The sequence below is a fragment of the Cajanus cajan genome, chromosome 5, assembly GCF_000230855.2.
Source record: "Cajanus cajan strain Asha chromosome 5, NIPB_CcT2T_4, whole genome shotgun sequence".
Taxonomy (NCBI): Eukaryota; Viridiplantae; Streptophyta; class Magnoliopsida; order Fabales; family Fabaceae; genus Cajanus; species Cajanus cajan.
In genome coordinates, this window is record NC_138521.1 from 61,768,360 (window position 1) to 61,840,448 (window position 72,089).

Genomic DNA, 72,089 nt, shown 5'->3' on the forward strand with positions numbered 1-72,089 from the left:
TTTATACATTTTTTTATTACTTTTATCTCTCAAATTTTAACATTTTCCAGACAAAATTGGGTTACTACTCTCTCTCTCTCTCTCTCTCTCTCTATATATATATATATATATATATATATATATTAGTGTTCTTACTAGTGAAAATATCATATTATACATAATTATTCATGCTCAATTAATCCAATTTACTCTTGATAGTGTTATTGTAAGTGATTCCAAATACTAAACTGTGTTTTTGTATTACAAGGATTTTTTTTAAAAATAAAAAATAAACTCTAAGGTTCTAAAATCTTTCTTCCTTCTTTTTAGCTTTCCCGAATGCGTAGAAGATTATTGTTGATCAACTAAGTTGAGATTCAAGACTAGTAAAGCTAAGAAGCTAAGTTGGTGTGGAGCTTTTCGGGGATAGTTCGAGGTCGCTTCTTTTTCTTCCTTCTCCCTTGACTCCATTTAATTTCTATGTAAGGAAAGTTAGAACCAAATTTTTGTTGAATTGTTGAGTTGTGTGGATGGAATGATTGTTAAATGATTGCAATTGTGTGGTTGAATTGCATAATTTTGAAAGTGATTGTTGAACTTTTATGTTTTGATTTTTCAAGAGAAGAACTTGGTGATTTGAGCAATTTGATGGTTGCATATGTTGTTAGTTTGGATGAATATAAGTCACTTATGATGAGTGTATATGGATGGTTGCAATGCATGTGGGATTTTATGAGTTTTAGGTGCAGATAGGCCAAATTCATGAATATGCTATATGCATATTTCACCATTACGTCGGGTGCACCTTCATGCTATTAGGTGTGACTCAAATTAGGGGTCATTTATCTCATTTAAATTGGGTGCAGGATTGGTGGTGTCAAACGTAAGAGAAGAGAGAAAATCCTTTGACTTGATCTCGTCGAGTGTGGATTAAATGGTATCGAGTGTGAGGTGAGAGAATTGTCTCTAACCTTGTGATGTCTGGTCTTGGGTTGTGTGGAGCTTAGTGTGACCAAGACAAAATCTCTCTACCTAAGTGATGCTAGAAATTAATGGAGTGACGCTAGACACTAATGGAGTGATGCAAGGTGTGAGGAGAGAGAATTGTCTCTACCTAAAATGAGGTTAGGCATGGGTTTAGCCACGCTAGGCACGGTTGTCCCAAGGCTTTTTTAACCTCACCAACACTGGGCGCAGGTTGAATGGTATCGGGCGTGGGTGAGACAAAAAACTCCTTGTCTCAATGATGCGAAGTGCAAGGCAAATGACACCAAAAGTGGTTTACCTTGTGAAAACATGTTGTTTGGTTGAGAAAATGGTGAATATGTGTAGGTTAGTGATCTACACTATTTTCCACCACTAAATTGGTCTTAGTGATTACAATTTAAAATCAATTTAAATGTTCTAAATTCTAATATAAACTTGATTAATTGTTGCGGTCAAAGCTCATATAACAAAGCTTACTACCAATAAAGTAGAATGAATTATTATTTTTATTGTCACATTTGCAATGTTACAAAGAAAATGCTAGTAATTATTGGCACTTGTTGTAAAATTTTAAAAAAATAAAATTAAAAATGTAAGGGGTCATCTGCTCCACTTTTGTGTGAAAGTTGAAACAATAAGTATCTAGGATAATAGACACTTATTGTTTTCATCTTGTCAACACTGGCAACAAAAAACAAAAAAAAAACACAACAATTTTTGGATGATAAACCCAAAACTTCAAACTCTAAACCCTAAAGTCGAGTTAGGCACAAGCTTGCCCATATTGGACCCCAACCCATCAACACCACTCTATATATATACTTTTCTTTCATATGTTCATGTCACTTTTAAAGAAAAAATTTGGGAAATAAACTTCAATTTTTCTCTTCTAAGTCTTAAAAGGTAAAACCTTAAGCGGTTCATCCTCAATGGCTATGGAAGTATTTTCGTGCTACATATCCCCTATCACATTATCAACAATAATATTTTAACTTAATCAACAAGAATATATCTCGGAATCATGCAATTATATCTCTCTACTTAAAAATAAGATAAAACACATATTTATGGGACACCAACTATCATTCTAACCTTAATTCTAATCTTAATTAACTTGAGTATCAATGTTTCATTGTAGGTGCCCCCTTGCCACTAGCAATTGGAGTACAAAGAATGTCAATTCCCCTGTTAAAGCACCTGTAGATTCCAATAATAACATCAATCACCCAAAATTAATTAATTAAGTTGTTCATGGGCCAATTTGATTTGAATTTGAGGTAAGCTAAAGTCTAAACCAAGCAAATTTATTTGGTCTGGATTGGATTTACAAAAAAAAAAAAAACTTCTATAATCCAAACCAAGTCAATCAACAGATTAGTTTGGTTTAGATTAATTTGGTTTCTTGAAAAAAAGTCATAGGCATTTATTTTCTTAAAACATCAAAAAAAACATTATTGTATCCCAAGAATTACATAAAAACTTATTAAAAGAGTGTAAACAACATTCAAGTGTAAATAAAAAGGTCTTGTAAAAAATGTGAGATTAAAATAGTTAAATATAATCTAACATATGAAATTAAAGTATTATATCGTTTAAAACTAAGATTGTATCTCAAATACAACTAAATTGTTTAAGCTATAATCTTTATCTAGTAGTCTTCATGCATTCTTATAAAATCATTTTGTGTTATTAATAAAATCATAATATTATAAAATAATAATAACAACAACAACAATTTTAATTGGTTTGATTCCATCATATTTGTAAAATACAAATTTGTGGTTCAAACTAATTAAGTCATATTTAATTAACATGGATTGAATTTGATTCGATGAACAATTGAACCAACTTAATTAATTTATTTGATGATCAATTTTTTTGGATTGTCCTGATTGATGGACACCTCTAGTTGGTTTTTAACACAATAAATAAGCATCTTTGAACAAATTTTAACTATATTTTAGCTTGTTCTTGTTACATAGGTTAAATATTACACACATATATATATATATATAACTAAAATTTAAATTATATATTATATTTACAATTATATAAATAAAATATTTTTAAACATATAAATAATATTTTAGATTTATGAAAATAAATTATATTGTGACACAATATTAGTTTTAATTATTAATTTATTTTAAAATATTGAAAAGATTTATAAACAAATATGATCAATAAAATTGAAATAGATAAAAAAAAAATTAAAAATCTTCGAAAAAATTTATAAACTATTAAAGATAAGTTTCTAAGAATGTTTTCGCACAAAATAATCAATCATTTTTTATATAGGTGTGTATATATTAAGCATACTTCTAATAAAACTCTTTAACACTTTATGCGTTTATTTTTAATAATTGTTTAAGATTTTTTATATACAAAACCAATAAATATAATAAAGTTTCTTAGTTTTCATGAAATAATTTTGGTGTTTCTTATTGTAATTTCTTTCACTTTTACTCTATAATAAATATATATTAGTTGTCAGTATATAAATTAATTTAAAAAATGGGTGTGATGTAATAAGGATATTGTAACAATCCATCTTGATCATCATACTAAACGAAATCACCACAACTAGCAGCAGAAACTAGATTATTAGACATGCAAGACTAAAGGAGAGAATGTGTCACACACATATATACGCACATACACATACATACACACATACATATATATATATATAGAATGTGAATACAAAATTAAATCACCTATACTAATATAGGCAAGTCATATACATGTATGTAGCCGCGTTAAATCTTGGGGTCAGCTATCCCACCCTTTGAGGTGCCTCCAACGTAGCGAGGAGATTAGTCACTGCTGTCGGCGGTGGATACTCCAGGAACGAACCTAAAAATATACATGTATATAATAATTCCAAAATAATCCTATGTTTTAGTGTTGGTCGAGTACAACTATAAAAACTACATAAGGCAACACTAACACCAACAAAAGGACACATCACCAGCCAGTAACCAGCCCTCAAGCCTAACCTTGATTTGTTCCCATATAGCGTATGATCATCGATCCAAACCACAATGGAAACAAAAAGGTAAGTTAGAGTTCAAAAACATGTAAGTATAGAAAATAATTCTATAACCTACAACATATAGCAAAATATGCATGAAAGTCAAACACTCCAAAACAAACATGTATCTCATCCACACTATATCAACCAAGACATTCATTAATGCATATGAACACGACATACATCATATGCAAACACCTCAACTAATGCATCATCACGCATTTTTCTACAGAGATCTCCTAATAATATGAGCAATCTAAGTGACTCTATCCTATCGAACTAACCCAATTGTTTTTGCACCCGAAACATCATCTCAATCATAACAAAATAAAATAACAATCCCTCCTTTGATTTCTCAGGTCTTGTCACTTACATTAGGAAAGTCTAGTTTCACAAGTTTGTGGGTATAGGCTTACCACAAACTTGACATGCATTACCAAATCACATATGAAATTCGTCCATTGATTATCTTTAAGGAATAATACAATCTTTTCAAGTACTTGGTTAAGGGTTGTAGTCATCAACCTCCTACCTTACTCAACCACTAACTAAGGACCTAAAGGAGACATCAAAACACCTCAAAACCCACTCCAAGAGACACACCTACTCAAGGAGGATTTTCCAACAGAGGCCTATTCGAGCACTACTCCAAGATTCCCTATGTGGGATCTTTAGTTTTCAAAAATAATTTCCTCTTCTCAAGTCATAAGTTAGCCAACATGCCTCAATATTAAATTGCATTTTCAGCATTCATGCCTCGTCATACATCATCTATATGCATCACATACAATTAATACATATAGAGATCATCAACGTCATACATATATACAATATACATATGCTCATCCTCATCCAACACCATATAAACATCTATATATGTTATATTCAATCAACATGCATAAAACAATCAACATACACCATACAACATGCAATAGAACTTAAAACATCTATTCATGTTCATCATACAGCACCACCAAAACATCCCATCATCCTAACACCTTGCGCTCAACGCAACATACCCTGCGCCCAACGCCATCGAGGAAGGGAACTCTCTACCTTGCTCACACTTGACATCACTTGAACTGCACTTGGCGTGACCGAGGTGGAGGCCCCATGGGATTTCACGCTTAGCGTGGCAAAACCCACGTTCGACCTCAATCAAGTAGAGAGTCTCTACTTGACTCATGTCTGGCATCACTAAGTCAAAGACTCTCATACTCTCACGACTGACGCCAATTGAATTGCATCTAGCGCCATCCCAACCCAAGACGAGTCTCTATGCTCACATTTGACGTCATCGATCCTGTGTCCGACATAACCGAGACAAAGCTCTCTAGTTGGAACTATGCCTGGTGTCACGAAGGCACGATTGTCATAACTAGGGATGGCAACGGGACGGGTCAGGTACAGGTTTCATGATACCCGTCCCCGTCCCCGCGAGTCAAACCCATCCCCATCCCCGTACTCGTACCTGTCGAGTATGTAATTTTCATCCCCATCCCTGTCCCTGTCGGGTATCAGCTATACATGTACCCATACCATCAATTTTTTTATTTTTTGTAAAAAAATACAATATTTTTAAATTATTTTTCTATTATATTATAATTATAATTAGGTTATTTCTCTATCTCATATTATAATAAATAATCACACATAATAAAATATTAAAATTCTTTAACATAATTAAATTGAAAGTAGGTATTAAATTAAGAATGAGAACAGGGACGAGGACAGGTACGGGTATGGGTATGGGTATAGGGAGGGTAAGTACATACTCGTACCCGTACTTGTACCCGATTTAATATATCGAGTTTTACCCGTACTCGTACTTGTACCCGGTTAAACTAGGTATTTCCTATCAAAGTCAGGACGGATTCAAGTCTTAATCACGGGTACGGGTATATTTGTCATCCCTAGTCACAACTGTGATTTCTACACAATGTAGATCACAAAAATCGTCCCAAGCACCTAAAACTCAAAAAATTTGAAGCATCGTAACATACATTTAGAACACCCATAATTCGTTTTTTTGGCATCAAAAACCCCATGGAACCATAAATTAAGTGAAACACCTGACTTCACCTTCATGAACTCAAAACATCAAGAATTCAACATGCACCAAACCCGATCTTAGATTTGTCAAACAACTAAGAATTCAAAGTAATTCTAAGCACATACAAGTCAACAATTTAGCAAGAATCAAGTTTAGTTTCCCTTACCTTAAATCCTAGCCATCAAAAAGAAGAAAAAAAAATATGAGGATGAGGAAGAGAAGAACTCTGAGAAAACTCTGCACCCGCATCAATCCTCAGCTCCAATAGTTTTGGATCACCACCCCAGAGATCAAAGAAACCACTAATGCCTATGAGAAAACTAGAAGACAGGAAAATGGGTATTAGAACTCTAGAGTTTCTCACTCTATTCTCTTTAAGGTCTTTGAAAAGTTGAGCTTAAAAGACTAAATTCTTAAAAGAAACCTTATATATTTTTCATTTCAAGATCAAGAGATATAATTGATAAAAAAATAATTTATTATTTTAAAATTTTAAAATAATAAATTTAACTAAAAAAATATAATTCAAAAATGGAAAAAGTGTATATTACATTTAAACCCTTTTTGTCATGATTAATAAAGCAACATCATTGCATCTCTCATTTTTTTTAAAGAAAAAAGAAAATCAATTAGCTCTTTTTTTTTAATCAAATTGTTCCCGCAACGGGACCACTCTTAGATTTCCATGATCTAAATTTGCATAAACACAAGAAAGAAAGGAAAAAAGAGATACATTAAGGAAGCCGGAAACGGTAATAATACTGCATATCATTATTACTGTTCATTAGAAATAACGGAACGACAAATACTACCGCATCAAATGTCATTATCACATGTACACACTATATATAACCACAAGCGTGTGGTTCAGCGGTAGGGGTTGATCCACGCTTAAGCAAGGTCAGGGGTTCGAATCCTGCCTTGTGTATGTAGCCGCGTTAAATTTTGGGGCCAGCTATCCCACCCTTTGAGGTGCCTCCAACGTAGCGAGGAGATTAGTCACCCCTGTCGGGAGTAGATGGACGAACAAAAAAAAAATGTACACACTATATATATAGCACATGGACCCAAATCTTTTATGAGCTGTATTTTTATAGTTAATGAGCTGTGATTTTAGATTAAATGATAATGTTATTTTTCTTTTGCTAACCAACTTACAATAAAGATAAAGGTTATAAGACAATAAGAAAACATAAAAAAATAATTGGGATCCGTAATATTTGTAAATGGAATTTTTTATCCTGTTAGTATTTACTACAAAAGTGAAAAATCAATAACAAAAGTTTAAGAAGAATTATTGTCAACTATAACTGTGATATAGGATGATATTTTCTGGGAGAGTAATAAAAATCTTGCAATAACGACGGAAAAATTAGTGTCATTGAAGAGTCAAAGTAACGAGTAACGTGTTTCATTTATAATGAAATAAAATGAAAAGACGACACTAAACTCCAAATGCAGCCGAGCGAAATGGACGGTGGCGGCAGAACAGAAAATTATAATTGCCTAAATTGCAATAGCATGGGGTGTAGTAAAAGGATGAAATATAGTAAACAAGACTCAAAATAAATCAAAATTATACATATATAATTAATTATATGATATTTCTGAAATCAAATAAAAATTCATAAAACTTTTCGAATTAATTAATGTTTTCTATTTAAGAAAATTTTATATTAAATAATATTTACTTAAAATAGAATGTTCCTTTGTCGGAAGAATCTTAATGCAAACAGGTCAAATTCATACATAATTCTAACATCGTATGGCAACTTGGATACCACCTAGAAATTTCTTTTTTGACATCGATAAATTTGTACTATGTGAAAATATAATATTAAATAATATATATATATATAATAATATAAATAAACAAATAAATTTATAAAATAAAATATAAATTATCAGTATTTTTTTTATCATTTCATTTATACGTTTTTTTTACCTTATTCATATAAATCATTGAGATCACTTGATATACAATGAGTATATTATTAGTTTGTTATTATAACTATTTTAGTTTGTTAAAATATGAGTTGATTATTTAGATAAGAAAATATTTAAAATATTTTTTATATAATTATTTTTTATTATAATGTATTTAAAAATAAATTTTTAAATTTTTAAAAATTAAATTTATTGATCTAATTAACATTATTAATATAAAATACACTTTTAAAAAGAAATGTCATACTTTAAAAAAATCAGGTAGTTCTATAAAAAAAAAATCTATAGTTCAAGTTTATATTTTAATTTTTAGAACAAACTTAATCTATATATTCAAAATCTAACTTGATCTAATTTATTTTCATCTTATTTATAAGTAAGGGATGATTTATTAGTAAAAGATAATCTTAAAAAATTTTAAAATAGATCATTTAAAAATTAATTATTTTTTTAAAAAAATTATAAGCAGGTAATAAATATTCATTTTCGAAGTAAAATTAACAAAAGAACATTTAAATTTAAAATCTTCATCTTGACAAATCTCAATATATCATATGACTAGTATTTTAGTTTTGGAAAGAATAAATATTTATTTTATATACTTATAATTTATAATAAATAAATGTTTTTAAATTTATAAATCATATTATAATAAAAAAATAAAAAATATTTTTATATATAAATTATATTTTTAATTTATAATTAATATTTTAATATCTACATTTCTCAAGTTAAATATTTATTATTATATATAATTAAAATTTATAATAAATTTTATATAAATAAATATTATATTTAGAGATATAAATTATATTTAAAATTAGTATAAGTAGAACTTGAAATATGTAAATAAATTTTTATATTTAAGATAAATAAATATTTTATTTTTAATTATTGATAATTTATTTAAAATATTAAAAATTAACTATAAATAAATATATATAAAAAATAAATTTTATATAAAGTCAAAACATTCTTGTAAAAAAAAATACCTACTAAAAATATTTTTATATCAAATAATTATTTATATTTAATATGTAAGAACTATAAATAATTTATATTATGCTAAAGGATATTTTCAAATTGAAACCAAATAAAATATTTTATTTTATAATATGAAAATAGGACAGAAATTAGCATTATGAACTCATTCAAGTAGTTAACTGTTTCAGAAGTTACACACCCACTACAGTAGATAAATCTTATTTCCATAAATGATTAAATTTTATTTCAAATCATAAAATACTAATTTTGTAATAATATGTGTAATTATGCAGATCTTTTAATAAATGAATAGAAATTTAAAATTTATAAAATATAAATAATTTTATTATATTATTCATTTAACAATAACTTATATATTATCAAAAGCATGAGAAATTGTAATCATGTGTAATTTTTAAATATTATTTATTTTTAAAATATTACTAGTATTTATTATTGTATTAATAATATTTTACATGAATTTAATAAATTTTGTTTTTATACCAATTCTTGTGAGACATTTTAAATTTGTTCCTCTCCCCAGGTTTCTCTTCTTTATTATTTCTGATGCAGGTTCTTGTTTGTGATTGTGTATTTTGTGGTCCGTGATTTCATGTCATTAATGACTTTTAATTTTTCATTTTTTGAAGTTCGAGAAATAGAAATAGTTGACAAGCATAATTTATTTTACTTTTGCAATCTATGGATCCGGCCAAAGATATTTCCATGTTCTTCACTTCCATTTTAAATTTGTTTTAATAGCAGTTTTAAACATTTTGAATATAATATTTTTTTAAGTTATTTAGTTACTTTCAATTTTTTTTTCCGCCATCACTTCTTATTAATCTTCTATATTTATTTTTTTTAATACTCGCTAAATGTAACTATTAGTTACTTTCTATAACTAAAACACTGTTTAGTTGAGAATTTGTATAGACTATGCTTGGAAAAAAAATTTAAAAGCCTAAATTAAATCTCTTTGGTTTTTGTTGATTCAGTGTATCACATAATTCATGAGGGACGAATGATTAAACTTGAGTGAATCCCGAGATGAAATGTAAAGCTTAGGATTTAACTTTGTAAGATGGTGGCTAATTAAGGTGCACCAGTCTAGCGAGTAGTTTCCATGAATTTTGTACATTAAATTCATTATTAATATATTCAACAACTTAGATGAGTGATTTATAATAATTTGTAACAAAATTTTAGATATAATTGTATTTTACCCATTTTTGGTTAGATCTAAATATAATGACTCCGGTGAAAGGAAGGTTTGATGACAACTCTTTATATTATTATTACTCCTTCGTCGAGTTCTCCGCTAACGATGAATATAACTTGGAGTATGTTTGTTATCGATTTAAAACCATGTTCAACCAAAAAATACATATTTTAATGCAGAAAAAATAAAAATTTATGAATATAACTTTTTTTTAATAACATCTAATTAAGACATATTCCATCAAGTTTACATTTTTAATAGATAGATAAGTTTGCATACGAAATAATTTTTTTTTATCTGTATCTATTGTAAAACTCGCAATTAACGGAAAAATATGTAGATTCACTAAAAAATTTAAAAAAAAAATTCCCTTCCTTTTTCAAGTTCAGAAAATGTAAGAGAAAAATATATATGTTAAAAATATAAAATAAATAAATAAATTATGAAAGTCTTAACATATAAATGTTTCCACATTTAAACCAAAACATTAAAATATTAAAATATCAAATTTGCACATTTAATTAAAAATATATGGCTTAAATATTTTTTTAGTCTTTCAAATTTAAAACAAATTTTTTTTTGTCTCTCAAATTTAAAACTGTTATTTTTAGTCCCTGTAATTTTAAAAAATATTATTTTAGTCTCTTAGGTTACTAATAATGTGAGACCCCTAGTTCTTTTTCTTTTCCCCGCTTCACCCTCACTCACTCAATTCCCTTTCACTTTTCTTACTCACTCTTTCCCTTTGATCTTTCATTTGGCTATACAAGGTGGTTGTGCTGAGTAGTTGATTGTTAGCTGGTGTGTTTGCGGATCTCTTCTTCCTCCTTTCTCATTTCGTTCAAGCCATTCTCGTTGTTCTTTTTCCCGGAGCTCGGAATCTTTGCCGAGGTAAGGGAAGCTAGATTTCTTCGCTGTTTTTGGATGCAAATGAGTTCAGGCAACTCATTAGTTGTTGAGGTGGTTGATTCTTGGCTGTGATTGAAGGGGTTTTTCGTTCTCGGGTTTTTCGGGGTTTGGGTGCAAATTTTGGGGATTTTACTTGTTTGATGGTTGCATGTTGAAAATGAAGTGTTTTTCGTAATGCTTGATGAAAATGTGGGTTTTTGGTTGGTTTGCATGTTGGATTTCTGGTTGTTTTGCAAGGTTGGGTGAAATTTTCGAACTTGCTGGAGTTGCTGCTGAGCTTCGTGCTTCGCGCAGTTCTTCGCGCTGGGCCCGTGGCTACTAGGGGACTCCATTTAGGCAAGCCCGTCGGGCGCAATGATGGGTGCGTCGGGCGCGCTTGAGAATGTGGGTCTCTGGTTGGTCCACGCTGGACGTGACTTGGACCGCGCTGGGTGCGATACCAGTTGTAACCTGTTTTGGGCTTTTTGATTCTGCGCTGAGCGCGACCCTTGTTGCGCTGGGCGTGAGACTTCTTGGGAGTCTCTGTCTTGAGGGCGCTGTGCGCAATTTGAATTGCGCTGGGCGCGAGACCTTGGGGAGGTCTCTGCATTCCCCACGCTGGGCGCGGGTTTAGGCACGCTGGGCGCATGAGAATCCATGGAGTCTCTGCCTGGCATGCGCTGGGCACAATTGGTATTGCGCCAGGCGCGGGTGAGCCTTGGGCATGCTTGCGCCGGGCGCGGAGGTGAGATTTTACTATGTACTGATAGATGTTGTAAAATGTTGTTTTATGCCGAATTGAGCTGAAATTGATGAATATGATGTGTTGATTATAGTTGAGGATGTAGAATTGTGATGTTGAGCTGTACTAGATGTTTATTGCTGAGATGAGCCGTATCAAATGTATATTGATGAGTTGTGCCATGTTGTAAGTTGTTGTTGCTGCATGTTGTAAGATGTGTTGTGTTGTATGCTGATATAAACTGTTGTAGGCCGTAAGGCTGAGTTGTTGTAGGCCATAAGGCTGAGTTGTTGTAGGTCGTAAGGCTGAGTTGTTGTAGGAGATCTCCGAGATTATATGTGTGACGACGCATTGTGTGCTTATTGTTGTTTACGCTGTATAGTTGATGAGGTGTATATTGATGTTGTGCTGATAAGTTGTAGTTGTTCATATTCCATGTATATGTTTATATGCTGATTCTTTTCACTAGCTTACCCTTTGTTGTTTCCATGTGGTTTGGACTGCGATGATCATACTATGTATGAGAGCAGAGCAGGGATAGGGTGGTGGCCAGTGGTAAGTCTGCAGCTGGCAGGCGGAGCTGATCCTTGTTGATGTTTTGTTGTTTCAGCTACTTGGTGTAGTAGCTTTGGAAGTATTTTTGTACATTTTGAATCTAGTCAGACTTGAACCATGTATATATGTATATTCTAGACACTATATGTATATACTTGTTCCTTTCTGTCCGGTTTTTGGGTGTACTGTGTAGTGTGTAGTGACCAGCCGGGTCGTTACAAATAACATATTTGAAAGTGACTAATTAAGACAGTTATGCAATATCAACCGGATTAAATGTGATATTTTTACTAATAGAGACACCAATAGGTAGATTTTATACAATAATGTTTGATAAATTTCTTAATAAAATTTGAATATAAAGACTAAAATAAGATTTTTTGAAATTATAGGACTAAAAACAACAATTTTAAATTTGAGGGACCAAAAACAAATTTACCTTAAATTTGAGAGACTAAAAATATATTTAAGTCAAAATATATTTATAAAAAAAATCTAAAATATATTAAAGTAAAAAAAGTGTAATATATTTTAAATAATATATATATATATATATATATATATATATATTTATTAACAAAATATTAAAATCACTTGTATTTCACGAGTTAGGCTTAATTTTTTTTTATTATAAGGTGTATTTTTTTTTTATTATAAGGTGTATTTTAAAAAGAAAAAGGTATGTTTACTATGTTGGTAGCAGGCCCACAAAGCTGAGCCTATATAATATACCTAGCCGTACGCCCAATCGCCAAATACATCATTCATATGCTAATTTGAAGGCTTATAAATAGTAATGTTGACCGAACATCATGAAATTGGTCATAGAGATGAAATTTGACACATTAAAAAAGAGAAGATCAAAAGTAAACATTTTAAAAATAAGAAATCAAAAACAAACTTTTACATAAATAAAAGATGTTTAGCCCAAAAAAACAATAATCTCATCTCTTCAATGGAGTTTTAAAATATATATAAAATAGGACAACACAATTTTAAAAACTGGAAAAACAAATTAAAAAAAAAAAAAAGTAAAGACAGTAAAAGTGAGTTAACGTGGGCGTTGGTTGAATGAGTGAGTGGAGATGGAAGTGAGTTAAAGCTCATGGTCTGATTTTGATCTCTCTTCCTTCTCTCGCATTTCTCATGTTACTGTTACTGTCTCTGTAAACAGTGAACATGTTATGTCCATGCTTTTAGCGATTCCCTTCTGGCCCTGTTATTATCACTCACACTCACACACTCACATTATTTATTTCACTTTAAATAAACTACCGAATCTCTTTCATTCGAAAATTAAAATTCATTAAATCCTAATCCCTCCCTCTATTATCTGTCATCATCTCTCTCTCTATTTAATAACTACAATTATTCCTTCTCACTTCGCTAACCTCCTTTTCTTTCTTCCTTCTCTCTGCTCTACATTCCTGGGATCTGCTGGCTTTGCTTTTAAAGGTACGATTTTGGGAACTGGGTTTTCTTTCCGTTTCTGTTTGAGTTTCAAATTCTCTTCTGTTGGTGTTACTCAATACTCATACACTTCTTCCTGCTTCACTTTTTTTTTCCTTTCTTTTTGCTCTGTTGGAGAAATCCAAATCTTGCTTTTAGTGAATGCCTTTTCATTTTTTTAGTTTTTAGCATAATCGCATCTGATTATATTTTGTTTGGACGTGGAAGAATAGAAATGATGTCAAATTCATGGCTAGGAGTGTCTGGTTTTGTTGTGTAGATGGAATAAGCAGCATGAGGGGTTGTTAACGAGGATGTGTTTTGAAAAAGTAAATCAATAAATAAAAATTGAGCTTTGCCTTCAGTTCATATTGTGTGTGTTGTGTGATCTTTTCAATTTCGCTAACCTTGTTCTATATGCGCAGACTATTTTCACTTCCACCTGATTTGTGTCTTGAGTGCTCTCTCACTGCATCTGAATTAGAGGGAGAAAGCTTAAATTTTGTTATTATTATTTGTACATTAGTAGAATTTCCAACAAAAAGGATCTTTTGGAGGCACTTTGATGCCATTCTGAGATGTTCTGTGCTTACAACTTAAAAGCCTTTTTGTTGTCATATTTTGGTTAGAGCAAGTTATCTAAGGAAAGTAGTTTCAACTTTTGAACAGGGCAAAATGACAGATGCAAAGCCAGATGCACCCTCGATGGCATCATCATCGCGAAAGCTTCCCGATTTCAAGAAGTCTGTCAAATTGAAGTATGTGAAGCTTGGTTATCATTACCTCATCACTCATGGAATGTACCTGTGTCTTTCCCCTCTTGTGGTGTTGATTGCTGCTCAGCTCTCCACCTTCTCCCCCCAAGACCTGTATGATCTTTGGGAGCATCTACAATACAATTTGATATCTGTTATTCTTTGCTCAACACTCCTTGTTTTTCTGTCCACACTCTACTTTCTAACTCGTCCTCGACCAGTGTATCTTGTCAATTTCTCATGTTACAAGCCTGAAGAATCCCGGAAATGCACGAAAAGGATATTTATGGATCACTCTCGGTTGACTGGTTCTTTCACAGAGGAAAATCTTGAATTCCAGCGGAAAATCCTTGAGAGATCTGGCCTTGGAGACTCCACTTACCTTCCTGAGGCTGTCCTCAACATTCCTCCCAACCCTTCAATGAAAGAAGCTAGAAAAGAAGCTGAGGCTGTGATGTTCGGTGCCATTGATGAGCTATTAGCTAAAACCTCTGTCAAGCCTAAGGACATTGGAATTTTGATTGTAAATTGTAGTCTGTTCAACCCAACTCCATCACTTTCGGCAATGATTGTCAATCATTACAAGCTTCGGGGTAATATAAAAAGCTACAACCTTGGTGGGATGGGTTGCAGTGCAGGGCTGATCTCAATTGATCTTGCTAAAGATCTTCTCCAGGCCAATCCCAACTCCTATGCATTGGTCATTAGTATGGAGAATATCACGTTGAACTGGTATTTTGGAAACGATCGATCAAAGCTTGTTTCTAATTGTTTATTTCGAATGGGGGGAGCTGCAGTTTTGCTTTCCAATAAAAACTCGGACAGAAGAAGATCCAAATACCGATTGGTCACCACGGTTCGCACTAATAAGGCAGCTGATGACAAGTGCTTTAGCTGTGTAACCCAAGAAGAAGATGCCGATGGCAAGGTTGGTGTTACTTTGTCAAAAGATCTTATGGCGGTTGCAGGTGATGCTTTAAAAACCAATATCACCACACTGGGGCCTCTAGTACTTCCAACATCCGAGCAGCTACTGTTCTTTGCCACGTTAGTTGGGAAGAAAATTCTCAAGATGAAGATCAAACCTTATATTCCAGATTTCAAGCTAGCTTTTGAACATTTTTGCATCCATGCTGGTGGTAGAGCTGTTTTGGATGAACTGGAGAAAAACTTGCAGCTATCCCCTTGGCATATGGAGCCATCAAGGATGACTCTTTATCGTTTCGGAAACACATCCAGCAGTTCGCTTTGGTATGAGCTAGCTTATACAGAAGCCAAAGGGAGGATCAGAAAGGGAGATAGAACATGGCAAATAGCATTCGGTTCTGGATTCAAGTGTAACAGTGCCGTTTGGAAGGCTCTCAGGACAATCAACCCTGCTAAGGAGAAGAGTCCTTGGATGGATGAGATTGACCAGTTTCCAGTCGATGTTCCTAGGGTATCTTCCATTTAATCAATGAAATTTTAAATATTTGTGTATCACTATCAGCATTAGGTTGTAGCTGTTGGACTGGTGAAAATCTCCTGCAAAGTTGTTGTAATACATTGTTAATTTCAGAGTATTGTAGGGTTTTTATTAGGCCAAAACTTATATGCAATGTTGTTCCTTAGGTGTTCTTGGTGTTGTTTTTAATCTGAATTAGAGTTTTAACTTGGTAACTTATGTTGATATTTAATGCAAATCTTTAATATATAAATTACTGAGATTAAATTCCAATTCTGATGGAAGAAATTTTATTGAAGTTTTAAGTTTGGGGGTAGATTTTGTTAAATCCAATCTAGTCAATGGGAGGTGCTTGATCTTTGGTTGTCGTGAGGCGTGTTTCTCGTTGGTCTGGTAATGTAATGCGTAGGGCATCTGAAATGTAATTCCAAATTTCTCTAATGAAATTGGAATTGAACAATTCCATTTCAATTCTTTCATAAGGTGATGCTGAAAACAAAATTCCAAGGTAATTCTTGGTTAGTTATTTGTATCAGCATCTGTACACAATTCATGAGCTATATGAGGTGATTTTCAGCTGCATGGCTATCGTATACCAGTATCTGAAACATATAGCTCTTGCATTAGAATATTGCATAGTTCTCCGTTTCCTCTATTAATATTCTTTTATGCATGAAAAATAAATGAAAAGATGTCCTTTTTTCCTTTCTTTTTCCAACTACTATTCTTTCTCTCTCAAGCAAAGGAACAATTCAATGGTTTTTGTCTCTGCTCTGGGTGGCGTGTTTGTTGCAATCCTTTCTTGACATAATTCGTCTCTAGTGAAGCATTAGTGCAAGCAAAATTGACATCCAAAGACTTTGAAAATAGGAGTACAGACGAGGCTGGTTTTTCTTTGTAAGTATTTGTAAGGAATGAAAATAAAGTAAAATGAATCGATTTATTTTAAAAGTTAAAATTTACTTGTGCATTTCAGCTTTTAGAAAAATTGGATGAAAAATCTTCTGGAAAAATTAAATATATAAGTTAACTTTATCTGAAGAGAAAAGCTTGATTATTTTAATTTTTTACAAGTGATTATAAAAAATATATATTCAAATGGACAACTCGAGTGATGTCAAGGAGAAACCCTTGAAAACATAGGTCAACACTTTTTTTAAGATCTCGTTATGTTAAAATCAGGAAACGAAATTATAGAAAAATGACTATTAAGTGATTTTTTTTAAAATCATATCCCACAGAAAAATCTTCATAATTTTGCTTATAGCAACTTCAATTTTTGTTTATTAATAAATAAATAAAAATATCAACAAAATTAAAGTTTACTGTAGTAATTAATATCCACCTTTAATATTTATTTTAATATTTTACAAATAATTGTAGCGAAAGTAAAATTTTAACTAAAAGATAGTAACAAAAACACCGAAATACGTCGTAAAATGAACTCCTACGTTAGTTACCGATGATCATAATCAAAGCAACGTAGCCACGGTAGTTACATTAATACGATTATGACCATCTTTTCAACATAGTATTGTGTTGTCATACGACAACATGCCCACGGAGGTTAGAATAATACCATCATGAAAACTATCATTTTCAATTTCATTATCATTATGTTGTCATACGACCACTACCACACCATTGATTTGATATATACACCATTGCTACATATTTGTACTGTACGTCAAAGGTAGGTGATCAGTTAACTTTCCATTTTGAAATTAGTGTATCATAAAATATGTATCCGTATTAAACAACTTTCATTCTCCATTTTTCATATTTCCTCCCTATTCTCTTTTTATTTTTTTACATTTCTTTATTACCAAACAAGAGATACATACAAGCATGAAAAACTTATCATTTATTATTTTATTGTCTCTACTCCAAAATAATAGTCTTTTTAGCCATTTATTTTCGCTTCCCAGAAACAATTTTTTTTAAACTATGCCCTTATATATGATTAAGATAATAAATGAATACTTGCATTGAAAAGAGACCATAGTCATAAAAATAACATTTTGAGTTCTCTTTCAAATTTACTCCTATCTATCTTTTAGGTTAGTGGTTGAAAAAGTAGGGAAAATTGTAGAATAATTTATGAGAACATAATTAATTAAGAGTATTTTATTTAATAATTTATGACAACATTAGTTAATTAAGAGTATTTTATTCTAATTTTACATTAATTGAGTAAATCTTAATGTGTTTTATAATCTTAAGCAATTGATAATTTTAGAACGGAAGAGAATAACATTTTTTTTATTTTTGTTTTGGTACAAAAGACTTCTAAAAACACTTAAATATTGTCCAAGTATAAAATAATTAATAGTAAAAAAACTAGTTTCATGACTCTAAAAAAAAGTTATAGACTCATTTGCACATGTCCAACGTCATTTTGGAATATCTTATTTGAATCCCAAATTTTCTAACTTGATCACCTTTTCCATTTAAGAAGTCACTAAAAAAAATTATCCCACACACTTGATCACTAGGTTCTTTTTTCAAGACTGATAAAAGACGAGTAGGTCTAGGTGGGATTAGTCATAGACCAATCTTATTATGTCTTCAAGTCGACATATAATCAAGGAATGTTGAACCTTCCTTCTTTCATAAGTGATGTCAAATGACACAACCCTAGTTTAACTCGTCTTTAAGTGTCACTTGAGGTTAAATCCAATAAGATACACAACATTCAAGCTTCAAGTATGAAAGCGTAAAGAAGCTTAAACATGTCGGTTAATAAATTGACTAATTCCTTATAATAATGTCTCAAGATTATACTTAAGTAGATATAACTTTATTTTCATATATATATTGCTCTTTAAATTGGTTGAAAAATGAACATGAACATCTCAAAATAAATATTTAAACTTAGGTAGTATAAAAAATTAACCCCTTCTATTAAACCAAACTTGGTGTGTGTAACATTTTTTTTTTTTGAATCTTTTACAAGTGTATGTAAAAATACTCCTAAGATTTGCTTAAAAGCATTCATAAAAGAGAATAAAAGAATATTAAAAATTTTATATAACAAATCTCTTGTATAGAAAAATAGTTTAAGTTAATCATTCATACATTGCGAGTATAAAATTTTTTACATCGGCAATTAATCATATCTTTTAAATTATTTTATTTTATTTTTATTTTATTAAATAAATAATTAACATAACACTATTAAAAAATATGATTGATTATTAGTAAAAAAGTTTTACAGTGACGATATATAAATGATTAACTCAAATAATTCAAATAGAGAGAGATATTTACGTAAAGTAAAAAATGTCTCCTCTCCCATTAAAAGTTGTGCATCCAATCAAGGCTTGTGCAGATAAATAATAAATACTTTACATTTGTTGAATAAACAGGGGTGGGGAAGAAGGGGAAAATTGTAGTGTTAGACTCACAAAAAGTGTTGTATGTGTTGAGATAGGAGTTATTATCTGGTCGTGTTCTAGGCGTTTAAGTACACCAGAAACATTGTGACAATAAATAAGAGTATCGTAGCTTCCCAATGGAGGAAGTTATTTTTATCATGCAACCATGGATCCCACCAAATTTAAAGAGAGTCGTCTGCATGGAGAAAAAAGCTTACACCGGATGGCAGATGCAGATATGTCTCCAAGACCAACAAATAATAAATAGTCCCAACAGCTTGATGGGAAAGGAATTGAAGTACAATAAGAGAAATGGCATGATTGCTTTCTTAGCATGCAATTTTCCAACACATGAAGGATAGTAGCAGAAAGAGAAGGCGCAATTAAGAACAAGTTAACCAGGAATAGTCCTCAATTAAGAATAGTAGCAGAAAGAGAAGGCGCAATGAAGAGCAAGTTAACCAGGAATAGCAGGTCCTAGTCATTGAAAGAGTTGTGGATATGAGGAATGGCAGGGGCTAGGGTAGGGTGGGGGGAGTAAGAGTAATCCCTCTCAGTAGCAGTGGCCAGTGGCCCCCACTCTGCCATCAGCCCTCGTCCAGTCGTTCTTCACTTCAAAATCTGCCCTACTGGGAACTGCAGTGTACATTACTCAACGGTTAATGCAGCAACAGCAACCAACATTCACACAAAATTTCTCTAATAAAATGTTTTCGCACAAAATAGAAATGCTTTTTGAGAATTTCTTCTATAGGAAAAAAAGACCTGTTTACTTTTTAAATGCTGCTAATCGCAATTGCATTTTCACCCCTCCTTCTCGCAATATTGTAGTTAACCCCTTCCTCACTCCTCTGACCCCCTGTACTCTTCTATTTACTTTTCTACCTTTTCAATGTTGCATAAAAAAAATATAAAAAAAAAATTCAAACTAACTTTCTCATTCTTCCAAAAATTTAATACACCCAAAATTTTGACACACTCCCGCCTAAATATTCTACCCCAAAAACTTTAATCCATTCAAATTAAAAAGAAAAATCAGGTTACAATAACATCAAATTTACAGCCATACCCATTTGTTGGGCTAAGCACTAAACCTGGATTCTTCTGTATAATATAGCATTAGTTTTATATATATTATCATTTTGTAAACACGTAAAATCAACCCACTCATAATGACGGTAATTAAACAGATATATACCATAGATTTCTACATAATTATACCAGATTGCAATAAAAGCGTAAACAAACAAGAACATTAGAGCGAGATTAATATTAATAGAGCAAACACTTAACGTTTACGCTGCCTGGTTCAATTCCCTATTTTTCATTTCAAATACTAGACAGCGTGTATAACCCAGGAAAATAAAAAATATATATATATATATATACTAGAACTTAAGTACCGGCCAAAATTGGACTGGCCAGAATCTATAGAAGCCGCTTTCCAAAGACCATGATTCTTGAAGTATACCAAGTCATTTCCTATATTCCATAAACTCCCATGTCAGAAATGAAATGAAAGCAAACATAGAACTTATTTCAGCCAGCTGCAACAAGCTCGATCAATTCAGTAAATCTCAAACACAAACTAAAATTTACAAAATTTAGTTTACTAATCTCGTACATAAGTAGGCACTTGATCTAGTTAATTCTAACACTGCCAGACAAAATGCACGACTATTAGCTTGACTCCTCCACAGCCTCATCCTTTTCTTTAGATTTCCCTTCATCTGTTATATGAAAACCCTCAATCTTGCGTGAAACCTCGTCTGCAGTCACCTTCACCTTTTCAATTGATCCATTTGCAGACAAAGCCTCCGAGTCATCGAGAGTCAATGGGCCAGTCTGCCATATTCGGATGGTTCCATCCTCAGATCCTGAGGCATAGGATTCTCCACCAGGAGAAAAACGAACACAGTGGACAGGACCATGGTGCCCCTTGTTGCATGCTGCCACAGATAGATCATCAAAAACATATTTCCACACACAACACAAGATCAAAATGTTACCAAAAAAAAAAAAAAAAAAACTAATGGTCAATAGCTCACCAATCTCATTGCCTGTATGAAAATCAAAAACATGAACCCACATATCTTCTCCACCAGCTACGAACTTGTTCCCATATTTAGGCTCCAATGAAACTGATTCCACGGTGCAGGGCATATCATAGCTCTTCACCAATCCATAGCTAGAAAACAAAGGTAACTGAGATGATAAACCATATAAGCAGATTTGGGTAAAGACATGGACCAACATGGCTTGGTACTTACTAATTAGCATCCCAAAACTTTACAGTAGAACCATCAGCAGTTGTAATATAACGTCCATCCTGACTCACTTCAGCACTTGTCACAGATGACTTAGTTTCAAGTGTCTGGACTATTTTACCACTTCTCACATCCCATAACCTGTGAAACATCTACTAGATTCAGAGAATATATAGTATCCAGTATATATATATATATATATATATATGTATATATATATATATATATCTTAAAAACAAGAAAGCTAACACACAATACACAAGCTCAGCATCAAACAGCTTAATGGAGGATATACCTGACACCTCCCATATCAGTACACGAACTCAATATTGTCTGGTCACTATGAAGCCAGGCAACAGTTCTGACAGAACCAGGGGATTTATCCACTTCTCTGGGTGGTGCATCAGGCCGATTCATATCATAGATTCGGAGAATTTTCTCAACTCCCCCAGTGAGCAAAAGGTGAGTATCCTGATCCCAGGTGCAAAAATATCAATGCAAATGAAGATGTAAGCAATTTTAGGGGAAATACATATAAAGGTGTTCATTACATCCACTAATTTCAACATCATCTATAATAGAGATGGATTGAAAAATAATAATTGCGAGACATGTATCAACAGTTTCTATAGCAAGGGATTGGTATGGCACAATAAAAGTAACATTTAAACACAAATGAGATATAAGAGTGTTTCCATAATGGATTTTAAAATTTCAAGGAACTTAAAATGCATGAGAATTTAATTACTTTAAGTAAATTCCTTTTGTTTTTAAAATACTTTGTTTGAATAAAGCAATTCAACTTACTTTGTATTTCAAATTTTTCGTTTAGACATTGAAATTCCTTTACAACGTGTTACTTCACATTCCTTTACCAAGTGTTATTTGAAATTTCAACAGTTTGCTTGAAAAAACAATACCCCAATAAAATTCCCATCAATTTATAAATTATTTTGATTTGATATCCAAACAAGTCATTTTGATGTATGATATTTAAAGTTCAATTCTTCTCTCAAAATTAACCATCCAAACACACCATAGGCATAAAGTCATTAGAAGAAGAAAATTGGAGTAAAGGATATATTCTAAAATAAAGGGACATAAAAACTATGCTCAAAGAATTAGACAAAACTTTCAAAGTCAAACCTTAGTACAATATCAACCTAAAATTTAAAAACAAAACGGATAGATCCATATAGCTAAGAAAAAATTCATGAAACCAAGCCACCTATTAGTAATATTGATATTATTTAACAAATTCTAGGCATATCAGTCTTGATAGCCCCTCCATATGTATTTGCCCATCCATTCCATACTATCAAATTGGGAATTGAATTGAAAAATCTATTTTCCAAATTGTAAATCGAAATTTGGATCAACTAAAGAAGTTTTATAATTTTTATATGACAATGATCCTTAGACGATGAACCATACCTCTTAAAAGTTAAACAACTAGTAATTCTTATGAAAATGTGTCTCATAAAAGATAAAATAAAAGATGTTGAGTCTTGTAATATTTATAAATATGTTGACTTTTTTAATTTTTATAATGAGTGTTAGATAAGTGTTTAGCTAATAGGTGTTAGTTCACTCTCTTGGCTCATGTCCAAGTCATGATGAAAAGGTCCTCAAATTGTATCAAAGGGGTGCCCAAACAAAAAAATAAAAATTTAATTGCAACACAATGGAGAGGTGTCGAACTCGTGCCCAAAGTGTGCCGGGCAAGTATCGCACATTAATCAAACAGAAATCCTAATTTTTTCAGCCACGCCCTTTAGATTCTGTCCATGACAGCTGTGCAACACAATTTTATAAATTGGAGGAGTGTTTCACCTCATATCTACCCACCACCACCTACACCACCGGTGCCACAACACCAAAGGCTGATTATCAATGGAGAATCCACATGCCCCCACACCACAATTGCTGGTCTTCCATATCTATAAAATCATCTGTGCAATTATTAAATAGCTGTTAATATTGCATTGCAGACTTGCTCAAATCTGCAATTGCAACTCAGTTGCAGCGTGCCTTCCGAAAAAACGGCTATTGCAGCTGATAAGGGTTTAGTAGTTGCAGCATATAGCAACATCACAGTTTTGACGTGTATTTGGGACTGCAAATGACTTTTTTCCCTCCTAGTCCTAGTGTTACACCCCCCCCCCCCCCAACCCCCCATGTAAAACCTATTAGACTTCTCCCACACGTCTGTTCACATCTTCACTAAGGATCAAGGAAGGACTCATCCATCAGAATTTGTTGACATCCTGCATCCTGTGCCAATTTTTATGTATTTTATTCTTATATGCATACTGCTAAGTTTTTATACATATATAATTGATATATTATATATGCAACTTTGACTATTTGCACCACGTCATGTTATCTGCTATATGTTATAGTGGACTATTGGCTTTCTACCATTTTCCACAATCCGCAATTGATAACATTGATCTGAGCACATTTTCAGAATTCAACTTCATAGACCTCTATGCCAACAAGAATCCGGCCACACTCACCCATCGCTGCCTGATTGTTGTCCTACAGTGACTGTTTGCCTCCCTGACACTCTGAGAATGGTTGTTAAATCCAAGCTGAATCCTCTTTTATATCAGAATTGTGTTGTGTCAGACAAACTCACAATGTAGAGAGTTAATGAGTTAAACAGAAGTTTGAAATATTCCACATAAAAGCCAAAATCAAAATATTGAATGGGGAGTTACACTACTTTTTGTGTTGCAACCATAATTTTGCCATGCTCCTGTATATTTAAGGAGGGAAAAGGGCATCAAAAGTGCCTGCGATCTTGGTGCAACAATGTCCAGCAACCTAATGGAGACCTCTGACAACCACAACCAGTGACAATCTGCAGGACCAGACCTTCAAAAAGTGTGACCGACCTGCAACAATCTTCTGTCAAAGATCTGCAACAAGGTACTGATCATCCCCTTATTGTTCTATGTTGTGCCTCCCCTGTTGCATGTGAACTAAACCTACCGCATGAAGAAAATTTGAATCTAGAGTTGTGTGGAATCAATTTAGTGTTGTGCCTACCCTTCATCTCCAGTTGTGCTGGGTTGTGCCTCCCCTCACTAGTTTAGAAAATTTTAATTAACCACTTCATTACTCACTTAAGAGCTTGATTAACCACTTGATTAAGCTTAACTTGTTCACAAATGTGTTCTATCTGATCACTAAATTGCCTTCACCTTATGAACATCTGATTTAGTCATTTACGTATTACTTTAAATTGTACTATAACACTTTGTTATTATGGTTTGCTTTATTATTAAGTTGGAATATTGGATATTTATTATTCTATGGTATTCTATTTTGTTTGAATACTGTAGTTAAGTATTTTAATAGTTTTTTGTATTTGGTAAACTCTTACAAGTTTATGCACCATGAGTATGCATCATGAGTATGCATAAACTCTCAAGTTTGGTAACATTTCCGTTGAGATATGTATTGACTTGGAAATGCAAGAGATTCAAAATTCCTAAAATTAAAATTTCAGCATGCAATTCTTGCAGAAAAATAAATCCCAGTGTCTTTGCATCAATGGAGTGAGTTGCACCAAATCACATGAATTGAATCACAATTCATGTGATTCCCAACTACCATATCCATTTATTTTATGTTTTCATAACTCATTGAAATATCAATTTCCCACATTCAGAAATAGAGAAACAGAAATCATAATAATCTATCAATATGAAATTAACACTGTCAAATCTACCTCAGAAAAAGCACATGCTCGAACAATGTGCTTATGCTCAAAAGAGTGCAATTCATCTCCTGTTAAAGCATCCCAAACTTTCCTGCACGTTAAACCAAAATTTAACTTGTAAAATATAATCAATGGATTATAACCTCAACAATACAATACAACGCACCACACTAATTACTGTGTCTAAATTGATCACACGACTTGTAAGTTGTAACAAGCAATGCTGAATCAAAGGCAAACAAAAAGAGTGACTCTCATGTGCTACTGGAAAGCAATAGCTAATACATGCGTCATATACGTTACCAGGAAAATATAGCTGCCTACACTACCGAATACTTGAACACAACTGCCATAACCCATGGTCGTGTTCCTAATGTGATAATAAGCAAATAACATGAACGTGGCCAACAACAGAGTGTGAAAGAGAGCACAGACAAGCAGGTTTACAAGTAAATACATTACTATGAACCCCATGCCAATTCAATCAACTTCACGTCTTTTTCTGTCAAGGCAGGTGATAGGTCAGTGTGAGCTAATACCGAGTAAGCTTAACAGTTTAGCATTGAAAAGAAAAATCATAAAAATAAAACAAAATGACATACGTTGAGAAATCAGCAGAAGCAGTTGCAGCACGTAAGGCATTAGTATCCAAGCAGCAACTCCACACAGCCCCTTTGTGCCCTTCAAATGTTCCAATCCAGTCACCAGTTTCTCCATTTCTGAGCATAGGACTGGAATCTGAACACCAAACACATGAAATTTTCCATTATAATCGCACATGAAAATGGAGTGTCATTATTTAATTGCGTCTCACGGCGGCAACAATACCCTAAAACGGTTTGTTCCTTAATTGGAGAGCTAAAAGTGAAAGTAAGGAAGGAACCCTGAGACATGGATACGCATTCAGAAATCGAAAATAATTTCAGATCCATAAAAAGCAAAAGTGGTGGCGAGAGCGTACCCTTGCTTGCACTGATGAGGAAAAAGCCATCGGGCGTAACAGGACTGTAGAAGAGATCAACGACGGGGCGAGAGTGGCCGTGGCACACGAGGGGAACTGCTACCTTTTTCTTCTCCATTCTCCAAAACTAATATTGTGATAGCTGAAGCTTAGTTAAATCGAAATGATAATTATTATTATTATAAAGAAAATTGATGTGATTTTTTGTTACGGAAGTGTGAAACCCTAAATCTACGGTCACTATAGGTGTATTGATCGATTATATGGGTGTATTGGTGTTATTGTATCTGCGTGATAGTGAATAGAGAAATTCACACCAGAGACTGAAGTGAAGATGGTGTGCGGAATTGGGATCGAAAGGAAATGGTAAAAAGGAAAAGAATGTTATATTATTAAACTGGTGAAGAAGGAGAAGAGGGTGGAGCGTGGAGGATAGGCACGAAGCGAGGATACTTTGCCTTTGGATCTGCCCTTTTCTACTCTTGCTCTCAGATGGATGGACGTGGACATGGACCCCACTCCCACCCTCCAACGGATTTTCAATGGGCCTAGGCCCAGCAGATTCTTCAAGATAAGGATTACATCTTACATTTCAATTCATCGTAGCCTACTGACCTTTATGTAATAAATTTATTTATTTTTAAATAAAAGTGGTAGAGGTAGAATAATAACATAGTTTCAATATTTCTAAACTAAATATTAATGATATGGTGTAACCGTCAGTATAGGATCACTTAACAAATTTACTAAATAAGACTAAATTGTAATATAGAAAATTTGAAGAAAGGCTCGACGGTGAAAAAAAAAAGAAAAAAAGTGCAAAATAATATAAATAAGCCCACAATTAGGGGCGATAAAAAAATTATGGAGTTGTCCAAGCTCGTGAAACCCAAAATTAAAAAAATGAAGAATTAAATAGAGATTATTTGAATAATGAGTTATTTTGATTTAAAAAAATATTGAAAGCAGATAAATGTGCTCGATTTTGAATTAAAAAAAAATGAAAATAAAAAATTGATGGCACATTTGTATTTTTCTTTTCCTTAACATGAAAAAGTGTTCTTTACCTCTTATCTTGTTTTATCTTTTCTCTTGTTATTTATTTCTTCATCCTCTCTATTTTCTTTCTCCCCCGTCTTTGCTACTCCACCATTTCTCCCTTACTCGACTTTACCTTGTTTAGTCACGCCTTCATTTTTCTTGTCGCAAATCTGTTGTTGGGCAGAAGGCCTTCCACAACTAAGGAAGTTCTAAAGAGGAGTGTCCATTAGGGTTTTGCAAAATAGTTTCTATGAAGGAGTTAGGAGCATCACTCAACTCATTCCCCTCTATTGCTCTAATCTGCCCCTCCATTGCTCCACTCTGCCCTCCCCCTTTGCAGCTCTACCTTACCCATGTGTGTTTTCCTTTCAATTGTCACAAAATTAATGAGTCTAATAAACTCTGTAAGCAAACCAAAAATACCCATCTACTAAACCTAACCAATTTGAGAATCATCATTGGATTTCTCTGATGTAATAATCGGTCGGTTACAAATTAGAAGATAAAGCAGTTTGGGTTTCATCTATTTTGGAAATTCAACCTTGAAACCATTTGAAACCAACTGTTGCTCCGACCTACCTACAATGCACAAAAGAATGGCATAAATTATAAAAAATTTATAAAACTAAAAGAGAAAAATAATTTATCTGTGCGAAGATTTTTTGGAGTCAATATATTTTTTAAAACACTTTTTACGACAATTTTTTTAACTATCTTAAAAAAATATTTTTCCTGTTGGTTGCTTATCCAATTGACATGGAAAGTTTCCATCATTAACAAAAATGCATATACTTTTTTTTCATGTACAATTTTTACTGGTATGCATACAAATGATTAAAAAATAAGATTAAAAAAACAAAAAAAAAACTACAAACTGATAAATTAAAATAATTTAGTTTGTTATGCATAAAAAATTAATGATAAAATTAGAAAAAGACTCCCAACATTAAAATAAAGTTGATAATAGATATAATATAAATTAGATTTGACCAAATATACCGATTCATGTTGGTTTCCTTTTGACCATTAAAATAATTTATAACATAAATAAAAATATTAAGTTAATAAAATAACCATATTTATTAACATTCTAACTCACTTGAAAGAACATAGTAAAACTAGTATTTTAAAACGTGAAATATACTGCTTAAATATTATTTTATATAATTAAATATTATATAAATAAATATTATATTTATATTTATATTTTATAATTAATTAATAGTTTTTTATATTATAGATAAAAAAAATTAAAAATTGAGATTAAAATTAGACAGTCACATATGAGATCATTATTATTGGTAATTTTATGATTACTACTATCCATTGTTGTGGCTACTATTACCACTACAATCATTATCATGTGGGAACGACAATGATGGCAAGATGTTAATAACGATAATGGTAGTGACAACAGTGATGATGTTAGTCATAATGCCACCATTGTAACACTCATGTTTTGATGTATTTATTTTATAGGAGTTGTGTTGTGTGTTAGGTTGGATCAACTACAAGAAAGTATAAAAGAGTTATTCTTAAGTTTTGAGTTCATAACTAAAGTTTTTGAAATCTAAAGAGATGGACAAGAGAGAGACAAGAGAGAGATTTCTCGTAGTGGACCTTCCCCTTATTATTATTTCTCTCTAGTTGAGAAGTCATTTTCTCCTTTCCTTATAGTTGATCAGAGGCGTGATGCTGAGGATTCTAAGTTAGTGAAGATGAGAATCTCTCATCATAGTTGTATGGAGCTCGTCGTCTTTTCTATTCCTCTTGTCAATTTTAGATAATCAACGAGGCAAGGGAAGCTTGCATTGTTTCTATGTGATATACATGTTGATTGATACCTTTTTAAATTCCTAATTTCGTGTTGTGTTGGATTTGTTGGTAGCCAAGTTGTGGGTCACAAAAAGGGATTAAGGGTTTTAATGTTCTTTCGAGTGAGTAGAGCAAAACTGGATAATCTTGATACCCTGATGGATGCCTGTGTTGTTTTTGGTTGAAAATGAGTTAAGGATGTTGCACATGTATCAAATTTGATGTTGCATGTGGTTGAATTCTAAGTTACATGTGTGAATCTAAAGTTTTAGAGTTGAATAACTTAGTGATTGTTCTTGTTCTGAAGTTGAGCATTGCTCCTGGTGCTAATCATTGGGCTCACAAAGATTTAGGTGTCGAGCATTAGAATCACGAAGATTTAAGGGTTGAGCATTGCTCTTGGTGTTAAGCATTGGGCTCACAAAAATTTAAGTGCTAAGCATTACTCCTAATGTTGAATAATAAATTCTTTGTTGCAATTTTTTGTGAAGGTTGTTACTTTATGATAGTTGATTTTGATAATTTGGATGTTGATACATGTTGTATGATGTTTTAAGTTATCTTATAGTTGAATGATGATATAAAAATTATATGATGCTAAGTTGCTGAAAGGTGATTAAGCTGTAAAGATGTAAGTTGATGATGTTATGTTGTTGTATGGTATTAAGTTGGATGATGTGTAAACTGTAATGATGTACAATAATAAGTTGTTAAATTGATCAATTGTTAAACATGTGGTTGTAATACATGTTTATGTTCAGATACATAGACACTGGATGAGAGTTGAAGATGTTTTTGAAATTTAATATCTCATTATGCATATATACATTATGTTGAACTCTTTAGTAGATAAGTTGGCTTTTGAATGGGTACATTATTTTCAGTTATCTCCTCTATGTTCTATGTGGTATCCGTATGTGGACAAAGTCGAGACATACTTGTATAAATGACCATAACATAGGGACAATATCGAATTATACTAATTACAAGTAACCAATTGAGTAAAGTACAAAGTCAGGAACTTAATCCCTAGTCAAATGTTGGAGGGTTCTGGTATTTGGAGGGTAGTCGGTAGGTTAATCTCATAAGTGGTTTAGTGTTGTAAGTAAATGTCATGGTAGACTCATACTCAAAATATTATACCTTAACATAGTACCATACTTCATAATTTAAGTGACAAAACTTGAGAAATCAAACTAAGTTATTTATACCCGACTCTCTTTAAAGCCCATTGTTGTATTATACCTAACATGATTAAGACAGGTTTAACATTATGGTTCGATATGGTCAAAACACTTAAACTGTTCACTTCAGTTGTAGATCTTTGTGGTTGACATTTGTGACGACTCATTAATTGTATATCTATGTTTTGTTAAATATGTTGGGTGGATTGAAGTTGTATGTGTGGTTGTATAACTGTAGTTGTTTGTGATGTGTTGGTACTTATCATTGTTTATGTTGCTTGTTACATAACTAGTGTTGGTTATATATATTTATATGTATTTGTAAATATTGTTAAGTTAAAGGTGCAAAGGTGTATGAGTTGCTATAAGATGAACGATGTGAACATAATATTGTATGAGACATGCATTATTTGATAAATGTGATGAAATTACCTAAGTTGTGTGAGTGCTTTAATACTTTAAGTTGTATGACAAAACATGACATGATGTAATAAATGATGTTCCTTTTAAGCTACTTATGTTTTATGTTGTTGTATGGCGTTGCTTTTATATCATAAGCTTACCCTATATTTTTCCTTATGGTCTGGGATTACTATGATCATACTTGGTATTGGAGCAAGATAGGATTAATAGGCTAAGTTGTGTTGTTTAGTGGTGAGTTACGTTGGAGGTGACTTTCTTTTGGATGTTGTTACCCTAACTAAGATAGTTAGGTCTTGTATAAATGGTTAACCATTGACTAGGTTTATTTTGTATATAGTAGTTACTTCTCTTGTATAAAATATGTATACATGTCTAGGAACAATTGTTTTATGTCTTACATATATGATTACTTGCATAAGTTTTATCTACTTGTTATATAATATCTTAAGTAAATGTGTTTATACTTTTGCTTAGTTGTTACTAGACCGTAATAACTAATAACTGTAGTAACCAAACAAATTATTGTGACCACCTATTTTATCACCATTATCATTGTTATCATATGACAATGATGATGATGTTAGTTGTAAAGACAATAATATTAATTAGAATATCTAATTTCAATCATTAAATTAAAATAAATAATTTATATTAAAATTTTACAGACATTGCATTATGATTACTTATATCATTATCATGTCACATTCTTATTGCGATCATAATCTTTATCATTAATATTATTTACGTTATCATATTTTTTAATTATCGTCTTGATAATGATAATTATGATATCAATAACATTAATAATAATGATAATAACATTAATAATAATAAGCACAATCACAAAACGGTGCATCAATCCCCTACTGGCTCTTGTTGAGGATTACTACTTCAAGGCATGGATTGCGGAAAGGATTATTCGGTGCATGGTGTCAAGCAGCTAATCATCCTGGATTTTACCGTCACTATGATATTGATGGAAAATTGCAAGCATCAATTTTGGATAGATTGAGGTGAAGGAACAATAGATTGATTGAAAAATATAATACAATAATGAAAACAGAGAAACAAGAACAAAATACGGCGAAGGTTAGATAAATCAAACGAGTACACGTCCTATATATTTTTTTACACCAATCTTTAGTTTCTTTTTAATAATTGAGTTTAACGGATATTCGTTATCCGTGTAAACGAATTTATATCATTAACTAGTTAAAAATTGTTTAATATGACTTGAGGTTAAACAATATTTTTCTTATCAAAGTAAAAAAACTAATAAGTCATGATACACTAAGGTTATGTTTAGATGAAAGTATAAAAATATTCTATTGATTATATCCTATTACTATACGATTACTCTATTATCCTATATCGGTATCCATTACAGAAAAAGAGTTTATTTTAAAACTATTTTTCGTGTTTCTATTAAGTGATATTTAATGTTATATAAAAGATATAAAGTAACATAAAAACAATATTAGAGAAAATATTTTAATTTTAACTTTTATCTTTTTATACAACAATGAAGGAAAAATGTGTCGCATTTGATTGATTGATCTTTCTTTATGTATAATATGAACATGAACATTATTTTATATCTTGTGTAGAATTTATTCCTATACACACGTATATATATATATATATATATATATATATATATATATATATATATATATATATAATTATTTATATAAAAATATTTTTAGTTATTTTTCTTTAACAACATAGATTTTCTAACTTACTTATTTTAATAATTGTATTTATAATTAAATTATAATATTTTAAAATAAATTACCAATTAATTACAAATAATTTTGTGTTACTATATAATTTTATAAATATAGTAAGTAACATCTCTCGTCTAACTAGATAAAATTTATCTTTTACCCATATAAATATCTATTAAATGAGTATTTGTGAATTTTGTTAATATTACTATTCATGTATATTTGTAAATTTTTAAAGAAATTTAAAATATTATATTAAAATAATTTTAAACATGTATTTGATATTAAATCTTTTAAAATATTAAAGACAAGTAATTGATGTTATTTTTAAACTTGCATTTAACATCAATTTTTTTAAATATTAAAAAAAAAAAAGATAAGCATTAACTTAAAATTACATTTGATATAATTCTATAACATTCTTAAAGTATATTAAAAATTAAAAGTTTTTTAATTATTGATGTTAATAATTATTTAATAAAAGAAGTATGTTATATATATAGTTATATTTAACTCCAAGCGTGTAGTTCAGCGATAAAAATTGATCCACGTTTAAGTAAGGTCAAAGGTTTGAATCCTGCCTTGTATATTTAATTGTGTTAAATCTTGAAATCAGTTATCTCACAAAGGTACTCTAAAGGAAATTAATCACTATTATCGAGAAAAAAAAATAGTTATATTACATAGAAGATATCCGCATATATGGATATTATATCATATCTGTCGCGTTTATAAAGCATGAGAAAATATTTGTATTTTACATGCGCGTATATGGATATTAAAGTTACTTATTTATTATTCATGGTAAAAGAAAAATATTATTTTAGAATGTTACTATTTATTATAAAAAAGATTTCCTTTTTTATACACATTTTCTTATATCCCTCCTCATATGTTGTTCCGGTATTGGAGATCACCGCCGAAGAATCCTTAGCAATACCGAGCTAAAAGAACTTGACAGCAATCTTGACCTAGAACATTTGATAAGAGTAATCTGCCCTCTTAGACCTAATCATTGCTATATATAATGGTGTAGCGTTACAGACATGAATCGCACACTCCTCTTTATGATCCCATAAATCACGTCTCATTATGGACTCGTAACTCCCGGTATTTATTATCGTTCCCACGGATTGTGGGATCTTATTGATTGTCTGAGTGAGCCAGTGAATCTTCCCATATTTGGGTCCCTATTATGGGCTCGTCATTTTGTCGACGTGCCTCGGGTCGGCCAATGGGAGACCACCATGGTACATAGCCCTCCATGCTCGAGCACTAAGGTGCGAAGAGCATATTAGATCAATATTTTGCCGACCTACTTCGGGTCGGCTCATGGGAGACCACCACGGTACATAGCCCTCCATGCTCGAGCACTAAGGTGCGAAGAGCATATTAGATCAATATTTTGCCGACCTACTTCGGGTCGGCTCATGGGAGACCACCATGGTACATAGCCCTCCATGCTCGAGCACTAAGGTGCAAAGAGCATGTTGGATCAACATTTTGCCGACTTACTTTGGTCGATCTGTGGGAGACCATCATGGTACATAGCTCTCCATGCTCGAGCACTAAGGTGCGAAGAGCATGTCAGATCAATATTTTGCCGACCTACTTCGGGTCGGCTCATTGGAGACCACCACGGTACATAACCCTCCATGCTCGAGCACTAAGGTGCAAAGAGCATGTTGGATCAACATTTTGCCGACTTACTTTGGTCGATATGTGGGAGACCATCGTGGTACATAGCTCTCCATGCTCGAGCACTAAGGTGCGAAGAGCATGTGAGATAGGCATTTTGTTGACCTACTTTGGGTCGCAACTTGGGGCGCATCGTTTGACTTCATTTATGTTGATCGTCTAAATTCCGACCTTAAAGTGCTCTTCACACTAAGGTTTGGGTCTTCTAAATTCTAACCTTAAGGTGCTCTTCACACCAAGGTCTTGATCGTCTAAATTCCAACCTTAAAGTGCTCTTCGCACCGAGGTTTGAATCGTCAAAATGCCGACCTTAAAGTGCTCTTTGCACCAAGGTCTTGATCGTCTGAATTCCGACCTTAAAGTGCTCTTCACACTAAGGTTTGGGTATTCTAAATTCTAACCTTAAGGTGCTCTTCACACCAAGGTTTGGATCGTCTAAATTCCGACTTTAAAGTGCTCTTCACACCAAGGTTTGGGTCTTCTAAATTCCAACCTTAAAGTGCTCGTCACACCAAGGTTCGGATCGTCAAAATGCCGAACTTAAAGTGCTCTTCACACCAAGGTTTAGATCGTTAAATTTCCGACCTTAAAGTGCTATTCACACTAAGGTTTGGGTTGTATAAATTCCAACCTTAAGGTGCTCTTCGCACCAAGGTTTGGATCGTCAAAATTTCTGACCTTAAAGTGCTCTTCACACCAAGGTCTTGATCGTCTAAATTTCGACCTTAAAGTGCTCTTCGCACCAAGGTTTGGATCGTCAAAATTCCGACCTTAAAGTGCTCTTCACACCAAGGTTCGGATCGTCAGAATGCCGACCTTAAAGTGCTCTTTGCACCAAGGTCTTGATTGTCAAAATTCCGACCTTAAAGTGTTCTTCACACCAAGGTCTTGATCGTCTAAAATGCCGACCTTAAAGCGCTCTTCACACCAAGGTCTTGATCGTCTGAATTCCGACCTTAAAGCGCTCTTCACACCAAGGTCTTGATCGTCTAAATTCCGACCTTAAAGTGCTCTTCACACCAAGGTTTGGATCGTCAAAATTCCGACCTTAAAGTGCTCTTCACACCAAGGTTCGAATCGTCAGAATGCCGACCTTAAAGTGCTCTTTGCACCAAGGTCTTGATCGTCTGAATTCCGACCTTAAAGTGCTCTTCACACTAAGGTTTGGGTCTTCTAAATTCTAACCTTAAGGTGCTCTTCACACCAAGGTTTGGATCGTCTAAATTCCGACCTTAAAGTGCTCTTCACACCAAGGTTTGGGTCTTCTAAATTCCGACCTTAAAGTGCTCGTCACACCAAGGTTCGGATCATCAAAATGCCGAACTTAAAGTGCTCTTCACACTAAGGTTTGGGTTGTATAAATTCCGACCTTAAGGTGCTCTTCGCACCAAGGTTTGGATCTTCAAAATGCTGACCTTAAAGTGCTCTTCACACCAAGGTCTTGATCGTCTAAATTCCGACCTTAAAGTGCTATTCGCACCAAGGTTTGGATCGTCAAAATGTCGACCTTAAAGTGCTCTTCACACCAAGGTTCAGAGTATAATTTTAATTTACTCTTTAAATTTGGCAATCTCAACCAGTCAAAGTCATCTCTGAGATGATTGAACTTGTGTATAAAAACAAGAAAATCAAAGCTAGAAGACGAGCACATTGGCTAGGGAGCGGGAGTTGGAGGCGGAGGAGCAGCGGAAGCATCGATGGGAATAACGAGCGTCCAATCGGGAGGAAGAGGAGGCAGAGGATCGTACACCGTAGGTTTCCGATTTATATCCCACGGCTGCGTCTTCCGTGGCTGCGTCTTCCTGTGATGCGCCGTCGCTTTCTTCTGAGGCCGAGACGAACACACTATCGTCAATCCTCCACCGCTTCTCTTCCCAATCCCCAATGCTTGCGGCGGAGCCCTCACCACCCCGCACCCGAACATGTTCATCACCGACGACATTTTTCTTCTCTGCTTCGCGCTTCTTCGTTCTCTCGTTGCAAGGTTTCTATTGCGGCCAAGATTTCTTCTAGAGTGTGGTCGCTGGTGGCGGGAATGGGATTTTCAATTCCGCCGGCGCCCCCAGTTATGGCACCATTGACGTCGTCGTTACTAGCTCCTGTCGCATTACTTCTCAGAATCCTCGTCATTGCGACCTTCTGCTCACGTCAAACAACAAAGGTGTGGGATGTAGTTTTACCTGCCCCACGGTGGGCGCCAAAATGTTCCGGTATTGGAGATCACCGCTGAAGAACCCTTAGCGATACCGAGCTAAAAGAACTTGACAGCAATCTTGACCTAGAACATTTGATAAGAGTAACCTGCCCTCTTAGACCTAATCATTGCTATATATAATGGTGTAGCGTTACAGACATGAATCGCACACTCCTCTTTATGATCCCATAAATCACGCCTTATTATGGACTCGTAACTCCCGGTATTTATTATCGTTCCCACGGATTGTGGGATCTTATTGATTGTCTGAGTGAGCTAGTGAATCTTTCCATATTTGGGTCCCTATTATGGGCTCGTCATTTTGTCGATGTGCCTCGGATCGGCTAATGGAAGATCACCACGGTACATATGCGTATAGACTTTAAAATTTATAAAAGAACTAATAATTTAAAAAATCTCAGTAAATATATAACGTTAAGATGCAGACCTCTTTCGTTGAAAATTGAACTCAATCATTCAATTAATCTACAAAAAGAAAATCAATCAATCTAGAAATCGCCCGTACCGTTGTATTATTTAGTCAAAACTACCTGTGGATCTTGCGCTGGTGGTTACATTATCGATGAACTATTTATAAACCGTGTTTGATTTTTATTTTTTTATAAAGATAAGAAAGATTATAAAAATGATCGCAATAAAGATTGAACCCAGGTCTTCATATTTTTAACTACTTAATTCATTTCTACTTAAATTTTTTAAAATTTTTTCAAATTTAACAGTTATAAAATAATTCTAAAAATTAATATTAATTAACATAAGTGATAATAATTTATATTTTTAATTAAATTATTTATAAAAAATATTTACTTTATGTGTATTTATAATTTTTGACAGAAATTAAATATTATTTTTAATCTTAAATACTTCATGCTAATAAAAATAAATTAAATAAGTAAAACAATATTGATAGAAAAATTAGTTACACATGCATGAAATGAATATCCAAAGAAAAAAATATTTCTTCCATTTAATTTTGTTTAACATTTAAAGCTTTAGTGCAACTTAAAATATATAATTAAAATGTCTAATTTTATAAAATAAATAAAGCAACTTCTCAACTTACTCTTAAAATTTTTATCAATAATTAAAGAATAATTAAAGAATATTATAAACCAATAATTAAATTAAAAAACTACGAAAGAGTATACCCTACAGAAAAGTTTTATTGTTGATGGACCCATTTTCCTAATCAACCGCGTGCTCACCGGTCCGTGGGACCATTCTAAATTAAATAGCTAAGCAAACGTTGCTTCCACCGGAATTGTGAACACAAAAAATCAACCTAGAAAATAAAGGTTTCGTAGAACAAGGTAATTAATGGTTACCTTATCTCACAATTTATACATATATATTATTGCTCATGATCATATGTTAATATATTATCCACCACTAGCTAGTGGATAACCCATCCTCATGTCTAAGATCATGTCACCTACGCTTCACCACTTATCTTCTCTCTTCATCCTATTAATACTTCTCCCACACCCCTCCAACGCTGACGTCGGCACCGCTTCCCGTTACTCTCCCCCCTATTTACGTAATAATGCACATACACCACCATTACCAATGTTAATATTTCTTCTTCTTATTAATTAATTCGTTACTAATTGTTATTATATATGTGTCGTATTTTGTAGCATCGGGTTGTTACGGCACCGAGGCGTCGCAGTTTCCGTCGAGCAACCTGTTTGCGGCGGCCGGAGATGGAATATGGGACAATGGGGCGGCCTGTGGCAGGCAGTACTTGGTGAGGTGCATAAGTGCCGAGCAGCCCAGGACTTGCATTCCTGACCAGAGCATTCAGATCAAGATTGTTGATTACGCCGCCACTGCGGTGTCGCAGCCCTCCGCCACCGGCACCACCATCGTTCTCTCCGACAAGGCTTTCGGGACTATTGCTAATACATCGGCCACCTTGGTCAACATTGAATTCCAACAGTGAAGTCTCTTTTTTTTTTTTTTTTTTTTAGTTGTTACCATGTTTACTAGTACAAGCAACGAACATAGAAGTTGTTGAATTGATGTTGTATCTTTGCGTGCAGGGTATGATATCCGGTAGAAATTAATTGGTGTTTGGGAAGGAAGTTGCATCCGGAAGTTACCTTGGACTTGATTTGTGTTTGGAGCGATTGAGGAATTCGACTGTTGTTGTTGTTGTTATTTTGAATAAGAGTGTGTGTGTTGTTTGTTTGTTTTTTTATTATTATTTATAATCAATTATTTATATATTATTTGTGTAAAGTTTTATAATTAATTATATTTTTTAATAATATTATATCAATTATTTATTTAATGAAATAAAAGTAAAATAAAATAATTTAAAAAATATAATTAGTTGTTAAATAGTGTATATATGATTAACTTTTTTCTTATCCGGGAATCTTGTGTCCGCCGGCAGTATTTTTGTCTGTAATTGAATTAAAGATAGCAATGGGGGAAATTTCGTGGAGGGCTATGAGGCTTTGAATGATTCTTTGGCCATAATATTCCACATGATGCAAATGACTCTCAAATCGGAACCTCCACCAGTATCTTCTAAGTTGAACTGTCATTGCAATTATTGATTACTCACGGAGAATGAACTTTCCTTCATCTTTACTTCCTATGTTTTTGAAAATTGTATCTATTTAAGTCGTGAATTAATCATGTATATTTTTATGAGAACAAAACTTATGTTTTAAGTGTAGTTACTACTTTTTTTTTTTTTTTTTATAATTATTAGAGTTAAAGTTTATATCACTAGTATTTAATGTATGTCTTACTAATTTACATAAAGGCATAATATAAGAATAAAATTCTAACAATGATTTAATGATTTAAGATCATAGTTAGGATAATTTAATAATAATAATCACACTTACAAAATTATATTTAGGTTTTATTTTAGCATAAAAATCTTTTTTTTATTATAACACATCATCTAAACAACTTTGAAAATTAAAAGTAGTGCATTTTTCAATTAGAATACCCAAAATAAGAAATAATTTTTTTAAGGAATTGAAATAAAATTTTAAAAAACTTTAGAGGGATAAAAAATATATTTATCCCTTTATAAGTGTAATATATAGAAAAAAGTAACAATAAAAAAATATGGCTTTATAATTATATCACATTTTTATTTATATATAAAATATGCAAGAAATAATAATTTTAATTTGTTTTAAAAATAAAATAAAATAAACATACAATCATATTTCTTTTTGCTTAAATATAATTTTTATTTATATAATTTTGTATATTTTTCTTATATTATTTGTCCTTGTAATTTTTTAAAAAGTTATCTATGTAAAATTTAAAAGTTTGATTTTTTGTTCCTACTATCAAATCTGTTGCAAAAACATTAACTTTATCATACTATCACATATCATTTTAACAAAATATGATATCATGATAACATCATCATGCATAAATATAATGATACATCACTAGTGTCACATCTTCACAATAGAGACATGCTATAACAACACATTAGAGAGAAAAAAAAAATAAAAGAAAATTTAAAGGGATGAAAAATGAAAAAAAAAACTTATAAGATAAAAAATGAAAAAAATACACAAAGTAAAAGAAAAAAGTGTCATATAAGTTAAATATAATATATAAATTTAGGATAAATTAAAAAATATACTTTTAATATTTTTTTTCATCTTTTCTTTATTTTTTTTATTCAACTCTATATAGTCACTTGTATATTTAATAAATAATCCAAACTATCTCATTCACCACACATTATTCCTTCGCTCTTTGACATATACATACCTCGTAACCTTATAAGAAAAAAATTATATACCTTAATAATAGTTACCTCTGATCCATTTTAGTTAAAGTAAAAAAAAAGTGTCACAATGAGTCTAACTTAATAAATTATCTTATATAACATGCCAAAACAAATTGAGTTTAGTTGAATTGTATTTTTCAACCCTCTAACTCATACAACCAAAATTATATATTTCACCACTCTAACGGATTAAATGACAAGTTAAGTTGAGTTGAATTGACCTATGTAGTTATATATATTTTTTCTTGACTTTTATCTATTAACTTATATTACTTTATTTGTGGTTAAATATTTATTAAAACTTATTTTTGATTGTATCGTACACTTGCTTTATTGTTATAATAAAATTATTTATGATTTATTGTGGTTATATTTTAATATTATTATAGGATTAAATCATTATTTTTATTGTTATAATTAAGACAAGTTCCATTAGAAAATGTAAGTTAAACAAACTTAATATAATTACTCTTAAGAAAACTTATTTATATATATTTATGTAAGTAGAATGATATAAAAAAAAAAGAAAAATAATGATATAAATGAAAAATCCAATATAGATTGATTAGTGAAATTTTTCCATAATTGACAAATGAATAGAAAAAATTATTCTCATAAAAAATATGAAACTTATCCAAACTTGTCATTAAATTATTCTTAAAATTAAATACGATATATTATAAATTTTGTTAGTACTTATATTCATTTTAGTAGATATTGTACATATATTTTATTGAAAAAAATCTTATTCGAATGAGATAAAATTATTAGGAAGGTTAAACCTCCCCATTCAAAATTGATATTATTTTGATTAGCACGAATATATTTTCTTTTATTAAATTGAGATTTAATTCAAATTTGATTAGCACGAATATTTTTTCTTTTATTCAATTGATGCAAATCTCACTCTTAAATTTTTGAAGTAAAAGTTATATCCCAGTTAAGTAATTAAAACCAAACTAGCCATTTTAAGGTCAAGACAAGGAGTAGGTTTGCGATTTCCATCATGCTTCTATTTACCTCGTGAAATTGAAGATTTATGCAGAAAAAAATCCAAAACAGTACTTTGAACCGTCCCATACACTATCCAACAGGATAGCATTTCCCCTGCATTGTTATTGTTTTCATCGATATTCTTAAGAACTGATTCACTATTTCAGGTACCTTATTCCAAATTATTTCAATTGACCCTTTTCATTTAATTTGTTCATTCCACAGTCAAGGACCTGAATCTTATGATACCTGTGCTAGGATCAGCGATATTGTCTGTTAGGGTTTCAATTCTCAAAATTTGCTTGATCGAACAGTAATCATCGATGAAGGGGGAAGTGCAGCTTCAGCCTCCACCGGTCCTGCAAAACCCTAGTGATACCGACCCTTTGCTACATGATCAGGAGGTGGACGAGTCACCGGGAAGTTCTGGTGTGATCAAGGATGAGGAAGACATCGAGGCTGGCTCACTCCCCTGTTGTCGAATTTGTCTCGAAAGCGATTCCGACCCAGGTGAAATTTCCTGCAAAAGCTTTCAAATTTGTGCCCATTTTCTCATTTTCGGTTGGAATTGTTAACCGAAGAAATATGGGCGTTTCCCTGTAAAATTAAATAAGGACTTGATAAGGCAGAGTTTTTGAAGAGTAGCATTAGAATTGTAGTACCTGAATTGGTGACATTTTGATCAAAAGCTTTGGTCCTTTATGAATCGTGTTTGTAGAATTGTAGTGCCCGAAATTGTTCTGTAGAATAGAAAACCAATGTCATGTGACTTCACCTTCCCATTTTATTGTGCTTACTGTCAAACTAGAAATTTGTATTTTGATATTGTTTGTTCTACACTCCTTGCGTAACAATGTAGGCTGAAATTGGAAAATTCATCTCTTCTAGGATGTTAAGGGTGTGTTTTTTATAACGTGATTCTTGAAATTATTATCATTTTATTTGTTTTTGGTTAATGAAAGGGAACTCTTGGTGTTTAATAAAATAAGCTACTCTCAGGAAAGCAGGAAACCAACAACACCAATAACAAAAGCTTTATCCCACTAGATGAGGTCTACTGCATGGATCACACAGGGTCATTCATCTCAGTTATTATATATCACGAGATATATCTTAACAACTTCCCCCAATGTTCTTCTTGGTCTCCCTTTCTCCTTTTTCACGTGCAATCTACTTTCCTCACTGGTGTCTCCAATGGCCCATTTTGTATGTGTCTAAACCACCTTATCTGATTTTCTGTCATATTTTCTTCAATCGGTGCTACACTAATATCTCCTCATATACAATCATTTCATATCTACCTGTATACAATTGTTTCGTATCTTTTTCTCTCTTATTTGGCCACACATTTATCTTAACATTCCAATTTATGGTACTCTAACCTTTTTCTCATGTTGTCCCTTTAAAGCTCGACATTCACTTCCATAAAGTATAGTCGAATGTATAACAATATGATAAAACTTGCTTGTGAGTTTGGTAGGTACTTTGTGATCACAAATAATTTTTGTTGCCTTTTTCCATTTTAACCATCCCTCTTATATCTTATTTGTAACATCCTCATTATGTTCTCCATCATTTTGTATTATTGATTTCATATATTTAAACTTAGACCTACAATATGACATATTCCCTCATCTTTATTTCCAAGTCATATTCCTCTTGCCTCTGGCTAAAATTACAAAACATATACTTTGTCGTACTCTCATTTAAGCATAAATCCTTTGTTTCCAAAGTCTGTCTCCAAAACTCAAGTTTAAAGTTGGCTGTTTCTCTCAATTTCTCAATCAAAGCTATATTATTTACAAAAAGCATGCAATTAGAGATAATCTTTTGTACATCCTTGGCAAGAACATCCAACACTTGATTAAACAAGGACTTAAGGATGAGCCTTGATGTTATCCTATCCCTATAGCAAAGTTCTTAGTCTTGCCTTTTGGAGTTCCCACACCAATAGTTACTCCATTATATATCTCTTGTATAACTCGGATGTAAGCCATGTCAATACGATTCTTTTCCATAGTCTTCCACAATACTTCTCTTGGTACTAATCATAAGCTTTTTCCAAGTCAATAAAAACCACATGTAAGTATATTTGCTGTTTTAGTACCTTTCCATCAACTCTTCTAAAGGGTAAATGGCTCCTGTTGTAGATACTCCAGGCATAAAGTGATAAAACCAAATTGGTTCTTTGCAATTCTCATATCTTCCCTTAACCTATGCTCAATTACCTTTTCTCATAATTTCATTGTGTCACTCATTAGTTCTATTACCCTTTAGGCTGTAGTTAACACAATTATGAATATCTCTTGTAGTTAATTCAATTTTTCTTGTATCATTTCTAGCATTCCAATACCTTGCCCAATTTTCAACATTATTTCACCCGTATAAGAATTTAAAGCATTCTCTTTTCTTTCTAACCATGTCTTGAACACTTTCATTTCATTACCAAAATTCCTTATCTCTTGGCCTAAAATCTTTTGATTCACCCAAGAATGCTCTAGCAACCTTCCTAATATTCTTAGATGTCTCATCCCAAATCAGGTTAGTATTACCATGTTTGTCAATTACTTTCCTCCAATAGTTTCTTCTTAAAATTCAATTGTTACTTAAGTTGTCACCACTTGATTCTTGGATTTGTAACTTATCAGATTTTCTGTTTATGCCTTTTGAGACAAACATCAAGAATTAAAATCCTATGTTGTGCAATAAGACTCTTTCCTAGGACCTCCTTGCAATCTTTACAAAATCTTTTATTAGCACATCTTACAAAAAAGAAATCAATTTGTGACCTTGAACTTCTACTCTTAGTGATTAGATGTTCCTCTTGCTTCTTGAAATAAGTGTTCATAATCCTAAGATCATAAGCTGTAGAGAAATAGAGAATAGTCTATCTTCCTCATTTAGTTCACTAAAACCAAAACCACCATGAGCTCCTGAAAATTGCCTTGACTCACTACCAACATGTCCATTTAGATCCCCACTTAAGGAAATTTTTCCTCTTGTGGAACACCTCTTTTCAACCCCTTTAATTCTTCCTAAAACCAGAAAGTTAGAGACCAAGATATTAATGAGATATGGGGCAATTATTTTTATGAGGTTTTCATTGATAAGCAAGTATTGATTTGTAATAAGGAAAGCAGGAAACCATTGTCATTTATTTAAAAAATTTGTTGTTGAATGCATGCTAGACACACTTCCCATTCCCATATGCCATATATTTTCTACATTTTTTTGCTTAAATTTAAGAGTAAAATACACTAACACCCCAAGGTTTTGTGAAATTGCACGTAACCCCATGCTTTTTAACGTTTACAACAACTTGGTTGTAGGGGGGACACGGTGCAATGTTTTTCAAACAATTAAGGGCGGGTTAATGTAAAATTTAAGGGAGTATCTGTGTCATGATTTTCAAACAATCAAGGGGAGTTAGTGTAGGGATAGAAATAGTAAGGAGTTTATATGCAATCTTGCAAAACCTCAGGGCATGTTAGTGTAATTTACTCTAAATTTAATAGACAACCAAGCATTTTCTATGCTGAAGTTTCTCATTTTCAGCACTAAATCAATGTGATTAGAAGAAGACTGATGATCTTTTGTGTCAAGCAAAAATTTGGTAAAAGATAAAATGATGATTAAGTTTTTTTGTCATCGGGACTTGGGCATTCCTGTACCATGACACTGAACCTGTTCAACTCATCAAATAAATGCTACATGTTTGCAATATGGATGTTATTATTTGGGTGGCGCTAGTCTTCATAAAGGTAATCCTTGTTTGGTTTTGTAGAGGATGAATTGATATCTCCATGCATGTGCAAAGGGACCCAACAGTTTGTCCATCGTTCATGTCTTGATCACTGGCGCTCAGTAAAGGTGTATATTTTGATGTGTAATTTTAAATGCTAGTATTAATTGGTTGAAATCAAATGATAATTTGGTGAATATTTTTTTTGGATGCTTCATAGGAAGGGTTTGCCTTCTCACACTGCACCACATGCAAAGCCCAATTTCATCTTAGAGTTGAATTGTTTGAGGACAACTCTTGGCGTAAAATAAAATTCAGACTTTTTGTGGCAAGGGATGTTTTCCTTGTTTTTCTGGCTGTACAAACTGTGAGCATTCTTAACACTTCCCTGTCCTTCATATTTAATGATTAAGTTTTCATAGTTTTTTATTAAGCTATCCCAAAGAATATGTTATTTGTTTAGAAGTTCTCCTGTTTCAAGTCAATCATACATGTTATATACTTATATAGAAGATCTTCACTCCTGCATCTGTTATCATTATGCAATGTTATTTGTTATTAAGTACTACTCATCTGAAAGAAGATGGTACTTGTTAAACTGAGCTTTCATGCTTATTTTTCATTGGCCTAGGGGTAACAATTAGATATAGACCTTATGACTGTTGTTATCAGTATGGTAAGGAGACACCAATTGTTATAATACGAGATAAGACAATAAAAGAGTATATAATTGGAAGACAACTCTCACCAGTCGATTTTGTAGGGTTGAGTTAGGTCTAAATTCACTTTCTAAGATGGTATCAGAGTTAACCTAGATTTGTTAAAAGGGTCACTCATCATTTATACATGCACCAAATCCAATATAGTGTTGGGTGTGAGGAGATGTATTGGGAAAAATCCAAGTCCTGTCTATACTAAATCATTAAAAAATGTTACCTACCATTTATCTACGCACCAAGTCCAATAGTGTTAGACGTGAGGAAATGTATTGAGAAAAATCTAATTTTCACATCAATTAGAGATAAGACAATCAAAGGGTTTATAAGTGGAAGACACCTCTCATCTTACGGGCCGATTTAGTAGGACTTAATTAGACTCAAACCCACTTTCTAAAAAGAGTATTTCAATTTTATTAGTCCTTCAATTATTAGGATTTTTTCCATGCTGATGAAATAGTGAAATGCATAGCTAATTAGGGGACGGTTCATCACTTTCTTATATTTTCATATTTTTGCAATTTTCCCTTGTGGCAACATTGATAATTTAGGCCCCGTAAATTATTAATTTTTACCAGCACTTTTAGTTTACTGTGATGATTTAAAATGTTTTGAAAACTCATGCTGGGGTGGATATTTGTTTGCCATATGTTGTGCAATGTTTATTTACGAGTTTGTATAAGCAATGTTCTATTTATTTGCCAGGTGATTGCAGCTATTGGTGGCTTTGCGTACATCATGGACAAAGATGGTTCCTTCAGGAACTCATTTGATGATGGCTGGGATAGAATACTGTCAAAGCATCCAATTCCATTTTATTATTGTATTGGTAAGCTTTTATGGTAATGGAGGTTATTTGCTTTTAGCCAGTGGTCGAAATTCCTCATTATTTGTCCTTGTTTTTGCCCTCAGATTTTTCTGAAATAAGGAATCATATTTTCTACATATCATCCATGACATATGTAATTTACTTTTATATTTGCTTCATACTTTGTTTAATGTTAATCCCAAGGATTATTTTTCATGTTATATCTGTGCGGAATTTGGATCATCTCATGTTGCATTATAGTCATGTTTTAGAGAGAAAGACACATAACCAGACAAGTTAAAGTTTGATTTAAATTAGACTAAATAAAAAATAACATGAGAGAATCCAGCCAGACCTATTAGTAAAAAATCGTTAATATGAGAAAGTAGAAATCTAGTCCTGTTTTATTGCTTTTAGGAGGGGAAAAAGGAGGCACAATATGGTAGAAAGTTACTTTTAAAGTGAGTAACCTATTCTCTCCGAGCTATGTATTTTAATGTGTTTCTTAAACTGTTCACATTGTAATATCTAATCAAATTTCCTTATCCTTATTTGGATCTATTTTGACATTTATGTTAATTAATATCCTTGGAGGTAATAATTGTTTGAAAGGTCTAGCTTTTACTTCCTGTTCATCTCTCTGATGGTTTATATCTGTGTGTCAGGAGTGCTGGCCTTCTTTGTACTGATTGGGTTCTTTGGTCTCATACTGCATTGCTCCGCTCTCAATTCCAATGACCCCAGAATGGCTGGTTGTCAGAATTGTTGTTATGGATGGGGCATTTTGGATTGCTTTCCCGCATCAATGGAGGCATGCTTTGCCCTTGTGGTTGTTTTCGTTGTCATCTTTGCAATTCTTGGTATAGCTTATGGTTTTCTTGCTGCCACCATGGCCATTCAAAGAATTTGGCAGAGGCACTACCATATCCTCACCAAGAGGGAGCTTACAAAGGTAGTAATACATTAATACTTTTTTGAATGTACATATTATATCTTTCTACTAAAGAAAATCGGAGTTTAATGATAATGTACCGTCGGTATAAATTTTTTTACACAATCAACCGATTAGAAATAATGGATTATATAACTTTTAAGATAATTATTGTAAAAATTAACAAACTTATCATTTAGTGTGCCGATTAAAATTGTTTCACACTTTCCGAGCATCACACTATTAAACTCATAAAATCAGCCGTCTGAAATGATCTTCATATTTCGTATATTTGATGCTTTCTATCTCACACATTCATTGTTATAAATATTTACAGGAATATATTGTAGAGGATCTTCGCGGCTGTTACTTCCCACCAAAGTTGGATCCAGAACATGAAGGTCGTTTGAAAATGCTTAAGCTCTTGTGATTACGGAGCACGTAACTGTAAAAATGTTTTGAATGATTCAAGTTGTCGCTTTATTTGAACTGTTACAGTCTCATGCTTACCAACCGTGTTTGCTAGTGCTTTTAAATGGTTTATATCATCGTTTTTTTTTATTTTTTAAATCTGTATACTGCAAATCTAACTGACTTGAAAAATGATGAAAATATATATGCAGATATTTGTCCATGCACAGGATTTACCTTTGATTTATACATCACAATTGTTATGAGTAATGATAATGATTGGTAAACATATTTTCACTCCAAACAAGTTACTAACATCTCTTCATATTACTCCGATGTCAAATACAGTGTTAAATATTAAAAAAAATCTCTGTATTTGTTGGTATCGCTAAATATAGGTAAATATTAATTAATTATGCTCAATTCAATATTATCATCTTTAAAATATTTCTTTATTTAATTAAAATTATGTTTTTAATACTTTTTTTTTTAATTCTTGATATCAAATTTTAAGTAAGGATAATTTAAGAAAATAAGTTATTTTTTAAAATGAAATTAAATGATGTAAATTATATTTTTACTAGGGATGATAAAACAAGTGTATATGACTTGTTTAGGCCAAACAACCTGTCAAAAATGGGTTAGGGTGGCTCGACAAATAAAAATAGGTTGGACACTTTGACCCATTCTATCTAAGAATGTATTGGTGGGATAATTTGCTAAAAGAATTGATTCATATAAATTAATATATCTAAATAATAAAATAAATTTGATGTAGCAGATTTGGTTTAATTTGCTACACTAAATTTTAAATTTTATGCATAATAAAATAGATATGTGATTATATATTAATAACTTTTCCAAAATATTTCCAAAAAAAAAAAGGATTAGTTTGAACAATCGGATTGATTCATATTTGAAAGTTGGAAATCCAATCAATTTGATTTGGACCTTGGATTTTGATTTCTAGGAATCAAACCAATCGATCCAAACAATTAATTTAATACTAATATTTTAGCCAATATAATACGCAATATGCAAATATGATTATTATATATAATATAATTAAATTTTATAATAAATTATATATAAATAATACTGTATTTGAATATATATATATATATATATATATTATTTAAAATTGATATACATAAATATTTTTAAAGATATAAATTATATTTTAGATTCATGATAAATAATTTGAATTGTAACAAAAATTATTTTTGCTATTGATAATTTATTTTAAAATATGAATATTTAATTCATAAAAAATTATGATAAATAAAAATAAAAATAAATAAGAAGTTAAAAAAAATCCTTACAAACCTTCTCGTTGAATAAAAACTTCTAAAAATATCCTCGTACAAGATAGAAATTCGTATTTAATACACATGGATTGATTATTATTATTATTATTATTATTATTATCATTATTATTATTATTATTATTATTATTATTATTATTTTATTAGATTTATTTTGGTTGTTAGATTTGGGCTTCTAGACAAAGAAAGGATAAGGGGTGTGTTCATCCTATACTTTTTTGTTTGAAACTTTCCAATTCATTTATTGTTAATGGACAAAAATGAAACTTAAACTTTTTATTTGTCTCATTGTGAGTGTCTCTCATTCGTTAAAGTTTAGAATCAATTACATATTATGATTTTTGTGGTATAGGTTATAACACTTGAGATATTTTGTTGAGTTTGTAATATTGAGAGTGACCTGATAAATTCGTAGATTATGGTATTGGACAAATTTAAGTTTTAATTCAATGATTTTTTTATTTATACTTTTTATGCTTATAATTTTAATGTTTTAAGTAGTACTTTATAATATCAATAAAAAAATTCTTTAAAAAAGTGTATATTTCTTCCTCAATATCTAAAGGATTCATATAAATTAATATATCTAAATAATAAAATAAATCTGATGTAGCAGATTTGGTTTAATTTGCTACACTAAATTTTAAATTTGATGCATAATAAAATAGATATGTGATTATAATATTAATAACTTTTCCAAAATATTTCAAAAAAAAAAAAAAAAAGGATTAGTTTGAACAATCGGATTGATTCATATTTGAAAGTTGGAAATCCAATCAATTTGATTTGGACCTTGGATTTTGATTTCTAGGAATCAAACCAATCGATCCAAACAATTAATTTAATACTAATATTTTAGCCAATATAATACGCAATATGCAAATATGATTATTATATATAATATAATTAAATTTTATAATAAATTATATATAAATAATACTGTATTTGAATATATATATATATATATATATATATATAATTTAAAATTGATATACATAAATATTTTTAAAGATATAAATTATATTTTAGATTCATGATAAATAATTTGAATTGTAACAAAAAAAATTATTTTTACTATTGATAATTTATTTTAAAATATGAATATTTAATTCATAAAAAATTATGATAAATAAAAATAAAAATAGATAAGAAGTTAAAAAAAATCCTTACAAACCTTCTCGTTGAATAAAAACTTCTAAAAATATCCTCGTACAAGATAGAAATTCGTATTTAATACACATGAATTTATTATTATTATTATTATTATTATTATTATTTTATTAGATTTATTTTGGTTGTTAGATTTGGGCTTCTAGACAAAGAAAGGATAAGGGGTGTGTTCATCCTATACTTTTTTGTTTGAAACTTTCCAATTCATTTATTGTTAATGGACAAAAATGAAACTTAAACTTTTTATTTGTCTCATTGTGAGTGTCTCTCATTCGTGAAAGTTTAGAATCAATTACATATTATGATTTTTGTGGTATAAGTTATAACACTTGAGATATTTTGTTGAGTTTGTAATATTGAGAGTGACCTGATAAATTCGTAGATTATGATATTGGACAAATTTAAGTTTTAATTCAATGATTTTTTTTAATACTTTTTATGCTTATAATTTTAATGTTTTAAGTAGTACTTTATAATATCAATAAAAAAATTTATAATATTAAATATTTTATTAGTTGATAACATAAAATATATTTTACGAGTTATACAATGTGATTTTATTTTTTAATTTTACAAGTAAATCCAATGAAGTGATCAAATCCAAAATTATTGGAGACTAGAAAAAAATCAATCTAATTTAATTAAAGTTGATTGGATTGGATCAAAATATGTTTCAAATCCAATCTAATCCGTACCTACTCCTAATATTTGTTACATAACAAATATCAAGTTATATTTAATCAAATAAATAACATACTTGTACAATAAATCACAAATTACACATAATAAAAAATAATATTTTTTTTCACTTACATATGCAATCCGAGAGTACATTGTATTACTATCATTTATAGAGTTTGTTTATATATGACTTAGAGGAGTTTTTTTATATTAAAAATAAAGAGTATTTTTCGATTAAAAAAAATCTCTTAAAAATCTTTCTAATCTTATAAAAAAAAACTCATAATACATTTCTTTTTCAAAAGTGTCCCTAGTTTATCCGTATTAACTGATATTTTTGTTATTATACATGTGCGGAGGGCAACGCAGTCGTACATGCTTACCCATTTATGTTGTTGGCAAAAAAAACGTGGAAATGAATAAGAAAAGATCTACGAGTCTTGAATGATTTGAGTATGGTGTTGTGATTGGGCTTGTGGTGGGGGGAGGACATGTCTACCGGCTAAAAGAGTGTACTGAATTATTGATGTGCATCTATCATTTTTATCACAGGGAACACTCCCTTGTAAAGCTGTGTCAAGTAGAGAGAGTTAGACTAAAATATTTTATTTCGCATTCTAACAAAGCTTTCCTGCTAAAGATTTACAATTGAGAGAACAGATGAAACCAGAAAGAAAAAGAAGAAGTTAAAAGTAAAAACGTTGATTAGAATTGGATTATAGTACCCCACTATGACCTACAAAAACAAGATGGTCACCATCTCTAATGACATCTATATCTTCAACCTGATATCCATCTTTGAGCACAACCTTGGCAGGACGGATACCAAATTTGTTGGCTCCAATCTGAAGCAGCTCTTGAAAGGTTGGAGGTAGTAAAACAAGCTTGCCAACATCCTCACCCGTTTCAGGGCAACTAACTACCACTCTGGTTCCTCCAACTCGACTCTTGAGACCACTCCTGGCATTGGTATTCATGTCAAGAGACAAAAGCAGGTCCTTCTCCCCGTTGTGTGCTGCTGACATTATCCCAAAGAGGGAGTTATGGTAATTGTTGCTCCTACGCCTTGGACGGCTTTGGCTCCAAGAGGCATCAGTTGCATGAAACGAGGCATCAAGGGGCAGAGGCATGGTTGGCTCACTTGTGAACCTTCCAAGGTACCTCATCTTACTCTGCTTATCGGGAATAGGAAGTGATGAAGAGTGAAGCCAAGGGTCCCCAGCCCCAGCCCCAGCCCCAGCCCCAGTGGATTGAAAAATGGAAATGATTTCACTTTGTGACTGCTGATCTGCTAGATTTCTTGGGGTCCAACCATGCTTGTCTGGCTTGTCGATACTTGCCCCGTGATCCAAAAGGAACTTGACAATCTCAACATTGCCTTCAGAGACAGCAACGTGCAAAGCTGTGGTCCCAGTGTTGCTATTTGGAAGCGTGATATCTCCCCCATACCGCACTATTTCCTTCAGCAAGTTGAGACTGTTTTGTTCAGCGGCACTGCATGCAAACTGACCCACATCCCCGTACTGCAAGTTAGCTCCATTTTCTGCTAACAACTTGCTCACTGACTCATGTCCTCCTGCCATAGCCTCCCACAGTGCCACATTACCATCCAAATCTGCACGTAGCAGAGTAAACCTATTAAACTCAGGTCATTGGGTGCAAATTACATGCATATATGCACGTCAGTGTTACAAAGTCAACATAGATCTCTTTTGATTTACATCAAAAATCAATGCTTAATTTCTTATATAATCGTGGAATGGGTTGTGGATTTTAGATAAGGTTGGTAAGATAACAAGAAAGATGGCAACTCCACATTCTTTATTAAGTTATGGAACAACGCTCTTCTTGGCTCTCCTCCTCTCCTAAGAAATTATTAAATTGTCCAAAATCTAATGATTCTGTATTATCTAATAATTTCTCACACCGATCCCAAAACAAAAGAATATCTAATTTATAATTTAATAACACTAACATAATATTTCACTCAATGATGAATAAAAGATTAGAAAGAGAATGTCAACTAATATATTACTGATATCAATATATTAATAAGCTGTCGATATCTATTATATAGAGGAGTTTGATCCAACTTATACGGAAACTTCTGTAATTTTCCATTTACAAAAAAAAAAGAAGAAGAAGAAGAAGCGTGTACACGAACTCTACTAAATACTATATAATTTTAATTAAAAAAAATATAGAAGCAAAAGAGGCATGTTATAGTCAGGATAGGTGACCATATGGCTCTCCAACTTCTTATTATAGCATGTTGATTTTATATTTAGTTGGTTGCCGACCATGAGAGACTTTGCTTTCTACTAGGAGACTGATGCATAATGGAGGCTCTCCACTATTATTTCAACAAATGAACATCATCAATATCTATTATTACATTAATGACTTATTTTCCCTTTCTATTTCCATGTCTTGGTAAGGGCCACTAGGCTGTTGACAAAATTAAAGATTAAATATATAACTCAATGAGAACAGCTGATGTAAGGATTAATTGTTTTAAGTTTATTAACACTACACGAAACTTGATCAATTATTTTTTTTGGAAGCAAATCCAAAGCACATGGCTGTGGATTAAAATTTAGAGCATCAGGTTCTCATCGGGTACAACTCAATTGGTTCAATTGTAATTAAATAAAAAGATGCACTCATGGAAATTCTAATACAGGAAAATTGTGTTACTTATTATACAAGAAAAGAAATCACACACTAGAGTCTAACGAAGATAGGCATGTAAGTCATTGTTTACTTATTCAAATGCATTTGTTAACATCAGGCTGATGCTAAAGAGATGAAAGTTTGGGAAAGGAAAGGAAATAAACGACTTTTATATTTTTAATTTAATAATATTTTATTTTTTGATAAACACTTTCAATTTTTTATCTCTAATATATTCTAATATTAACAAAACCTTTATTTAAAATATCATTCATACCGATTCTTGAGCAGTGCAGTGGGACTAACGTCTTAATGTGTCAGACTTTAAACAGTAGAGAAGAATACAAATATTTATTAATTAACTTTGAAATCCTGTCTTGCTAGTAATTGTCATGCCTAGAAGTCTTCATCTTCCAAAGTTCTTCAAATTGGTTTTATACATTCTTATCTAAACTTATGGCTTTGAGAGAATAAGTCATATTACCACAATGTAAAACAGTTTTACGTTATTAACTAATCACAGATTACTATGTATGACAAATTTATTAATTTTTATAATAAATAACTAAAAAATTATATCAACAATAAATATTGATCGATTAACATTGTAAAAGTATTTTATAATATTAGTGTATTAAAACTATATAGTTTTTATCATTTGATCTTATAACTTGTCTAATAGTGTAACTAATAATATAATTTAAGGAAGTGGTAAGAAATGTCTACCTCTAATGTTGGGATCCGCCCCATAATCTAACAGAAGCGAAACACAGTTCTCTTTTCCTTGAGATGCCGCCATATGCTGATTTTGTAAAAATAAATGAGCACTAGAATGGAAAAACAAAATGGTATGGAAAAGAAGGTCAAAAACAAAATTATCGACCCACCAAAGCTGTCCTTCGATTGTTGTCGGATTCATTTGGATCCATGCCCTTCTTCAGCAATTGTAGCAACAAGTCTTCTCCTCTTGCTGCCGCAAAGCATACACTTACTGGTAGGTCCATCCTACCACGAGCTATCATGTTCTCAATCTCCACCAAAACTCCCTCCATGATTGGATCGTTGAGCTCTTTCAAATGCTGCCCACCATAATGAGTCCACATACATCAAATCACTATGTACTATGTTCAATGTGCTTTTTACTATTAATATTTTTTATTACATTCTATTATAATTGAATATGTTTGTGAACAAGGTTTCTTTTAAAACATAAAGTCGTTAAAAAATACAAAAGTATATGGTAAGTTTTTTTTATAAAATGTCCGCCTAAAAAATTTAGTCCGTCAATCAATTAAAACTACTGTTAGTATAATTTTTTTAAAATTAATTATTATAAAAGACAACAAATTTAATTATGGATGGTAGTTTATGAATGAACAATAATGTAAAGTATTATATTGTCGGTACATGGAGTATTTTTTCATAAAAAAAAATATTCTAAAAATTCATTAGATGCAGCGAATGGTTATGATGCTATGCAGACCTGAAGGAGATTATTCATGATTATGGTTCCGTCTCCTAAGTTGGCCTTAACAATATTCAAGAACACTGTACGGTTTAGCCTCAGCAACTGGCTCAAACGCTTCGTTCGAACTGTGAAAAGCTGTGGCTTATAACAAAGCACACCAATCTCACCACAGAGATCACCAGTTTTGGCCTCTCCAACAACCTGAAATCAATTAATTACAAACATTCAGATTTAGTTTCATATTATATATTTCACCCCTGTTTCTTACTACGTATAGATAAATGAACTTGCCTGTTCAACCCCATTTTTAAGAACTAGTAGGTCCTGCCAAACAATTAAACCATTAGAAATCACATTTTGTACGAGTGTTTCAGAGGAAGAAAAATCCCATGTTCTATTATAACATATCTTGTCAGATTTTGAAAAGCAGGTATATAGTTTACATAATTAAAGTTTGACATTTACCACGGCACCAGTGACTAGAATATAAAAATCAGTGGGGGCTTCGTTTTGCAAGATAACATCTTCTTTGGGTGGAAAATATTCAGCTTTCATCTCTGACACCTTTTATAGTTGGTAAAAAAAAAAAGGGTCATTAGGGAAAATTCAAGATTAAAATAAATATTTAACTATCAATTACAAGCTGGGACAAAAATAAAATAAAATTGCGGTTACCAATTGAAAGAGCAAGTCATTTGAAACCCCACGAAACAAGTAGACCTTATCAACGAGAGAATAGAAAAGATAATGTGAAATGCTCGATCTGATGGCTTTAGGAAGAGAATCAAGTGTCTCTTGCTGCTGCAACCCTTCTGAGTCTGTCCTATACTTCAAACATAAGTGAGCAAGCATTTGGTCTTGCAGACGAGGAGGCAATTGGTTCCTATGGGCGAAATTTGATGCAGCTTGTATTGTATCCCTCTGAGAAGAATTTAGTATATCATATTATGTTTTACATCTTCCGCAACTTAAAAATTCTTGGTTTACTTCTTCAGCGAAGAAGAGAAATATAAGAAAATAAAATACTAATTACTAAATATGAATAAGAAATCCAGTACGAGAGATTTTGTAGCAAGAAAAAGAGAAAAACTCTTTAATTCAAGCCACTTATTTAGTTAATAACATTGACTATTTTCTTGTGTTATTTTTTATATATCTTCTAGAAAACTAAAACTAAGAGTTTTGAGAGAGAGAGAGAGAACTCACTTGTGTGAGAGAGAAAATCTTTTTGAGAAAAAAATTAAAAGAGAGTTTAGTCATTTTATTGGTGAGATTATTGTTATTGTATTTCATTATCACTATATTAAAAATATTCTTTTATCCTATAAGTGTAATTTCATAAAGTGTGGAAAAAGTTAGATCTAGAGATAATAATTGTTTTTTGGCCTTATACTAGGCAATTTTATTTGTTATTTTTCCTAATAAAAATTTCCAACATGGACTAAATAAGTCTATAACCATATACTTACAAATTTTCTGGTACGACTTGTGCCATGGACGACCAAGTTGGTCATGTTACCAATCAGATATGCAGTTAACCCCAGATTAAAGAGCATGTAAAAGATGTCAAAGATCATCTCCCTTGAATTCACTGGATGCAAATCTCCATAACCAACCGTTGTTAAGGTAGTAATAGACCAATAAATTGATGTCACATATCTTGACCACAAGCTATGTTGAAGGAAATTATCCATCGTTGCCCCAATCCATGTCTTTTTGGGATCATGATAACGTGCAGCAATAAGATAATAGAAACATGCAGCACAATGAACAGCAAAGAGGGTAACCTATAGAAATCACTCCCACAATCAGTCTATTGAACTTGTCGATTTCATCTTCCTTATTAAAATATAAGTTTGGAAACTTACTGCAATGAGCTTAGCACACCGAACCCAAAAATAGTTATAGTTTCTGTCCTTCTCAAGCCTACAAAAAATGATATTATTATTCACAGTTGCAAGCCACATAAATGAGAAACAAATTATCCATAGCATTTTATTGAAAGCTGTCAATATTACTTAGAAAACAAAGCGCTAACTCTTCGAAGACGCCAAAGGCGAAGCATGTTGAATAGTCCATAAGACTGAAGAGGAGAAGGTGATATTTTCTGAACAAGCTCTGAAGGAATAATAGAGATGACATCAAAGGCCAACCAAGTTCTTGCATATTTCCAAGCAATCTGTTTTGGCTCATCCACGATCAAATAAGTGGTTTTGTCAATGTAAGCCACAAAGAAGGTTAGAACTATATCCACGGCAAAAAATCCATTGACAATATTATCCGTAATGGAAAGGGGTGCTTCTGGTTTCTTAAGGAATCCGAATTCAAAGGGAGAAACCCAAGCAGTGTAAACTACCAAAATAACAAGGAAAGTTTCCCATATCCTGCAAAATCCAACAAATTTTAATTACTTAATAATACTCATATGGGTCACAAAGCTACAAACTTAGAGTACTGCAGTTGATTACAAGGGAGAAGAAAACAGAGAAAAGAAAATATATTTTTCTACACGAAATTCAAGTTGTAGTTAGACTTTAGACCAGAGTCAATAACAAAACATTTATTTGGAATTATGAATTATCCCTTGGCACTTGTTTTCATTGAAGTACCATCCAAACTCTTCCATTGTCAACACCAAACCCTGGATGTTTCAATTCCAAGGAAACAAAGTCAAACTTCATAGTTTGACTAACTGCCAGGTGGGTGCTCGTGACTCTTGCTTCGAAACCTCAAGTTGAACAAAGCAAACCAATCCAAAATACGCATCTATATGGCATTTAATGGACCAACTCCGGGTGTCAGAATTTGATTTTTAATATCATGTGAAACATGCAGCCAACCTAGTTCTGAACAGAATAAGGCCAATGTTGCTGGTCCATGATTTTTAAAAAATTGAATAGATCCAACGGAGAAACATTTTCAGAAATGAAACCACGATTAAAAAAATGATCAAACGTAAAGGAGAATGAAAGAGAAGGACTTGGTTGTTCTCGTAATGAGCATGGATCACAAGAAGAGACCCAGTGCTGTTCATTCTGGCTTGTGAACAGTGGAGAAACCGACACGTGAGCATAAACTCGTGAGAAGAAAAGAGCTAAATATTAGCATTTAGGTAAATTGCAGAACCGAGAGAAGTAGGCAAAATTGAAAAAGATTGTGAATATTCCGAGGAAGGAAGGAAGGGGTTAAATAGTTTGAAAAAGCAGGATAGGAGAATGGAATAAAAAAAGAAAATAGTAATAGTAGCATAGAATGAAAAAGAGAAATAAAGAACAAGGTTGGTTTTGGTTCCGTCAGAAACAAGGAAATAGTAGAAAGTATGGGAGAAAAGCGAGTAAGAGAAGAGACGTTGCATTGAAGCATAAGAAGAAGGAAACCTGTAGCGGCGGTCATAGGGAGAGAGAATGAAAGGGTTGAGCTTGATTCTGCGGTTACTTCGGGCGCCGAGAGAAGGTAATATCCCGGTAGAGAGACTGTAGTGGCTGCCATCTCTGGAGAGTTCGAGGTCTTCGTGGCCGCAGACAGACATAGGTAGCAACATTTTTGTTTGTGTTACTAAAGAGTTTGGGTCGGCATGTTATCGGGGAGGCGGTTCTCAATGTTTTCTTGTGTTGACTGTTGAGAATGGTGGCAACCAACCAAGGTGTCTCGCCTCCTTTATATACGCAAATCCGGAGGCGCTTCATTCCGCCTTTCTTTTTTATATCTTTTTTTCTTTACTATCTATACTTTTTAATATTTATAATTTACCGCCCAACTAAACTAAAATATATATATATATACATATATCCGCTTTTTTAACTCTTTTAATTTCAACAATATCTTTTAAAATTATTTTCAACAAATTACGGGGGGCGTGTGCGTGTGGGCAAAGGAACAGAGATACTTCGAAACAAAAATAATAATGCAGGAAAGAGAATATTATATTATTAATAAATGATGATACAGAATTCAGAAATATTATCCTGCTTTGTGTATGCAGCCGCGTTAAATCTTGGGGTCAGCTATCTCACCCTTTGAGGTGCCTCCAACATAACGAGAAAATTAGTCACTGTTATCGGCGGTGGATACTCCAGGAACGAACTAAAAAAAAAATACAGAAATATTAAACACAAAGATACGAAAAGAAAACTGGAATATATTTATATTATATTATTAATAAAGAAGATTATATATTTTATTTTTTTGGATAAATTTATTTTATAATTAATTTTTTAATATTTCACGTGAATCATGTTCATGAATGTAAAAAAAGATTTTTTTTTGTCTTTCCATCATTTTTACTTTGTTATCAATTTCACTTTTTTAAAATTGTTCAAAAACTATCTTTATAATTATAATTGAAAACTATCCAACTTTTTATTTTATTTTTAAAAAATACTAGAAAGTATGAAGTGCCTTTTTTTTTTTTGTTAATGATAGTGATAATAATAGCTCTTAAATTTTATTTATGGACTTTTATGTATAGTTGTACCGTAGTAAATATTTTCAATATTTCCTTTTAATTATTTAAAGTTAGCTTTAATGTCTGGTATTAAAAAATTAAAAAAAAGTTAACTATTGACTTGTTATGAATTAATTTTTAGTCAATTTATCATTTTTTTTTAATTATAAATTTTATAGTTCTTTAACCGCGTTTTCAAAAAATAGGTTACATGATATTTTTGAACCGGTATGGGTTTTAAGTTAGTTCATTAAAAATAAAAATATATGCAGTAAAAAAAAGTTCGTTCATTCAATTCAATCCGATTTCTAAAATAAATATATTTATAATTGATTTCAAACATTTAAAAGCGGTAGGTTATGCTTCAAAAAGAAATATATATTTTTTACACTTTTTATACTATTATTTAATAAATACTATATTTTTTAAATAAGTTATTATTTTTAAATACTTTTTTCTTTACTAAAATGGCATTGAAAAGACTAAAAAAATTGAACAAATATAAAATTGATTGAATCAAAAGGTATAAAACTTTCCTATTGAAAACTGATCTAATGAATTCAATTTGAACTTAATTTATATATATATACTGTTTGTAAAAGTTTAAAGTTTAAGATACTCCATCCGGTGATGAATATAAATAAAAATATATATATTTATTGGTCTTAAATATAAATATATTTTAATTAATTTATTATATTTAATGTTACTATTTCTAAAATAATTTTTCATTTAAGGTTGTATTTTAATGGTCATTTTTATTTTTAATATTATGTTACAAGAAAGAGTAATTTAGAAAATTAAGTTATTTTTTTAATATATTTAATATAATTAAATATTTTTAACTTTATTTTTTCGGCTAGTGTAAATTAATTAATTTTTTCTCTCCTTATATTTAAAACTAGAGGGCGTATATTAAATTGAAATTGCAAAGATAATTTTAACTTGAACATATCTTGTGAATTTTAAAAGATTGTGTAAGAATGTAACTATTTTTAAAATTATATTTTAAAGATTTTATAATCAAGATTTTGAAAGATTTATCATAAAAGTTTATAATATTTGAAAGGATGTTATAGATTTATTAGTTTCAAAGGATAACATGGATATTAAAAATATTTTATATTATAATGATTAATATAAAAAAAAACATAAAATATAACGTTCAATAAAAATAATAATATAATTAATATAATTTTAAATTTTTTAACAAATAATTAATTATAATTACATATCCTCTTAAGTAAATTTTTTTTTACATATCTAAAATTATATGTTAGTCATTCTTGCATTGTTATCTTTTGTTTATGCATTTTGGTTTAAACAGTACATTTTAAATTATAATATTCATTAATTTGTAATTTTGAAGATAAAAATTCGTCGATGTTGATTCAATCATAAGTATAAATAATTAAACTTATTTTATTTTATAACTGTTTTATTAGATAAATTAATTCCAAATTTTTAATTTAAAAATATTTAATTTAGTTTTTGAAATAATTTATTTTATTTTCAAGGTAATTTCATGTTTACCATATACAAATTTATATTTTTAATAAATTAATTTTTTATTTTAATAGTAAATTTTACCAAATTTAAGCATTAGTAATTTTTAAATATTTAATAGTTAAAAATTATCAATAAATAATATTTATTAATTCAAAATAACCTTAAACATTTAATAATTTAAAAATGTAAATGTTTGAGAGTGTATTGGATTGAGATTTCAAAAGGATTTTAAAATATTTTTTACTACAAAATAGTCTTATGATATTCAATCAAGATTTTTTTTTAATATAAAAATATAATATAATATTCAATTAAGATAATAAGAATTTTTTTAAGAATACATCAAAATATGATGATATTCAATTAATACAATCAAAATTTTTAAGAGTAAGTAAAAATTTGATGATATTTAACTAACAATTTTTTACTTAACAAAAGTCTATTGGTATTTCAAAACATATAAATTTTAATAGATTATTTTGAAAGATGGATTTTATGATTTTTTTTAATAAAATTTATATATAATTCACTTGTTCAACAATCTCATAAAAATCTTTAAGATTTTGCATGATATTTTCTATTTTACCATTTTTCTTTCTTTTACATTTATTGTTTCTCTATCTTTCTCCTTTCTCACTCATTGTCTTTTATAAATTTGAACATATTTTTCCAATATAATAATATACATGAAAAAATATAAATAAATATAGTTACCAGTTATATGTTGAAAAATGTTACTTTAAAAAATATAAAAACAAAATCAATTATTTATTAAAAGATTGAAAAAAATTGATTTTATTTCCTTCATTCAAATACTATAATGTATATTATTTTATTATTAATTGTGTTATTTTTTAAAAATTTGTATTATCTTTTAAAATCTTATTAAATTCTTTCAAATTTAATATATAAGATATATATATTTATTAAAATTTATATTACAAAATCTTGATTAAGAAAATCTTTTAAATAAAATTTTAAAAGTTATTACATTTTTACAAAATCTTTTAAAATTTAATTATATATTTTTAATAATACTTATAATTAAAAATTATAAAATAAATATAATTACATATTTGTTAGCCAATTTTTTTATTAATTATCTGCGACACCCTATAATTAATTCTGGCTCCGTCCTTGTCCGTGGAATTTTGTGAAGAGGGTGGAGGCTCTAACTTGTTTTCTGTTGGGCTGATGTTTTAACCATTTTTTCGGTTGGGGCAAACTTTTTTTTTTTTTTTTTTTTTTTATGTTATAACCGTTTGAAAATTAGAAAATAAATCATTATTTGTCATAAAAATTAATTGAATAATATAGTGTTTGGTTGGAGTTCAGATGAAAATAAGAATTTAATAAAAAAAATATTTAATTTAATTTTTAAGAAGAAAGAGAGGAGAGAAGAGTAAAATATCAATTAATTCAATTTTAACTCTCTTCAATATTAGAAGGATTTAGAGAATAATTTTAAAAAAAAAATATTTTAATATAATATTATATAAATATAAAAATAAATTAAATTTTAAATTCTCTCATTTTCTTATAAATAAAAAAATTTAAAATTATATATTTACTTTCAATCAAACAAAATTTTTAATTCATCCCCTTCCATTAAAATTTCTCTCTTCTTTTCTTTTAACCAACCAGACTCTGCAAACAGATATTATATTACAGTGGTGCATCCAAACACAATTTCTAATCGTCCAAGATATATATATATATATATATATATATATATATATATATATATATATATATATATATATATATATATATATATATATATATATATATATCACTGAAAGTGGTGAATAAAAATATTACAAGATCCTCTTAAAAAAATATTAAAAGACAATATGTAACTATTTGAATTCAAGTCACTGGTGATGCAAATGTTAACTGTTTAAAAATTATCTATATTTTATTAATCTTTATTATATTTTTTTCTTAAGTTATGAAATTATGAAGTATAATTAAAAAGTTATAAAAGTGTAGATTACTTAGAATATCTCTAATAATGGTTTTTATTAAAAAAAATTATTAAAATTATTATTTTATTTTAAATAAAATTCACCATATCACATCATTTTTAAGCATTTCATATTATATTTTTATAAATTTGACATCAATAATAAGATCTTATAAGTTATGCACACTTTTATAATTTTTTTATTATTTACAATTCACTTTTTCATAACTTAAAAAATAATGTAATTATTACAATTAAATATTAATCTAATTAAACATAATAAATAATATTTTAATATATATAAAAATTAATAATAAAATTTACATAATTAATTTAATGCATGTAAAAATATTAATCAATTACAAGCAAATAAAAAACATGTGCAACTTAATTTTTTAATCAATTATAGTTTGATTTTAATTAATTACAATAACAAAAAATCTCTTTCAACTAATTGTTTGATCATTTAATCAATTAAAAATATATTATCAGGATAAGATACTTAACAAATTTTATAAGAATAAAATGGTAATTTTTGTTATATGATAAATTTTTTTCTCTCTATTCATTTAAATTAAATAATTCTATAATATTGCTTTTTTTTCTCATTTTTTTAAAACCAAACAAACTAATTTTTATTATATTTTTACTTATTTTTCTTTTCTTATTTCCTACTACTTCACTTCTCAACTTTTTTTCTTCTTGTAACCGATCACAATGTAAACGTTCAACATAACAATGTAGAGATTGAATCCCATGGAGTTCAATGAAAACAAAAACCACTCAAACTTTATTTCTTCCATTTACAAAATTAAAATATAGACATTTTTTTTAGGCCGGAGACTGGTTGTGTGTGTACAATTATTTTTTATATATAAAAATAAAGGTTAGAGGAATATTAGGAGAGAAAAAAACTTGCATTAGAAGTGGTAATCTGAATAAAATGGATTCATAAGATGAGTTAAAAAACACGAAATCTTGGATTCCTAACTTTCAAGTATGGATGACAAATAAACTCGTACCTGTGAGTAATATCTGAACTCGTCTCGACTTTGATAGAATACCCGATTTGACCGGGTAAAGGTACGTGTAAAATTCAATAAATTAAATTGAGTACGGGTACAGGTACGATTATATATGTGAGACCCTTCCCTCTTTTCCCATTCTTCACTTCCACTAACTCTTTTCTCACTCAACTCTCGTTCACTCACTTTCTTCTTCTTCTTGCTGTCCCAAGGTGGTGGTACTGAGTAAGTGATTCGAAGCTTTTCTTCCCTCCGTGGTTGCTCACGATTTTTCTTCACCGTCCGTTCAAGCCCTTCTTCAACCTTCTTCTTCGTTTCTCTTCCCGGAAGCTCGGAATCTTTGTCCCGAGGTAAGGGAAGCTGGTTTATCTTGCTGATTGTTTGAGAGTGAGCTTGAGACTCACTTGTTGATGGACTCTTTTCGGATTTGAAGGTTGTTTGTTAAAAATGGAGTTTTGAGGTTTTGGGTGAAAATTGAGTTTTTCTTTGATTGTGGTTGCATGTTGAAAAAGCTGGCATTTTTGAACTGTTTGATGAAAATGTAGTACTTTGGCTGGATTGCATGTGGGTTTTCTGATTGATTTCGCAGGTCTTGGTGAAGATTTTCGAAACTTGGTGACTTGTTGCTGAGCTTTGCGCTGAGCGTCGTTCATCGCGCCGGGCGCGTGATGTGAGACCCTTCCCTTTTTCCTTTCCTTCTCCCTCACACACTCAAAAACATTCTCTTCTTCCCTTCCCTCATTCTCTAAATTGTTGATTCCTTGTGATGATCTAGGTGCTGACTAGAGCTGTTTGGGTGTGCCGGACGAATTTCTTTTCCTCCACGTTGAGTCTCTTCTCCATTCTCTTCCGTTCTTCTTCTTCTTTATCCCGGAGCTCGGATTCTTGAACCGAGGTAAGGGAAGTTAGATTTTTGCTGTGTTTTGGTTGGAGATGAGTCTAAGAACTCATTTGAATTGTTGAGAATTGATGATTTTTGGCTGAGAACTTCTAAAATTTAAGTTTTGGGGTTTTCGGGGTTTTTGAGAAATTTTGGAGAAATTCTTGAATTCTTGTTGCATGTACAAAAAGATGGTATTTTTGAACTATTGGACGAAAATGTGGTACTTTGGACCGTTTGCATGTGAATTTTGTGTAAGTTTTGCAGGTTTTGGGGCAAGATTTCGAACTTGATAGGTTGTTGTTGAGCCTCGCGCTGAGCGCGGTACTTCGCGCCGGGCGCGTGACCACCTGGGGGCTCCTTTTTGGCAAGCCCGCCGGGGGTAAAGATGTGTGCGCTTGGCGAGCTCGAAGAGGTGAGCCTCTGGATGGCCCACGCCGGGCGGGACAGGGATCGCGCTAAGCGCGTTGGCAGTATGTGACATGTTTTTGGGAGGTGATTCTATGCTGAGCGCGACCATTATCGCGCTGGGCGTGAGACTCCTTGGGAGTCTCTGCCAGGAGGGCGTTGGGCGCAATCAGAATTGCGCTGGGCGCGAGACCTAGGGGAGGTCTCTGCCTTCCCCGCGCCGGGCGCGGGTTTTGGGCACGCTGGGCGCAGGAGATTCCATGGAGTCTCTGTTTGGTGTGCGCTGGGCGCAATCTATATTGCGCCAAGCACGAGAGAGTCTTGGGCTCTCTGGCTAAGGCACGCCGGGCACGGGCACGCTTGCTCTGGGCGCGCTGGCCCCTGGTGCCCTCTGGTTGAGCCGCGCTGGGCGCGACCATGAGTGCGCTGGGCGCGCATGATGATGTTAACTTGCTATGTAAAGAACTGTTTAACTTTGCTGAAATTACTGAGAAATGTTGTTCATTGCTGGATTAAGTTGAAATAGATGTATTTTGTCGTACTGAGCTGAGCTGGTATTGCTAAAAAAAAATTAAATCTGCTGAAGTATGATATTGATATACTATAAAATGCTGAGCTGTGTTGTGAGTAGTAAGTTGTGTTAAATACTACTTAGCTGTGCTGTATGCTGAGTTGTTGTGTTGTGCTGTATCTTGCTGAGCTGTATGATGTGTATGGCCACTATTGTGGTGTTGTTTTAGCCGCTATGCTGGTGCTGTTATTAGCCACTATTGTGGTGCTGTTATTGCTGTTATGCGGTGCTGTAATAGCCACTAAAGTGGTGCTGATATTGCTACTATGCAATGCTGATATTGTCGTTTTGCGGTGCTGATATTGTTGAATTGTTGTGGTGTAGTATAAGTTGTGTTGGTGTGCTGATAGCTGTAGCTATTTTCTAACATATTGTTATATATGTATGTTGATTTCTTTACACTAGCTTACCCTTTTGTGGTTTCCATGATGTTGGACTGCAATGATCATACTATGTATGGGAGCAGATCAGGGATAGGTTGGTGGCTGATGGTGAGTCTGTAGCTGGCAGGCGGAGTGGATCTTTTTTATTTTTTTGTTGTTTTAGCTACATTGTAGTGTAGCCTTGGTTGTATCTTGTGCACTTTAACTCTATCCAGATTTGGATCATCTATATGTATATATTCTAGACCTTATATGTATACACCAGTTCCTTTTTGTGTGGTGTTTCTAGTGTGTCGTGCCGGGTGTAGTGACCAGTTGGGTCGTTACACGTGACCACCAGGGGACTCCATTTAGACAAGCATGCTGGGCGCAATGATGAGTGAGCCGGACGCGCTTGAGAATATGGGTCTCTGGCTAGCCCACACTAGGCGTGACTTGGACCGCGTTGGGCGCAATACCAGTTGTAGCATGTTTTGGGGTTTTTGGTTCTGCGCTGAGCGCGACCCTTGTCACGCTGGGTGTGAGAGTTGAGACTCCTTGGGAGTCTCTGCCTTGTGGGCGCTGGGTGTAATTTGATTTGCGCTGGGCGCGAGACCTTGGGGAGGTCTCTGCCTTCCCCGCGCTGGGCGCGGGTTTGGGCACGCCGGGCGCGTGAGACTCCTTAGAGTCTCTGCCTAGGATGCGCTGGGCGCAATAGGTATTGTGCCAGGAACGTGTGAGCCTTGGGGCTCTCTGGCTGGGTCCCGCTGGGCGCGGGTACGCTTGCACCGGGCGCGCTGGCCCCCTGGTGCTCTCTGGTTGTACGACGCTGGGCGCAACCATGAGTGCGTCGGGCGCCGATATGAGATTCCACTATATGTTGTTAAATGTTGTTTTAAGCTGAATTGAGCTGAAGATTGATGAATATGCTGTGCTGTTAGATGTATTGCTGAATAAGGATGTTAAGTTGTGCTGTGAGCTGGGGTTAGATGTTAAGTTGAGCCGTGCTATATGTTGATTTAAGTTGTATTTGATGATATTACTGTGTTGTGATGTGCTGTGTGTTGTTATAGCCGCTATGTCGGTGCTGTTATTAGCCACTATTGTGGTGCAGTTATAGCCACTATGTCGGTGCTGTTATTAGTCACTATTGTGGTGTTGTTATAGTCGTTATGTCGGTGCTGTTATAGCCACTATTGTGGTGTTGTTATAACTGCTATGTAGGTGCTGTTATTAGTCACTATTGTGGTGCTGTTATAGCCGCTATGTCGGTGCTGTTATAGCCACTATTGTGGTGCTGTTATAGCCGCTATGTCGGTGCCGTTGTTGCTGAATGTTGTGATGCGCTGAGCTGGTTGATGTGCTGATAGCTGTGGTTGTTTATCATTCATATTTTATATATGTATGTTGAATTCTTTTCACTAGCTTACCCTTTATTGTTTCCATGTGTTTGGGCTGCGATGATCACACTGTTGTATGGGAGCAGGCCAGGGTTAGGTTGGTGTTTGCTGAGAAGAGTCTGCAGCTAGCAGAACGAGTTTAGTCTTTTGATGTATTTCGCTACCTTGTTAGCATTGTGCTGGATGTATTTTTTTTCGTACACTCTAACTCTAGTCGGATTGGGACCTTTTATATACATATATTCTAGATCCTATATTTATATACTTGTTCTTTTCTGCCTGGTGTTTCCGGTGTGTTGTGCTGTGTGTAGTGACTAGCCGGGTCGTTATAATATACATACCTGCCCCCTACCCGTACCCATTCATGATTTAATTATATTAAAAAAATTAATATTTTATTATGTATAATTATTTATTATAATGTAAAATATTTATAATTGTTTGATTATTAAAAAATTTATTGACTAAAATATAAGATAGAAAAATAATTTAATTTAATTATAATATAATAAAAAAATAATTTAAAAATATTATATATTTTTTTAATAAAAAATAATTTTTTACAAAAATGTATACGAGCACAGATATACTCGATACCTGACAAAAATGAGAATGAGAACAAAAATTATATACTCAACAAATACAAATATAGGTATAAAAATAAATTTGAGCGACAAGAACGAGAACATATAACATAAATGCCGTAACCAACCCGTCTCGTTGCCTTCCCTGCTTCCAAGTTCCAACCACCCCAAACACAATCTAATGTTCCATCCATCCCCTCAGAGTTCAGTCAACTCTCAGAGCCTCAGGTATTTCTAATTTTCTATCTTTTTTATCTAAATAAATTGGGTTACACAATTATTAACTTTATCTACTATTGTCAGAATAGTTGACTTTATTTATTATTATTAGTTAAGATGGGTTGACTTAAGTTATTATTATTATTTTAATCGTTTCATTTATTCTGTGGCAATGCTAGTGCTGAGGCTTTGGTTCCCACGCCACGTCCGTAATGAGTAATGACTAATGAATGTCAGTTGCAAAACCATCCCAGTAGAATCGTTCTTGTTAAGAAGTCAGCGTAAATTAAGTACAAGTAAATCTTATTAAATTTTATGTTGAGATTAATAGTATTCAATTTTTCTTTTTTTACAACATTAAAATTGACTTTATAAATAATTTAAAAAAAAATAATAATCATACAATATTAGGTTGAGAAAAAAGTATATGTTTATTTAATCATATAAAGATATTAAATATATGTTAAAATACTAATTAAATAAAAATAGTAAATGTTTTTATATTTAAAGACATTAAATTTATTTAACTTTCATACTTTCTTCATAAAAATATTAGGAGGCAGGATATTTTGAAGAATCGATTGAAATAATTTGAAGTTGTTAAAAACTGAAAGTTTAACAAATCATCTAATACTACTTTAAACAATTTCTTATATTTAACAGTATTTTGTGTTGATAAAATATCTATATTCCAATTAATGATACTTTATTTGTTTGTTGATTAAAAAATGAGCAAAACTTATGTAAAGTTTCTTATTTCTTTCATATATATAAATATATAATTAAATTTCTAACTATATATTTAAATTTAAAATTATTCACAAATTATGCCACATCATGTTAGTTGTCTTCATCATGATTTACATTCTTGTAGACTCGATGAACATAAATCTCCCTATCACCACCAAGCAAATGCTTAATTGTTGAAATAAGTTAAGTGATGTATTTTAGTGGGTAGGAAGCATACCCCACTAAAATACATTATTTACTAAAAAAAGTTATCCTTCTGACAATCAATTACAAACAAGTTGGTGACATATTTAAAGACTAAGCATGCAATGCCATGCATTAGTCCTTGGTATATAATTAAGGTCAGCGTGGACATAGACACTGCCCATGATTCCTACAAGTCTCTATTCAGTCCCGATTAACCCCTAGACTAGGCTTTTAAATTTAATGAATAAAAAATTCCATTGATATTTAACATGAAGAATTCGAAAAAACACATTATTAAGCATACTTAACCTTCAAATAAATAAATATTAAATAACCTTTAATTCTTAATCAGTGTCTTTAGATTATTTGTTAATATTTACTAAATTTTATTTTATTTTTATAATAATTACAGTATATATACAAATAAATATAAACTCTATCTTGTAACTGAATAGAATTGGAAATATGGGTTGTGGTTCATGTACTGACCTGTTTAAACTGCAGTTCTTACGGCCTAGAGCTCATTTTTATTAGTGATGTGTTTAGCAATTGAATAAATCGACCAATTAAATATGTCAAAACTGGTCTCTAAATTAATAATTTTGCAACCAACTTAGCCACTGAAAAACTAGTGTCTAAAACTCCATACGCAATTTTATTTGCTACCAAATTTAAGTGTGTTGTTCATTAACATTAATTGTTTAGCGAGAAAACAATGTAGGTATATGTTTAGCGACAAATTGATTGGAGCTCCTGCATTATCTGTGCAACAAATGTAAGAAGTAACGTGCATCAAAGGTGCCAACAGTATGAGAAGTCAACAGTAGACTTAAAATATTAATAAATATAACATGTTACAAAATCTTAAGTGTTATGGCCTAGGCCTAACATGAGCTTTCTTTTATCATTGGTTTAATATTTGACCTAATTGAACCTTCATTAAGCATTAACGATAATTAGGTCTTAGTTAGTTATTAGCGTAACACTTGAGATATAATTGTGTCTTTATCAATACTACTGTTATACTTTGTATTTTTTGAGTTTTAGTCAATTATCAATATTGTGACACCCTCTACCCCATCATTAATACATAATAAAGGTAAATAATAATATATTTTTTTGAGTAAATAAAATTTTTCATAGTTTGATAACATCTTTCACAAATGTCTCATATATCATAAGGTAGAAGATTCACATTCGTAACTTATAAATCATAAAAAGTCAACATATAAGTATCAAAACTCAAGAAATCATATAAAGAAAAATATAGATTAATTCCAGCGAAGGTGGCAGTGCCTCCTAATTAGAAATTATAATTTCCAAATTATGTAATAAAACTAATATGACAGATGCATGTTTTGATCTTTTATCAAGAATGTTAAAAATTACAAAAGAAAAATTATAAACTTTATTTAAATCATTTCTTCGCTAGAAATTACAAAAGAAAAGAAACTAAAGTTATTAAAAGCAATAACATATTAGATTAAGCTAGCTCTGCCCCGATGTCACATATCCTATCAGAGCATGCCTAACTGAAGTCTTAAGCCTCATCACCAACATTCTCATGATGGTGATCGCCTGCAACATAATTTAAACACATACAAAAGCAACAAGGGAGTGAGAAATATCTCATTCAGTTTCAGGTGAAGAAATAAAGGTTAGATAACACACACACACACAACAAATATAAGTCACATGGAAACAACATACATAATCAATATTACATATATACTCATTTATCATGCAATGATATCATGAACTTGACTCATAAATGCATGCATGTGGCGCCATAAGGAAGTTTCACATATCATCACTGGTGACCCTAAGGTACACCTGGTTACATCACTAGTGACCCTAAGGTACACCTTGTTAGCATGTTACGTCGTGGGTGACCCTAAGGTACACCTTGTTAGTCGTGGGTGACCCTAAGGTACATCTTTTTAGCATCACTGGTATGCGGCCTCAGCGGCACACCTGGAGTAATATATGCATATGATGCATGTCATACATTCATTATTTCATTGACTCAACATTTAACTTATTACAGAATTTCATTTAATACATCATGTCATCATTTTTCATAGTCTCATAATCATAACTTGTCTCAATAGTCCATTCTTATGTCTCATGTCATTTGTGCATAATTCACATGGTCATGTCATAAATACTCCTCATAAGGTCCGTACAGAAATTCACAGAGAGCATTCTTATTCATATTAAAACTTATTTATTTTTAACATTAATTCCATATTCATTTATTACTTCCAACAAGGAACAAAGTAACAAGGAACAAAATAGAGCAAATAGAAAATAAAACAGAATAATAGGCAAGGGATTAGGGGCCAATCCGACAATCAAACTATCCAACAATTATCCCCACATCCCGAGCGAGGTTTCTCACTCCCCCCTTACCTAGATAAGCAGGAGCTAAAACTTGAGCAAGACCTCCTCCTCTAGATTCCTTCTTTTTCCCTTTCTCTCTCTCTCTCTCTCTCTCTTTCTCTCTCTTTCTCCCTCTCTCTCTCTAAGATTTTCACTTTCTCACTCAGTTATAAATTTTTCACCCTCTGCCTCCTATTTATAGGCATCCTGGTGTACCCGGAACGACCCGTACT

The 72,089-nt window shown here is 31.7% G+C and overlaps 5 protein-coding genes across 9 annotated transcripts; 3 read left to right on the forward strand and 2 right to left on the reverse strand.

The window, feature by feature from the left end:
- Positions 1-13,528: 13,528 nt before the first annotated feature.
- On the forward strand, positions 13,529-16,312 carry LOC109812129 (3-ketoacyl-CoA synthase 11). Of its 2 annotated transcripts, none has more exons than XM_029274142.2 (2): positions 13,529-13,846; positions 14,266-16,312. In XM_029274142.2, the coding sequence occupies exon 2, from the start codon at positions 14,516-14,518 to the stop codon at positions 16,046-16,048; it is 1,533 nt and encodes a 510-aa protein (XP_029129975.1). In that variant the 5' UTR covers positions 13,529-13,846; positions 14,266-14,515; the 3' UTR covers positions 16,049-16,312. The 2 variants fall into 2 exon arrangements, with proteins under 2 accessions (XP_029129975.1, XP_020231605.1); XM_020376016.3 differs by having other exon boundaries at positions 13,530-13,846; positions 14,510-16,312.
- A 4,561-nt stretch (positions 16,313-20,873) lies between these two features.
- Positions 20,874-26,831, reverse strand: LOC109812103 (uncharacterized). Its single transcript, XM_020375979.3, has 7 exons — positions 26,375-26,831; positions 26,016-26,151; positions 25,423-25,504; positions 21,979-22,154; positions 21,687-21,824; positions 21,465-21,604; positions 20,874-21,365 (listed from the first exon to the last, which is right to left on the reverse strand). The coding sequence occupies exons 1-7, from the start codon at positions 26,490-26,492 to the stop codon at positions 21,097-21,099; spliced, it is 1,059 nt and encodes a 352-aa protein (XP_020231568.1). The 5' UTR covers positions 26,493-26,831; the 3' UTR covers positions 20,874-21,096.
- An 11,001-nt stretch (positions 26,832-37,832) lies between these two features.
- Positions 37,833-38,703, forward strand: LOC109812144 (EG45-like domain containing protein). Its single transcript, XM_020376038.3, has 3 exons — positions 37,833-38,014; positions 38,115-38,415; positions 38,520-38,703. The coding sequence occupies exons 1-3, from the start codon at positions 37,891-37,893 to the stop codon at positions 38,524-38,526; spliced, it is 432 nt and encodes a 143-aa protein (XP_020231627.1). The 5' UTR covers positions 37,833-37,890; the 3' UTR covers positions 38,527-38,703.
- Positions 38,704-41,223: 2,520 nt separating this feature from the next.
- Positions 41,224-48,076, forward strand: LOC109812132 (RING/FYVE/PHD zinc finger superfamily protein). 4 transcript variants are annotated; one of them, XM_020376019.3, is made up of 7 exons: positions 41,224-41,412; positions 41,504-41,755; positions 45,030-45,115; positions 45,208-45,354; positions 46,409-46,532; positions 47,177-47,463; positions 47,780-48,076. In XM_020376019.3, exons 2-7 carry the CDS (start codon positions 41,569-41,571, stop codon positions 47,870-47,872), a joined length of 924 nt encoding a protein of 307 aa, XP_020231608.1. In that variant the 5' UTR covers positions 41,224-41,412; positions 41,504-41,568; the 3' UTR covers positions 47,873-48,076. The 4 variants fall into 4 exon arrangements, with proteins under 4 accessions (XP_020231608.1, XP_020231609.1, XP_020231610.1 ...); XM_020376020.3 differs by having other exon boundaries at positions 41,510-41,755; XM_020376021.3 differs by having other exon boundaries at positions 41,560-41,755.
- Positions 48,077-51,619: 3,543 nt separating this feature from the next.
- LOC109812145 (potassium channel AKT1) lies at positions 51,620-58,814 on the reverse strand. Its single transcript, XM_020376040.3, has 11 exons — positions 58,548-58,814; positions 57,189-57,554; positions 57,039-57,096; positions 56,640-56,957; positions 55,846-56,091; positions 55,636-55,734; positions 55,462-55,494; positions 55,186-55,371; positions 54,590-54,781; positions 54,429-54,504; positions 51,620-52,644 (listed from the first exon to the last, which is right to left on the reverse strand). The coding sequence occupies exons 1-11, from the start codon at positions 58,709-58,711 to the stop codon at positions 51,746-51,748; spliced, it is 2,637 nt and encodes an 878-aa protein (XP_020231629.1). The 5' UTR covers positions 58,712-58,814; the 3' UTR covers positions 51,620-51,745.
- Between the last annotated feature and the right edge of the window lie 13,275 nt (positions 58,815-72,089).

Bases quoted from the DNA above. Each gene is read 5' to 3' on its own strand.
- LOC109812129 (XM_029274142.2), top strand. From the start codon at position 14,516: ATGACAGATGCAAAGCCAGATGCACCCTCGATGGCATCATCATCGCGA.
- LOC109812103 (XM_020375979.3), bottom strand. From the start codon at position 26,492: ATGGAGAAGAAAAAGGTAGCAGTTCCCCTCGTGTGCCACGGCCACTCT. The intron at 21,605-21,686 runs GTAAGTACCAAG...TTTGTTTTCTAG, and splicing joins AAGTTTTGGGATGCTAATTA to CTATGGATTGGTGAAGAGCT. The intron at 21,366-21,464 runs GTGAGCTATTGA...TATCTGTGGCAG, and splicing joins TCATACAGGCAATGAGATTG to CATGCAACAAGGGGCACCAT.
- LOC109812144 (XM_020376038.3), top strand. From the start codon at position 37,891: ATGTCTAAGATCATGTCACCTACGCTTCACCACTTATCTTCTCTCTTC. The intron at 38,015-38,114 runs GTAATAATGCAC...CGTATTTTGTAG, and splicing joins TTACTCTCCCCCCTATTTAC to CATCGGGTTGTTACGGCACC.
- LOC109812132 (XM_020376019.3), top strand. From the start codon at position 41,569: ATGAAGGGGGAAGTGCAGCTTCAGCCTCCACCGGTCCTGCAAAACCCT. The intron at 41,756-45,029 runs GTGAAATTTCCT...TTGGTTTTGTAG, and splicing joins CGAAAGCGATTCCGACCCAG to AGGATGAATTGATATCTCCA. The intron at 47,464-47,779 runs GTAGTAATACAT...AAATATTTACAG, and splicing joins CCAAGAGGGAGCTTACAAAG to GAATATATTGTAGAGGATCT.
- LOC109812145 (XM_020376040.3), bottom strand. From the start codon at position 58,711: ATGTTGCTACCTATGTCTGTCTGCGGCCACGAAGACCTCGAACTCTCC. The intron at 56,092-56,639 runs GTAAGTATATGG...AATTCTTCTCAG, and splicing joins CAAGTCGTACCAGAAAATTT to AGGGATACAATACAAGCTGC. The intron at 54,505-54,589 runs GTGGGTCGATAA...TTACAAAATCAG, and splicing joins ACAATCGAAGGACAGCTTTG to CATATGGCGGCATCTCAAGG.